Source organism: Thamnophis elegans, chromosome 2 (assembly GCF_009769535.1).
Source record: "Thamnophis elegans isolate rThaEle1 chromosome 2, rThaEle1.pri, whole genome shotgun sequence".
Taxonomy (NCBI): domain Eukaryota; kingdom Metazoa; phylum Chordata; class Lepidosauria; order Squamata; family Colubridae; genus Thamnophis; species Thamnophis elegans.
In genome coordinates, this window is record NC_045542.1 from 160,717,201 (window position 1) to 160,787,154 (window position 69,954).

The 69,954-nt window shown below is 47.0% G+C and overlaps 3 protein-coding genes across 6 annotated transcripts in view; 1 reads left to right on the forward strand and 2 right to left on the reverse strand.

The window, feature by feature from the left end:
• Positions 1-5,354: 5,354 nt before the first annotated feature.
• Positions 5,355-21,012, reverse strand: LOC116504545 (zinc finger and SCAN domain-containing protein 23-like). 4 transcript variants are annotated; one of them, XM_032211621.1, is made up of 4 exons: positions 20,801-21,012; positions 9,056-9,897; positions 7,603-7,717; positions 5,355-6,283 (listed from the first exon to the last, which is right to left on the reverse strand). In XM_032211621.1, exons 2-4 carry the CDS (start codon positions 9,833-9,835, stop codon positions 5,652-5,654), a joined length of 1,527 nt encoding a protein of 508 aa, XP_032067512.1. In that variant the 5' UTR covers positions 9,836-9,897; positions 20,801-21,012; the 3' UTR covers positions 5,355-5,651. The 4 variants fall into 4 exon arrangements, with proteins under 4 accessions (XP_032067512.1, XP_032067513.1, XP_032067509.1 ...); XM_032211622.1 differs by having other exon boundaries at positions 9,056-9,901; XM_032211618.1 differs by lacking the exon at positions 20,801-21,012 and adding an exon at positions 12,521-12,577.
• Positions 21,013-25,178: 4,166 nt separating this feature from the next.
• On the forward strand, positions 25,179-46,243 carry LOC116502482 (zinc finger protein 27-like). Its single transcript, XM_032208363.1, has 6 exons — positions 25,179-25,515; positions 29,350-30,214; positions 31,643-31,769; positions 33,824-35,082; positions 38,124-38,315; positions 44,891-46,243. Exons 2-6 carry the CDS (start codon positions 29,531-29,533, stop codon positions 46,124-46,126), a joined length of 3,498 nt encoding a protein of 1,165 aa, XP_032064254.1. The 5' UTR covers positions 25,179-25,515; positions 29,350-29,530; the 3' UTR covers positions 46,127-46,243.
• Positions 46,244-57,844: 11,601 nt separating this feature from the next.
• Positions 57,845-69,954, reverse strand: part of LOC116504541 (zinc finger protein 436-like) — a 12,205-nt gene continuing 95 nt past the window's right edge. The window contains exons 2-4 of the mRNA XM_032211609.1: positions 64,390-65,200; positions 62,320-62,437; positions 57,845-58,934 (exon numbers count right to left, since the gene is read on the reverse strand). Coding sequence (XP_032067500.1) covers positions 57,973-58,934; positions 62,320-62,437; positions 64,390-65,109 — 1,800 coding nt within the window. The 5' untranslated portion in view covers positions 65,110-65,200 and the 3' untranslated portion in view covers positions 57,845-57,972. The remainder of the gene's footprint in view (positions 58,935-62,319; positions 62,438-64,389; positions 65,201-69,954) is intronic.

Sequence of the window (69,954 nt, forward strand, 5' to 3'; positions counted from 1 at the left end):
TTTTGACCATTCTTCCAGAAGCGCATTTGTGAGGTCATGGACGAATTTACGTGGCCTACCACTTCGTGGCTGAGTTGCTGTCCTTCTCAAACACTTCCATATTCTTATAATACAGCTGACAGTTGACTGTGGAATATTTAGGAGCGAGGAAATTTCACAACTGGATTTGTTGCACAGGTGGCATCCTATCACAGTTCCACGCTGGAATTCACTGAGCTCCCGAGAGCGACCCATTCTTTCACAAATGTTTGTAAAAACAGTCTGCATGCCTAGGTACTTGATTTTATACACCTGTGGCCAGGGAAGTGATTGGAACACCTGATTCTGATTATTTGGATGGGTGAGCGAATACTTTTGGCAATATAGTGTAGCTGCTTTTGAACTGTTGGTGGGCAGAAACTGAGGCAAGTGACGGGGGCTCACTCTATCATGCGGTGCTAGGACTCAAACCACTGGAGCCGAGACCAGCTCCAGTGTCTTTAAATCATCAAACCACTGCGCCAGTGGTCGGTTCTGGATCCCGTTGCAACCAGTACGGTGCAATGGGGCCGAGTCCCCAACACATGAATGTGCACAGCATATGCATGCCCACACGCGCAGTGCACGCATGCATACTTACTGCCCGTGACACCTCCGCAATGCCTCTGTGACCCTGTGCGGAGCGTTGTGCAGGCGCAGTGCACTCCATGCTCCTGTGCGGAAGCCCTGAAACCTTCAAATACTGGTAAGGAGCATGCGCGGGCGGGCAGGCAGGTGGGCCCTCTGGAACACCATAGCAGAACAGTACCTGGTGCTCCCGGCAGGCACTGGTACACCCGTACTGGGGCGTACCGGTTGTAACTCACCACTGCACTGTGCCTATTTTGACATGGAGGACCACCTTAGACCACAGTTCCCCAACCTTTGTGGTTGGTGGTTGGTGGTTGGTGGGGGGAAGGGAAGGGAACTTTATGCGCGCATGTGCCTGTGCGAACATGGCTGAGAGCATGCACATGATGCAAATGGGACCATGAATGCATGCAATGCTCACAGAGCTGCTAATGCCTGCATAATCCTCATGGTGATCCTAGTGCCTGCACTATGCTGGTGGCAACATTAGCGCCCACTGGATGTTTGTGGTGACGCTAGGGTCCCCATGAGGCTTCTGCCGATGTTAGCACCTGTGCGATGCTTGTGGCGATGTTAGCTTCTGTGCAATGCTCAAAGTGATGTGTTGTGGCCCAGCAGGATCCGGTCGAGCTGCTGATGGACTCGGATAGCGAGGAACCATATGAGTCTGCCCTGGACGATGTGGAGGAACCTGGGCAGGGTTCAGACTCAGAGCAGGGACCAGAGAGGCTGGTTGGCCACCAGGAGGCGCCTGAGGCATGGAGCAGTGGGGAAGATCAAAGGGAGTTTGTCCCTGATGCTAGATTGAGAAGGGCTGAGAAAGGGAAGCAGCAGTAGGCAGACTCAAAGATGATTAAGTACAGATGGTTGTTGATTGGCCCCTCCCAAGAGAGATTATAGATGAAGCGTTGGGAGGGGACATTGGCAGGAAACAACTATTTGAATTAGTAGTTAATAAAACCTATCCGTGTATTCTAGCCGTGTCTGTTCGTTTGGACTATCTGTGTTGCTTCGTTTGAATTATCTGGGTTGCTGCAGAACGTGAGTTGCCTGGGCCCTCAGCCAAAGGATTTGTTATCTCAGTAATTGAACAGTGGGAAACAGCCAAGCCTGTGTTCTGGTGTATTCACAGGCCAAGGGGGTCAGAACAGTGATGCTAGCATGAGAGTGTGTGGGGGTGCTGAATGCACTGGCCAGGCACTCCTGCAGCCCAGTGGCCCACAGGCCGCAGCCCAGTAGTGGGGCCACTGGCCACAGGTTGGGGACCACTGCTTTAGACTATCTTAATGGGTGGGAGCAGAGGGATTAAGGGCAAGGGCCTCTGCACTTGAACCCCTGCCCTTTACGACCTGTGGGAACACCAAAGCCTGCTCATAAGAACGTGCCTCCAAGCCTGACTCAAACATTTGGGAGTCCTCCTGGACCCACAGCTGACTCTAGAACACCATCTGTCGGCTGTGACCAGGGGGACCTTTGCCCAGGTTCGCCTGGTGCACCAATTGCGACCCTACCTGGATCGGGAGGCCCTTCAGACAGTCACTCACGCCCTTGTGACCTCAAGACTGGATTATTGTAATGCGCTCTACATGGGGCTGCCCTTGAAGAGTGTTCGAAGACTCCAATTAGTCCAGAATGCAGCCGCGCGAGCGATTGTGGGTGCACCAAGGTACACCCACGTTATACCTATCCTCCGCGAGCTGCACTGGCTACCTATTAGTCTCCGAATCCGCTTCAAGGTGCTGGTCGCTACCTATAAAGCCCTACATGGCATCGGACCTGGGTACCTGAGAGACCGCCTCCTGCCGATTACCTCTCTCAGACCAATTAGATCGCACAGGTTGGGTCTCCTCCGGATTCCATCTGCCAGCCAATGTCGGCTGGCGACTCCCCGGGGGAGAGCCTTCTCTGTTGCAGCTCCGGCCCTCTGGAACGAGCTCCCTGTTGAGATCCGGACCCTTACTACCCTCCCGGCCTTCCACAAAGCCACCAAGTCCTGGCTGTTCCAGCAGGCTGGGGGGAGCTGAGAAGCATCTACCTCCACAGAAATTGTGAATGTTGGTTTTGTTTTTAATATGTTGTCTTTGTCTCGTTTCCCCCCTTTCCCTTGTCTTTTGTGAGCCGCCCGGAGTCCTCTGGGAGTGGGCGGCATACAAGACAAATAAATAAAATAAAATAAAATAAAAAATAAATAAATAACATTCACCTATATTCTACTTCGCTCGCAGCTCAACAAATAATAGGGTGGTGGTGGATTAGAATGTTGGTTCCCGGGAGACATTGCTTCCCCCTCAAGGACACCCTGAGCAGATGGACCAGCCAGTTCCCATAACAAAATGAACTGACGTGATTGGTGGATGTAATAAATTATGGGTGGCTTAGTGGGAAAAGGGAAATGAACTAGGCATGGGAAGCTGCGAAACAGAGCTGGTTTTGTTTCTTCTGTGCCAATGAGGATTTAATTCATTAGTTTGCACTCTTGGAAAACTAATATCCCAGGAGTTTCTTTTTCTGGATTCGCCAACTGGACAGTTGACACACAGCACTGACCACCATCTGTTCTGACCTAGGTTTGCCAAAAGCACGAAGCCAACTCCTCATCCCGATAAAACTCCTTTTATTTGGTTTAAAGTGATTTCCTCTCCAGCAACATCCCAGCCAAGAGTTTTTCAAGAGCTTTCACAACTACAGACCTTTATCAGGCTTGAAGAGCTGCCAGGCCGATATCTTCCAAACGCCACGCTGTAGCAGCAATTACTTGGCCAGAAGTCAGGAACAGATCTTTACCCTAATGAATTGAACTAATTGTCTCCTGCAAACTCCACTCCCGTTCCTATTTATTCCCTATGGGAGGGGCCATTCACTGTCCACCTGTGGCTTTACTCCCAAGTCGACCCGTTCTTTAGCTGTTCCCTTCGTCTGGCAGCTCTGCGCATGCGCACACTGGGAACAGGCTCCAGCTGTTCTTCTGCCCCACTGATGTCTAACTCCGAAGGCAGCTGATAACTGTTGGACAGCCGGGTCTGACGCAGAGCCCTCATCAGAGCCTTCCCCGGACTCCAGGACTGGCCCATCTTCCTCCCCAACTTCCTCACTGTCCGAATTTACTGCCAGATCCGCACCATCTGGATTTTCCGCCCGCTCTCCCATCCCCATGGCCTGGCTAAGGACCATGTGTTGAGTCACACCCAAGAAACAGACAGCAGATGGTCCACGCTTGAATTAATTTAAATTTTATTAAAAGTTCATTTATTGAATATTCGTTATTAAAAGTTCACTTACTGGATATTATTACTTTCTGTACATTTCCAAAATGTGTAAAAATTACTATTCGATGGGTGTTTGTACTACGTGTCTGCCCAACCCATACAATTCTGATGATCTCTTTGGAAGGGGGGATTCCCAATCCAGAGCCAGGCCACTGCTCTCTTGGGACTGATGGCAGAATGGGGAAAGGATGGGAAAACAGGGCCTCTCCAAGATCAAGGGACAGGAAGATCCCCCCAGATACAAAGGGAGTAACCAATCGGATGCCCCTTCGTCATTTTGAGATGCAGCTCCAGCAAAAATCTTACCAGCAGCTTCTCAATATAAATCAAGAATGCCCTAACTAGACAATTACACCATTATTTCTACTTTTTTGTATCGAGTCTTTCATCATTTTCCTTGGTCATAGGTAGTCCTTTCCATAGGTAGTCCTTGACTTATGACTGGTCGCTTAACAGGAGTCCAAAATCACGATGGACTGATCTGGAGGTACTTATGACCTACACTATATTGCCAATATATTGAACCCTGGAAAGAGCGAAGGCGCTTTTTCCAGAGGCAAGTGGCCTTTCTTGTTTTCTTTTTTCATTGAAGACATTTCGTTTCCCATCCAAGAAGCTTCTTCATTCAGCTCCGACTGGATGGTGGGGAAATGGAAGGATTTATATTCCTTTCCACACCGCTGGTCATTTGCATTCTTTTTAGAGAGTCGTTGAGGCCACTTGGAAGTTCATCTGTGTCCTCAGGGTCACAGGAGGAGGATGCAACACCATCTACCTCCAGTTTACAACACAGTCCTTTCAGCAATTCCAAAAAGCAATTCATGACCCTGAACCTGAGGACAGAGATAAACTTCCAAGTGGCCTCAACGACTCTCTAAAAAGAATGCAAATGACCAGCTGTCTGCAAGGAGTATAAATCCTTCCATTCCTCCCCATGCAGTCAGAGTGCAAGGTTTCCTAAAAATGCCCTAATTGATTCATGAGTATGGAGCCAAGTTTCAATACAAAACTAGTCATTTATTAGGAGCATCTTAGGCAAGATCTTTTCGCAGTCAGGTCTAAGCTTTGTTTGAGTTATAGCTGAGCTTTAACCCTGTTCCTTTCCTCGCCTCAGTCTGTGTCATAAATCACATTCCCCAATGAGGTGCACCCCTGCCAAGCCTGCTGCAGTAATCTGAGATCCGACTTCAGCTGACAGCATGCATGGAATGCACCCCCTCCCCCCTTCTCTCACTATGATAACGTTGAGAGTTGACACAGAGCTGAAGAAGCTTCTGGGTGAGGAGCAAAACCAGGGGTGAAATTCAGCAGGTTGTGACAGAACTAATAATGGAAATTTTGAGTAGTTCGGAGAACCGGCAAATACCACCTCTAGCTGGCCTCAGAGTGGCGTGGGAATGCAGATTTTGCAGTATCCTTCCCCTGCCACACCCACAGAACTGGTAGTAAAAAAAAATTGAATTTCACCAGTGAGCAAAACGTCTTCAAAGGAAAACCAGAAAGTCCAGTTGCCTCTGGGGGGAGTGGGAGTGGGCGAAGAAAGCACCTTTGGGATCGAAATGGAAGAAGTTTTTGGCCTCCTCAGAGTAGCCTCCTAACCCAAACCACTCAAGTCAACTGATGCTGTAGAAACTCACGTCTGGCATATCTATAAGCAGAAATGCTTTTGTGTCACTGCCACCCTAATGGCGATTCTACTGTGTTTCTCATCAATTGGAGGAAGGAAAGGGAAAAAAAAAGGACACAAAAACGCTACCAGCCCGTCAGGCGAACCGCTCAATGGTGGTGCTTGATAAAGTTCGAGTTATCGCTGAACCTCTTCCCGCAGATCGAGCACTCATACGGCTTCTCGCCTGTGTGAATCCGCTTGTGGACGATGAAGTTGGAGTAGTCATTGAACCGCTTCCCGCAATCCAGGCACTTGTAGGGCTTCTCGCCCGTGTGGATGCGCTTGTGGCGGGTGAGGCTGGAGCCCGTGTTGAAGCCCTTCCCGCAGAAAGAGCACTTGTACGGCTTCTCCCCTGTGTGGACCCGCTGGTGGATGAGGAAGGCGGCTCGGCTGACGAAGCTCTTCCTGCACTCCGAACAGTTGTAATACTGGTCGCCGGAGTGGGTCCGCTCGTGGGCGATGAGGTTGGAACGGCGCCGGAAGACTTTGCGGCATATCAGGCAGGTGTTGTCCGGCTCGCTGGGAAAGAGGCTGGGCTGCAGGACGCTCTCGTCCAAGTCCTCGTAGGTCCCCTGGGAATTGATGAATTTGCCCTCTGCCTTCTCCTCGCTGTTCCAGTAGAGGGTTTCCGATGCTTCTCCCGGATTGGGAGAACAGGAGACGCCGGGCTCGCCTCTCCCGGACCACTCCCAACCTGACTCTCGATCTTCGCTGTCTTCCTCACAGAACTCCTCCTCATCTACATAAAACGGATATATAGATAGATCCATATACATTGAATCAATCAATCAATCAGCTGGCATCTTCCTTCTCTACCCTGCATTTGTCATCCATACATCATCTGTCTTTGTCTCTGTCTGTCTATCTATCTTCCATCCATCTATCATCTATCCATTATCCTATCTATCATCCATCCACATCCACCTATCATCTATCTATATCTATCAACTCTATCTATCTATCCATCCATCTATTATCCACCCATCTCTATCCATCCATCCATCATCTATTCATCATCTCATCCATCTATCCATCCATCCTCATCCATCTATCATCTATATCTATCATCTATCCATTATCCTATTTATCATCTATCTATCTATCTATCTATCTATCTATCTATCTATCTATCTATCAATCATCTATCTATTATCTATCCATCTATCATCTATCCATCTATCATCCATCCATCCTCATCCCTATCATCTATCTATATCTATTATCTCATCTATCTATCCATCCATCTCTATCCATCCATCTCTATCCATCCATCATCTCATCCATCTATCATCCATCCATCCTCATCCATCTATCATCTATCTATATCTATCATCTATCATCTATCCATTATCCTATCTATCTATCTATCTATCTATCTATCTATCTATCTATCTATCTATCTATCTATCTATCTATCATCCATCCATCCATCCATCTAGCTATATCTATCATCTATATCTATCATCTCATCTATCCATCCATCATCAATTCATCATCTCATCTGTCTGTCTGTCTGTCTATCTATCTATCTAATCTATCATCTCTATCCATCCATCCATCCATTATCCATCCATCTATCTCTATCCATCCATCCAAATAAATGAAAATGAACAAATCAATCAATCTGCTATAATCCTCATTCTCATCATCTATATATTTTTCTCACAATTTCTCATCATTTAGTTTATAAACTTATATCTAAGTAAATTGAACTAATCTCCTTGAATCTTCATTTTCTAACATAAAGGTATGCTTACGTATATATAAATAAATATTCTGTACCTCACATAATTTCTCATCGTCTATATAAATATTTTTATAAACCTATATCTAATTGAATCAATCAATCAATCTCCATTGGCTTTGCCTGTCAGAAGGTTGCAAAAGGGGATCACATGACCCGAGGACACTGCAAGTCATAAATGTGAAGCGGTTGCTAAAACCCCGAATTTTGATCCCGTGACCACGGAGGACGCTCCAACGGTCCCAAGGAGTTTCCCTCAGCATTTCCCCAAAGCGTTTCCTTTGCGGAGTGCAACAGCCGCCAAAGGGCCTCACCCAACAGCACCACGTGTTGGTCGCTCTCCCGCTTCGTCTCTCTAAGGAGGGGTCTCTGCCAGCTTTCCAGGGGAGCCTTCTCCGTCAAGTGGTCCTTCTCCAAGAGGCTGACGGCCTGAAACAGAAGAGAGAGTCTCCCAGCCCTTCAGTTGAGCAAGAGAGTTTCAGGGCACGCGGGCTGAGGGACACTTCTGGATGCCTTTGAAGCGAGAGGCTGACCCTGCAGTGTTCCTGGCCGTGTTGTCGGACACTGTTTCCCTTGGCTTCTCTGGGCGGAGAAAGAGGGAGGGGCCCTGGGTCACCCACTTGGCCTCATGCCCAGAGCAGAATTAGAACTCAAGGTTTTCCAGTGCGTTGACTGGAGCTTTTGTCCACTGAATCGAATTGGCTGCCCTCCCAATGCATTAGCCAGATTGGCTCTTCTAACTTCCCAATATTCTTTCTATAACCTTAGTTTTATTTATTTCTTCCTGCCTGACATCCCATTCCCTTTCTCTCTTCCCTTTCCCCCCGCTTTTTTCATTCCTTTCTTTTTCTTTACTCTTTCCTTCTTTCTTCTCCATTATCTCTCTTTCCTTTCCCTTTCCTTCCTCCCACATCTCCTTCCTTTCTTCTCTGTTCTTTTCCTTTCCTCTTTTCTTTCCCTTTGCCCATCCATTCTCTTCCTTCCTTTTTCCTTTCCTTTCTTTTTCTTTACTCTTTCCGTCTTTCCTCTCCTTTCTTTCCTTTCCCTTCCTGTCTTTTTTCTCTTTCCTCTTTTCCTCCCTCCCTCCCACCCACCATCCCTTTTCTTTCCCCTTTTCTTCTTTCCCTTCCTTTCTTTTCTGTTCCTCTTTCCTTTCCTTTCCCTTTATTCCCCTTTCCTTTTCTTTCCTCTTTTCTTTCCCCTTGCCCATCCATTCCCTTCCTTCCATCCTTTCCCTTTCCTTTTTTTCATTCCTTTCTTTTACTTTACTCTTTCCTCCTTTCTTCTCCATTCTCTTTCTTTCCTTTCCCTCTCCCCTTTCCTTTCTTTTTCCCTTTCCTTTTATTCCTTTTTCCTTCCCTGTTTGCTTTTATTCCCCTCTCCTTTCCTTTTTCCTTTCCCTTTCCCCGCTCTCCCCTTCCCTTCTGCCCAATCCACCTTTCCATCCACCACCTACCTCTCCAGAGACAGCCTGGCCGAGGTGGCGCAGTGGTTAAATGCAGCACTGCAGGCTACTTCAGCTGACTGCAGTTCTGCAGTTCGGCTGTTCAAATCTCACTGGCTCAGGGTTGACTCAGCCTTCCATCCTTCCGAGGTGGGTAAAATGAGGACCCGGATTGTTGGGGGCAATATGCTGACTCTGTAAACCGCTTAGAGAGAGCTGAAAGCCCTATGAAGCAGTATATAAGTCTAACTGCTATTGCTATTCCCTTCTTCCCACCCACCGAGAGACAACCCCCCACCCCACCCCAGGGGCATCCCCCTCACCTGCTCTTCCTGGCCTTTGCTCTCTTCCTCTCGCAGCAGGAAATCCTCCGCCAGGATCACAGCCTGGGTGCAGGTCAGAGGGCGACACTCCCGCACCCAGCCTTGCAGTTCCGGGGGCAGGATGGCCAGGAACTGCTCCAGCACCACCATCTCCAAGATCTGCTCCTTGGTGTGCTGCTCCGGTTTCAGCCACTGGTGGCAGAGCCTTTGGAGGTGATAGCAGGCTTCCCGAGGCCCATTGGCTTCCTGGTAGCCGAACTGCCGGAAGAGGCAGCACTCCTCGTTCCAGCTGATGGCCTGATGGCCCCGGGGAAGCCTGGCACCTTTCGGACCATGGAGCCTCTTCGGAGGCGCCATCCTGTGGGCTTCTCCACTCAGGCTGATTGTCAGCTGGGTCCCTCGCTCGGCTCGAGGCTGCTGGGGGCAACTGGCTCTCCTTCGGAAGGAGGCCGGGAACGGGCGAGGGTCGCTTCTGGGAAGAGGTGTCCGAGGCTGTGGGCTTCCCCCTTCCAAGGAAGGAGCTTCCAGAACCTTCAAGAATTCCTGCAGCTGAGACTCCCACCGTTGCTGTAGGTTCCTGCAGGGCTCCGGGGTTGTTTTCTCGGGATCCGCCCTCTCCCAGAAATCCTGGATGCGGCCTGTGGGAATTAGGCGGGAGCCCGGGCCCACTCCCTTCTCTTTCGTGGCCCCCACCAGGAGCCGTTCTCCCATCTGCGTCCCTTTCCCTTGCTCGGCCTTCAAAGGACTCGGAGCAGATTTCTCCCTGAGCTCCGCCGCCATTTTCTTTCTCTGGGCGACAGTCGACGGGATTGATGCTCCTGCGAGTGATGGCAACACTGCCCCTGTCTCAGAAGAAAATTGGCATGGAGATCAAAACCAAAGCAATCTCGAGTTACTAAAACAACAGACAGAACTAAAAGGGAGAAAAAAGAGTGGGAAGAAAAAATATAGAAACTACAAAAACAAGAAAAAGAAAAAGCTAGGCGAATGAGTGGAAAGAAAAGAATATAAGAGAGGTGGAGTTCCTGAAAGACTAAGAGAAAATGGTTGAAAGGAGGAAAGAAGGAAAAGGATTTACTAGAACAGTGTTTTTCAACCACTGTGCCGTGGCACACTAGTGTGCCGTGACATAGTGTAAGGTGTGCTGTGGCAAAAACACTTTATATATAGTCAATATAGGCACAGAGTTAAAAATTTTTAACATTTTCTAATGGTGGTGTGCCTCGTGATTTTTTTCATGAAAAAAGTGTGCCTTTGCACAAAAAAGGTTGAAAAACACTGTACTAGAAGAATAGAATGAAATACGGTAATGCTGCCAATGTTATACAGCTAATATGATGTGAGGGGAATCACATCATATTAATTGTGGACAATTAACTAAGTGAAATGTTTACTGTTGTGGCCCAGCAGGAGCTGTTGGAGACTCCGACAGCGATGGGCCCTATGAGTCGGCTCTGGAGGACATGGAGGACCCTGGGCAGGGTTCTGACTCTGAGCAGGGCACAGAGAGACTGGTTGGCTACCAGGTGGCACCTGAGCCTTGGACCAGTGGGGAGGAGACAAGGGAGAGTGAGCCGGACGCCAGCAGTGAATTGTTCCTGGATGCACACCATCAAAGAGCTACTAGGCGTCAGGAACAATTACTTAATTACAGGAGGTAATTGCGCTCAGCTGGTGGTCATTAGGCTCTTCTCCAGACTATAAAAAAGACTGCTGGTGCACAGGGCCCTCTTGCAGTAGTCAACGCATTGACTAAACAGAACTGTTTTAACTTGGCAGGCTGGATTGCTGCCAAGGTTTGTCTGAGTTGCTGCCAAGGTCCTTATCTGTTTGTTTGCTTGGCTTTCAGCCACCAAGATTTTGGTCTTGCTATTAAAGTACATTCTAGTTAAGCTTGTCTCGGCTTTCGTTACTGGACAGAACAGAACAGTTTACTATACAAAATTCAATTTCTGGATATACGTTATGGATAGTAACACAAAATTAAGAGATGGAAGTGAAATGTTAGATTTGGTTACTTTGATTTCTTCTTAATATATAAATACTGCCATTTGCTCCTCCAAATTAAAGCTGGAAAATATGGAAAGAAAAGAAGACGGCTGAAATTTGAAATGGGAATATGATGTAAAATGAGCTACGCCTAAGAGAAGATGTAAAGGGGGGGTGGGAACCCGGGCAACACTTTTGTTTATAAAAGAAGTTAAAAATATGAAAAATAGAAGAAAGAGGTAAGGAGAGGTGGGTGGAAGGGAGAGAAAGAGAAGGAGAAGAGGGTGGAAGGGAGAGAAAGAGAAGGAGAGGAGGGTGGAAGGGAGAGAAAGAGAAGGAAAGGAGGGTGGAAGGGAGAGAAAGAGAAGGAGAGCGGGCAGGAAGGGGAAGAGAGAGGGTAGGAGTAGGGGAGAGGTAAGGGAAGAAAGAAGGGGAAGTAGAGGAGGAAGGAAGGAAGTAGAGAAGGGAGGGAGAAAAGAAAGGGAAAATAAGGTGGTGTTACAACAGGCGCTAGGGATGGTAAACAAAATAACCCAAACTGTATATTATAACCTTTTAAATGGAATAACAAAAGTATAAGAATGGCAAAGAAAAAGAATAACTATGTGAATGTATACCTATAATTGTATGTAAGAGAATAAATGACAGTAAGAATATAAAACACAATATAAGTAAACAATATTTTGTTATAAATAGCTAAGTATAAATAAATATAGAATTGTGCATAAAAATGGATAACGAATAAGGAGACCATGAACGCAAGATAGAAATGTATAGAAGGGAAAACACTAACTGTAAAGAAACCGATAGGGAACTGCTGTATGATATATGATGGAACTTCTTGTTCCTATGTTGTTTTAAGTTCTCATGTGTTTGTTTTTGTTGATGTGTTTAAGTGTTTAAAATTAAAATTTAAAAAAAATAAAAAAAATATGAAAAATAAAAAACTTTGCTTCGAAAGCCCTTTTAAACAAGCCACGATCGGCAGCCTGCAACCCCAGCGAAGTCTTTGGTACAACTTTCCCACCTTCCTCCCCTGAAATCGCTTCGTGCGGGTTTGGGGGGGGGGGGGGTTTGTCCTCCTCCCCCCCACCTTTTTTCTTATTTTTTTTAATTAATAAATTTATTTATTTTGCAAACTCTCCTTATCGTTGCATTTCAGGAAAGGCTGCAGCCCGCGTCCCCCGTTTGTTTGTTTTTTCCTCTTCCCCATTTTTTTTAAGCCGCCTGCAAGCGGACCAGAGCGGGAACTGGCGGCTCCCTTCCCCCCCCCCCCACCTTTCCCGTGATTGCTGCGAGCAGCTCGGCCTCCTCTCCTTCTTCCCCGGCAGGGCAAACTTCCTCCATCTGAACTCTCCCACCCCGCCCTAGCCATCCAAGCCAAGCCCGGGAGTCCCGCCCGGCAGAAGGGGAAAAAGTCGGGCTCCCCATCCGGGGAAAGGCTCCGCCGCCGCCCCGCCGCCCTTTTGCACTCACCCCGATCTCCCTCCCACGAGCTGGGAAATTCAAAGGCCACTTTCCCACGGGAGGCGGGGCCGGAAGTGACCGGGACTGTTTACATCCCGCCCTCCCGGCCGCAACTTCCTGTCCTCTCTAGGAAGCGGGGAGGGCTGGGGTTGAAAAGGTGAAAAAGGGGAAGGAGGAAAGACTAGATATAACAAGAGATGGAAGCGAGGTCATCTAGTCCAACCCTCCCTGCTCAAGCAGGAGACCCCGCGCCATTTCTGAGAGATGGGCAAGGAGGTTCTGCTAACTGTAACCTCTCCACCTCTTTTTCAAAGGGTCTCATGGGAGTGGAAGGGCCACCTGTCTGAAGTGGGATAGGGAGGGTCTCTTGCTTGAGCAGGAGGGTTAGACTAGAAGACCTCCAAGGACCTGTAGGAAGTTAAAAACCCACCCCTCTGCAAGAAAAATGAAATATCCTGGGAAATATTAAGAAGCCGGCATATTATATTTCCCTGCATCAGAAATGGAGAAACATGTTTTTAGGCAGGAGGAAGACTCACTCTTAATAGCCCCCAACTTTGTCAATGGACCATTTTAAAAGCCTGGGTCAGTCTATTCTACATAACAAAGAGCTCCCCCTTCAGCTCGAGGGTGATGGGATTAAGGCGGGATAGTATTACCCCTTTGCCCATCTCCCCACAGGGCACCTGGGAAGAAGCAAGGCTCAACCAAACTTGGACTCAAAGCACAACCTATAGAGTTGCCCCTGCATGGCCCCATGGGAGTCTGACAACCAATCAGAATACAAGCTCAAGATCAGAGAGGGCATAAAGATAGGAACTTTCAGCATCTCTCTCTTTTTTTCTTCTTCACCCAAAACCTTGAAGCATGTGATCACCTTTTTCCCTAGGATCTCAAGCCATGTGGTCCATTAAATCTTTTCAAGCAACCTCCATGTTTCCAGTGTCTTTTACCCCACGTGGAACTGAACCCAGAAGGACATTTCTTCCAACAAACCCTTCCAACTCGACTGATTGATTATTGAGTGACAGATACTTGGCTGGCTGGGGAATTCTGGGAGTTGAAGTCCACCCATCGTAAAGTTGACAAAAAACACCAAATTTAGGAATGGGGAGACTTTCTGGTGCAGGTGGTCAGTAGTACAATATTAATAATATTAAATGGAATTGAGCTGGAACGTACCTTGGAGGTCTTCTAGTCCAGCCTCCTGCTCAAGTAGGAGACCCTATGCCTATATCATTTCAGATAGATGTCTGTCCAATCTCCTCTTAAAAACCTCCAGCGATGAAGCACTCACAACTTTTGGAGACAAGCTGTTCCACTGGTTAACTGTCCTCACTGTTAGGATATTTCCCTTTAATTCCAGGTTGGTTCTCTCCTTAATCAGTTTATATCGTTTCTTGCTTGCCTTCTGGTGCTTTGGAGAGTAATTTGACCCATTATTTGTGGCAGGCCCTGAGATACTGCAACACTGCTATCATGTTCCCCTTAGTCCTTCTTTTCTCTAGACTGGCCATACCCAATTCCTGCTGCTGTTCTTCATGTTTTAATCTCCAGGCCTTTAATCATTTTAATTGCTCCTCTTTGCACTTTCCCCCAAAGTCTCAACATTTATTTATGTTTTTGGTAATGTGACCAAATCTCGATGCAGCATTCTCAGGTGTGGCCTTACTAAGGCTTTATAAACAGGTACAAATACTTTATGTGATTTTGATTCTATGTCTGTGTTTATATAACCATGGTTGTGTTGTTCTCAACTGACTATATGCACTTTTGTTGGCAGGGTGAGGTTTCTGCTTTTTAATATGCCGTCTAGATTTGCCATAACTTTCCTCCCCAGGAGCAAACGGCTTTTAATTTCTTGGCTGCAGTCCCCATCTGCTGTGATCTTGGAGCCCAGGAAAATAAAATCTGTCACTGCCTCCATTTCTTCCCCATCTATTTGCCAGGAGTTGAGAGGGCCGGATGCCATGATCTTAGTTTTCTTAATGTTGAGTTTCAAGCCAACTTTTGCACTTTCCTCCTTCACCCGCATCAAGGAGCTCTTTAGTTCCTCTTCACTTTCTGCCATTAGAGTGGTATCATCTGCATTCTAACAGTAACCAAGTCTAAAAAAAGGTCAACCACTTCCTTAAATAGTTTTTGAAAGAGTATGTGTGTTTAGGTCCGGATCTTGGTGTGTGTCAACTTGCCCCCAATTGTGATTTACGGCCCACATCTGCTTCTTATGTACTGTTTTGATTTTCCAAGAGTGGATTACCATGAAGCTATCCAAAACACAAAACTCTTTCTAAATCAAATTTATACTTATGGGCAAAACCTATGCAATTACATGAAACTCCCCATGGAGAAATTAAAAAGGGAAACGTCATTCTGAGACAGCAATTACACATCTACTAATCAACGTAAACTAATCTGATGTGGACTAGCCTGCTGAAACAGCAGCTCTCCAGAGATCCTTCCAGGTCCCCCATCCCAACCGATCACCTTCCAAGATTTCTTGAAAACCTGATTCATTCCACAGGATTTGGGGCAGGCTGACTGCTGGGACCTCATCAGTTGCTCTTTGGTGTGCTATGTATGGTATGCCTTTTTCAAGAGGCAAATGGACTTTCTTGTTTTTCTTTGAAGGCATTTCACTTGTCATCCAAGAAGCTTCTTCAGCTCTGACTGGATGGTGGGGAATGGAAGGATTTATACTCCTCGAAGACGGCTGGTCATAAATCTTTCTATTCCCCACCATCCAGTTAAGAGCTGAAGAAACTTCTTGGATGAGAAGTAAAACACCTTCAATTAAAAAAAATCCTGAAAGTCCAGTTGCCTCTTGAAAAAAAGGACCTTTGAGATAACCATGAGCTGGATGACTGAGAAGCTCCATAGACATATGTATGGTATTATTTCTTTTCTTCATTTTACTACTCCATATTTTTTTAGTGTAAGCTGCCCAAAATCACTTGAGATGAGCAACTTCTAAACTGAATTAAGCAAGCAAGCAAAAAAGAAGAACTTTTTATTACTATAGTATCATAGTAGTACCTGGTAGCAAGCACTAATCACCCACTAAAACGCCCCTCCTCAAAATAACAAGAAACAAGACATATAGTCTTATTTCCTAGAGGCTATATTGCCAAAAGTATTCGCTCACCCATCCAAATAATCAGAATCAGGTGGTCCAATCACTTCCGTGGCCACAGGTGTATAAAATCAAGTACCTAGGCATGCAGACTGTTTTTACGAACATTTGTGAAAGAATGGGTCGCTCTCGGGAGCTCAGTGAATTCCAGCGTGGAACTGTGATAGGATGCTACCTGTGTAACAAATCCAGTCATGAAATTTTCTCGCTCCTAAATATTCCACAGTCAACTGTCAGCTGAATTATAAGATCGTGGAAGTGTTTGGGAAGGACAGCAACTCAGCCACCAAGTGGTAGGCCACGTAAATTCGTCCAACATCCATGTGCACATATGCGCTTCTGGAAAAATGGTCAAAAATTCCCATAAACACACTCCTAAACCTTCTGGACAGCCTTCCCAGAAGAGTTGAAGCTGCTATAGCTGCAAAGGGTGGACCGACATATTGAACCCTATGGATTAGGAATGGGAGGTCACTTACAGTAAGTTCATATGCGAGTAAAGCAGGGGTGGGTTCCTCCCGGTTCGCACCGGTTCGCACAAACCGGTTCGTCGGTGAACCCGGAAGTAATTAACTTCCAGGAACGCCGGTACCGGTCCTGGCCCCTGTCGCTGCAAAGCGCCCTTTTGCCGGTGCGTCGCAGCTCACTTGCTCATTCCCCCGCCCATCCGCAGCTCGCTCCCTCGCTCCCCCACCCGTCCGCACTAAGCCCAGCCTGCCGCTCACTGATTGGCTGAACTCCAGCCAATCAGTGAGCGGGCTGGAGGTGAAGCGAAGCTTTTTTCGATCTTGACCTCCTCCTTGAATTTGAAAATTCCCTTCGGCCTTCGCTTGCTGCTTCCCCCTCAGGTAAGCAACAAAGCCCCAGCAGCGGGACTCGGGAGGCTTCGGCCCAGCTTTCGTGAGGGAAGGCCTCCAAACCTTCGCTCACGAAAGCTGCAGGCTCGCGTGCACTATGCGGCCGAAGCTGGGGGGGGGGGGGCGGCGTTAGCGGCGGCGGCGTTAGCGGTGGCAGCGTTAGTGGCAGCGGCATTAGCAGCATTAGCAAGCCACTCCCATCCAGTCACATGTGTAGCAAGCCACTCCCCCAAAGGAGGCCACGCCCACCGAGTAGGTTCGAACAATTTTTGAAACCCACCCCTGGAGTAAAGGCAGGTGAGCGAATACTTTTGGCAATATAGTGTATGTAAAAGTACTCCTCGATTTACAACGGCTTGTTTAGTGGCTACCATACCATGAAAAAGGCTGCCTCGTGGTAAATTCTCCTTCACTTGAAACAAAGCCTGGTTCCCCATTTGCCAAAAATGTTCTAGCAGCTCCTGGGCTGAGTAGAAGGTTAGACTAAATGACCTCTGAGATACCTTCCACTCTAGTGTTCAGCAGACAATCCTGCCACGTTGAAGGCTGCTTTGTCTCAGATAAAGGTGGCTCTTGTGACTAGTGCCAAGGGCAGAGGATTGGAGTAGAACTGTGATGGCAAACCTATGGCACACGCAGAGCTCTCTCTGCGGGCACGCCAGCTGTCGCCCCAGCCCAGCTCCACCGTGCATTCATGTGCACCTTCCACAAGCCAGCTGGCCTTCAGGTTTATGCCATGCATGCATGGGGGGAAGAGGCATGCAGGGGACACATGTGTGTGCACGGGGGGGGGGAAACGCATGCGGGAGTGGGGTGCATGTGCAGGGTCACTTATATTGCATCTTGGAGGTTCACGCAGCGCCCCTGTGCCCCATTTTGGCTTCCAGGTTGGTGCAGGAGGCTTTCCAGGCCTACAACGGGACGTGGTGTGTGTGTGTCCCCCCCGTGTCCTTTTTGGGGCCTGGAAAACCTTCTAAACCAACCAACCAACCAAAAACTGACAACGGGTGTGTGTGTGGGGGGGGGACGGACGACACAGGGTGCATGCACAGCCAAGTTGACTGAGGGGTTCTGGGAGTTGAAATCTCCACACATCTTAAAACTGGCCTGGTATGAAAAACACTTCCCTATGCATACAAAGTTTCCAGTTTCCAGGGTGCATGAATATCTATGGCAGGGGGCTTCAAACTTGGCAACTTTTAGACTTGTGGGCTTCAACCATGGCTGGCTGGGGAATTCTGGGAGTTGAAGTCCACAAGTCTTAAAGTTGCCACGTTTGGAGACCTCTGATTTATGGTTTCACCAACATACCAAATCCAGATTTTGATTTTCGTCAACATTTAGAATAGAATAGAATAATAGAGCTGGAAGGGACCTTAGAGGTCTTCTAGTCCAACCCCCTGCTTAGGCAGGAAACCCTACACCACTTCAGAGAAATGGATATCCAATCTCTTCTTTAAAACTTCCAGTGTTGGAGCATTCACAACTTCTGGAGGCAAGTTGCTCCACTGATTAAATGTTTTAACTGTCAGGGAATTTTGCCTTAGTTCTAAGTTGCTTCTCTCCTTGATTAGTGATTTACTTAACAAATGTGGGAAGGAAAATTGTAAAATGATGCATAATTCCACTTAATCGTGTTTAGCACAACCTGTGAACTTTATAACCGAAATTTAGGAGCTCTGCTTTCCCCGTGTAAGGTTTGAGAATACGTTGAGACCCATAGAAGTTTGAGGATATATCCAAGTCACAAGGAGCCAAACATGAGACTTAAACAGAGGCTTGAATAACAATCAAGTATCGAGGCACAAGGGGATAATCTGGTAGACCATTGCTGGGTTGAGTTTCAGGCTGTTGCCCCTGAGGATGTGGACAAGGCCATGAGAGCTGTGAGTGCCTCCACATGTGTACTGGACCCGTGCCCCTCCTGGCTGGTTGCTAACAGCAGGGAGGTGACATGGGGCTGGATGCAGGCGGTTGTTACCGCCTCCCTTCGGGAGGGGGTCTTTCCCCCCGCACTTAAAGCGGTGGTGGTGAGACCCCTCCTGAAGAAACCATCTTTGGATCCAGCCGTTCTTAACAATTATCGTCCAGTCTCCAACCTCCCCTTTGTGGGGAAGGTTGTTGAGGTGGTGGCCTTTCAGCTCCAGCGGTCCTTGGAGGAAGCTAGTTATCTTGACCCATTCCAGTCTGGCTTCAGGCCTGGCTACAGCACAGAAACCGCTTTGGTCGCATTGACCGATGACCTCTGGAGAGCCAGGGACGGAGGCCACGCCTCCATCCTGGTTCTCCTTGACCTCTCAGCGGCTTTCGATACCATCGACCATGGTATCCTTCTGCGACGACTGCGGGAGGTGGGGGTGGGAGGCACTGTTTTGCGGTGGTTCTCGTCTTACCTCTCGGACAGGTCGCAGTCGGTGTTAGTTGGAGGGCAGAGATCGACCCCTAGGCCCCTAACATATGGGGTGCCGCAGGGTTCGGTCTTGTCCCCCCTACTTTTCAACATCTACATGAAACCGCTGGGCGAGATCATTCGGCGGCACGGGATAAAATACCACCAGTATGCGGACGATACTCAGTTGTATCTGTCCGCCCCATGCCAACTCAATGAAGCGGTGGACGTGATGAACCAGGGCCTTGAAGCTGTTAGGGACTGGATGAGGGCTAACAAACTTGTGCTCAACCCAGATAAGACCGAGTGGCTGTTATGTTTCCCTCCCACTAATTCGGCAAGTGTTCCATCTCTCAGGCTGGGGGGTCAAACACTACACCCCTCAGACAGGGTCCGCAACTTGGGAGTCCTCCTGGACCCACAGCTGACTTTTGAACACCATTTGTCAGCTGTGACCAGGGGGGGCATTTGCCCAGGTTCGCCTGGTGCACCAGTTGCGCCCCTACCTGAACCGGGAGGCTCTCACAACAGTCACTCGTGCCCTTGTGACCTCTAGGCTGGAATACTGCAATGTGCTCTACATGGGGCTGCCCTTGAAGAGTATTCGGCGACTTCAGCTAGTCCAGAATGCGGCCGCGCGAGCGATTGTGGGTGCACCTCGCTTCACCCACATAACACCTATCCTCCGCGAGCTGCACTGGCTACCTGTCAATCTCCGGATACGCTTCAAGGTGCTACTTGTCACCCATAAAGCCCTTCATGGTAGTGGATCTGGGTACTTGAGAGACCGCCTACTGCCAATCACCTCCACGCGACCAATTAGATCCCATAGATTAGGCCTCCTCCGAGTTCCATCTGCCAGTCAATGCCGACTGGCAACTACGCGGAGGAGAGCCTTCTCGGTGGCAGCTCCGACCCTATGGAACGATCTCCCCGTGGAGATTCGTACCCTCACCACCCTCCAGACCTTCCGCACAGCCCTTAAAATCTGGCTATCCCGTCAGGCCTGGGGCTAAAGACTGTAACCCATCCGAATGGTATGAATGTTGTGCTTTTAATTATGTACTGTTTTACGTGTTAAATGTTTGTTCCCCCCCCCCCTTCGAGCTGTAAGCCGCCCTGAGTCCCCCCCAGGGAAAAGGGCGGCATATAAATAAACTCTCAATCAATCAGCATTTAATCTTTGATCAAAGCTTAAAGACATGATGGTCAGTTGTTCCCAACATACCCCAAGGATATGCAGGGAAAAACTACACTTCAAGAGGTGGTGTAGCTCCTTTTTGTACAGTTAGAAACATCATAAAATAACATCCTGGCTTCCTTGATTTGTTTATCCTCTGGACAGGATAGAGTATCTTAATTATCCCCTTCAGCTATCTCTTTATCTCTCTCAATTGATCACTTAGATTCTCATGGGACATCAAAGGTTTTACAGCACTTTACAGAACCATTCCGGGATAAATTCTATGCCCATAGATTGCAAATTGATGAGTTCAAATGGCAAGGATCACACGTTTTGACATTTGCCAGATATTTTAGATATTTTATACGTTACAAATACAAGGCATAATATATGTGTGTTACAGAAAACAAATGTAAAACCAACAAATTTGTATCCTTATTACTGTTCCCCTTCACCGGACATAAAAACCCGCTGCTGGAGAATAACTTCAACGGGTGGATTTGCAATTTGCCGTTTCCAGGTCCTGCTTGAGCAGGGGGTTGGACTAGAAGACCTCCAAGGTCCCTTCCAATTAATAAATTTCTGCCTGGAGCGCATAGCAATTAACCTTATCCCAGCTCAGCCAGCATTTAAAAACAAAACAAAACCAGAAACCCTTACTCCATCACCTCGTTTTGCTCTGCACCGTTTCACCCACCCCTAAAACACAGAAAAATAAATATATTACCTAGGTAGGATCCCTAACTCATCGGCTGGGAAATTGAAACCCTACTTTCCCACAGGAGGCGAAGCAGGAAGTAGATTATACAATCTGTGACCCACCTTTGCCCAACTAGTTTTTGGTTTTCTGGGAAATCCAAACACGCAACTCTTTTAACCCCTTTGTCGAATTTACAAAAGCTGATCGCGACAAGTTCCTAGCATATGAACGCCTTTCCTTTCCAAACACATGGCCGTCCGGAAGTTTGCTGGACTACGACTCCCGAAATCCCCCGCGCGAGTTGCTAGAGGCGGCGAATCGCAAGACATTCCAGGCGTCGGTTAGTCCAGTGTTTCTCAACCTTGGTGAATTTAAGTCCTGTGGACTTCAACTCCCAGAATCCCCCAGCCAGCTATGCTGGCTGGGGGATTCTGGGAGTTGAAGTCCACAGGACTTAAAGTCGCCAAGGTTGAGAAACACTGGGTTAGTCAGTGGAAGGAAAGGTTACGACCACGGGGATGGGGGGGGGGGGTGACGAGCCGCTCTAGGAAAAGGAGGTCTTGCCTTCCTTCTTTTAACCCTTCGAAGCCCGCGCTGCAGAAGAGAGCCCCAGAATGACAAATCCATCCCTTCCTCCTCTCTTTCTTAGTATTTTGGGCTGGCTGGTTTAAAAATGGCCCTGAACAGAGATTTATTTATGGAAATAACCCTTGGGATAACCTTGCCCAATTTGTTAAGCCTGGATTTCTAAAGAACAGCAGCCAGTGTTTGTTATTCGGGGTTAGTTAGCCCGAATCCAACAGTGTTCTGACATAATAGCTGGAATCAAATCTTTTACAGGTGGTCCTTAACTTACGACCACCATGGAGTCCAACAACATCCGACAGTTGTTAAAAGTGAGCTTTGCCCCCCCCATTTTATGACTTTTCTTGCCGCAGTTGCTAAGTGAATCACCGAAGTTGTTAGGAACACGGTTCTTAAGTGAATCTGGATTCTCCATGGACTTTGCTTGTCAGAAGGTCGCAAAAGGTGGATCGCATGACCTAAGGACACTGCAACCCGTCATAAATGTGAGTCAGTTGTCAAACATCAACAGAATCTGTGGTGACCCATGGTTAGAGTGCAGTACTGCGGGTTAATTCTGTCGGCTGCCGGCAGTTCAAATCTCATCAGTTCAAATCTCACCAGGCTCCAGGTTGATTCAGCCTTCCATCCTTCTGAGGTGGGTAAAATGAGGACCCAGATTGTTGGGGGCTCTGTAAAACCGCTTAGAGAGGGCTGTGAAGCACTGTGAAGCGGTACATAAGTCTAAATGCTATTGCTATTGTTATGCTATCCAAATGGGGACACTGCAATGGCCATGTGAAAAATGGTTGTAAGTCACTTTTTTCAATGCCATTGTAACTTTGAACTATCACTGTTACAAATCAAGGATTACCTGTATTCCAGAGGTGGGTTTCTACCAGTTCGCACCTGTTCGGTAGAACCGGTTCGTCAAATCTACCGAACCAGTTAGAAGAGGTTCCACCAGTAGACCCGGAAAGCAGGCCACACCTACAGAAGAGGTTCCAATTTTTTTTTAAATCTACCAGTTTTGAAACCCGCAGTTATCTATGCATTAATAATGATCTAGTAATATTTCCTTATACATTTTAGGGACCTTTCCTAACATAATTGGTGTTTTCTTTCATACTTTTGGATTTCTAATTTCTGTTTCCGTTAGTTGGCAATTGCTAAAACCAATCCCACATGAAAAAGTATTCAAAGCCTTCTTGATTTTAATTGTCAATTTATTTATTCCTGCACATTGTAATATTTATTCATTTACATATCTCTGTTTTTCCACTGTTGTGCAAACACAATTCCAGCAGCTGCTAACATGTGTAAAATTAAATATATATTATACTCCCTTTCAAATAGCCAACAAAATATTTCTGGTTTTAATTCCATATCTTCCTTTACGATTGCTTCTAACCACTAACTTCTGAATAGCTACTTGGACCAACCTAAATACTAATTCATAATTTCATATCTGGTCACATGGGTGGCAAGCCACTCCCATCCGGTCACATGGGTGGCAAGCCACTCCCACAAAGGAGGCCACACCCACAGAGTAGGTTCAAACAATTTTTGAAACCCACCACTGCTGTATTCCATAGATTAGCCTTCCCCAACATGGCCAAACATATGTAAAAGGTTGCCAACCCCATCCAAGTATCTTAAAAGTTCTAGGGGGTTAAGAAATACTGACTTCATGGTATGAAAATTCTCATCATATCTTGGCACAACATGCCAAATCACCATAAATCATGGTTTGCAACCTCAAATGGGTAGGTAAAAACCGAGCCCTATTAAGATAAGGTAACCTTTATTGTCATTTTGTTTCCCTATGGGCACTCTGGCACAGGTTAAAAATGAAATTCGGTTGTTAGCATGCTGGTGAAGCGGGACCTCCAATTAAATCACAATTTGGTGGAGTGAGTCTTATGCGGTGTGACTCAAGCTGTGGCCCTTGAATCTAGTGTCTATTTCTTGCAGGAAATCGTCAAAGTCCTGCAGCTGGTGGCCTCTCTTCCGATGGAGGGCTGCTGGCCGTTCATTTGCTTCCCCCTCTAATCCCATGGCAGTGGCATTCACCATGGCTCTGTGCAATGGGTAGAGGTGACGGCGAGGCTATGACATTCGTGCCACAGGTGGCATGCAGAGCATTTGTTAGGACACATGAGGCCCTGTCAGCTCCAGCACACATGTGCACAATGGCCAGCTGACTTTGGCCTTCATTTTCGGCTGTTTTTCGTCCTCCGGAAGGGGGAAAAAACAACCCAACGTGGAAACCGGAAGTTTGGGAATGGACTTCCGGCTTGCATGTTGGGCCGTTTTTCACCCTCCGGAGACTTCCATGAAGCTTCCTGAAACCTCCAGGGTGGGGGGAGGCTGTTTTCATTCTCCACAGGCTCCTAGAAAGCCTCTGAAGCCTGGGAGGGTGATGACGAAAGAAATGTCCTTCTGGGTTCGGCTCTAAGTGGGGGGAAAGACACTGGAGACATGGAGGCTGCTTGGAAAGATGGTTTTAATGGTGGACAGGAACACATGGCTTGAGCCCTGAACAGAAAAGGTGATCACATGCTTCAATGTTGGTGGAGAAGACGAGAAGGAAGGACTGAGATGCTGAGTCCCTGGTTTTATGCCCTCTCTGGCCTTTGATCTTGAGCTTGTATTCTGATTGGTTGTCAGACTCCCATGGAGCCATGCAGGGGCAACTCTCTAGGCTGCATTTGGAGTCCAGGTTTGGTTGAGCTCTCAGATGCCATGTGGTGAGTTGGGTAAAGGCCAATATTATCATGCCTTAATCCCATCACTCTGAAGCTGAAGGGGAGAACTCTTTATTATGTAAAGGGTCTGGCTTGCCCACCTTAATGGCCCATTGACAAAGTAGGTGGGGGCAGGAAGCTGCAGGGAGATATTCTCTCTTTATAAAACATGTTTCTTCCTTTTCACTTCCAGGGAAATATAATATTCTGCCATTTCAATATTTCCTAGGATATTTCATTTTTCTGGGAGAGGGCTGGGTGATAACTTTCCACAGTTAAAAAAGGGGTTCATCATGCCATCCCACACCAAAAGGGGGGAGGGGAGAGGGGAGGGTGAGGGGGTCTCACACGCATGCGTAGGGGGGTGTACGCGCATAGAATTATGGATGTGGGTATGCCCACGCATGACAAACCCCCCCCGCACTGCCCCCACTTTTGGCGCGTGATGGCAAAAAGGTAACCCTCACTGATCTAGCACTGGACACTGGCAGAGTCAAGGAATAGAACCAGATGATTGGGTTCCCATCGAATTTCTCCCTGAATCGAGGTGGTTCGTTCCACACTGGCCCTCCCTCGTCTTGTTGGGCCCCATCTGCCTGAGCCTGGTGCACTTGGCAGTCTGCATTGATTGTGGCTCTTGGAGGGGGGAGTGGTTGCCCAATCTGGGCAGCTTAGTAAATGTAGAAGATTTAAACAGCTTTTTCCAATGAAGAGTCCTCAGCATTTGTCCTCCCCACCCCCACAAAACTTGAAACTCAGGAGTGCAACGGCTGCTTTTCAGAATAATTCCTTTAATTCAAAGGTTTAAGCTTTTGCACAGTTCTGCTTTTTTTTTTTCAAAATGCTAGGAAAAGATACTCCCAGCCTCCTGATTTTTGGTTACCCTGCATCAGTGATTCCCAACTTGGGGACTTCAACTCCCAAAATTCCTAGCAATGGGCCATGCTGCGTGATGTATTCTGGGAGTTGGAGTCCACCCATCCCACCCTGGCCAGGGGTGGGAAACGCTGCTCTGGAAAATGCACCGGCCTCTCCGCGGACAATGTCTCCAAAGAGTTAAAGTAGCCAGAGAGTTGGTTTGCCAGAGACAGCCGGAAATGTAACAAGGATTTCGATAAAAAAGTGGAGAGGGAGAGGAAAAGGGAGGAAAAACAAATGTAGAATTTGAATCTGCCCTCCTTTCTCCCCGCTTTTGATCTGTGAAAAGTGCTTTTGATCTGCGACTTCTTTGCTTTGGGAAGAAGAGAGGGGTTCGAAGAGACATCCCAGAATATTCTCCCGAGCTTTTCCTTAATGGCTCCTTTTCCTTCCTCTTTAGACTCAACTTCATCTCGGGTTTCATTCTGAGGCAGATCCTAGCTAAACCATGGTGGGGGCCGCCCTGTTTGACTTAGAAGAAATGTCCCTTAAGTTCTGGGAGTTGATGTGCAGGTAAGAGACCAACTCCTGGCAAAACAGCCAATCTTTGCTTTCCTGCAGCCTGGCATGTCGCATTTTTGCCCAAGCCACACTCCTGATCTGAAGAGCTGGATTGCAGCTCCCATCATTGTGCTGGCTGGGGATAATGGGAGTTGTGGTTGGGTAGAAGCGATGCCCTATATGGAGTTTGTGGACCCACTGCAGGGTCCTGAGCTCTGGAAGATGGGGGCTGATGGAGGGTTTGCTTGCGAAGGATTGGGAAAGTATATTCTCATTTATTTAGCCTTTTGCCTGGAAGTTCACAATTAACAATACGAAGCAACCTTTTCTTGATGGTGTGCACCTTCCTGTTATGCTTGAACTCATCATGGTGCTATTGTTGTTTTGTGTTAGGGTTGGAGTTTGTGATTTTAAAATGTTGTCATGCTTCAACCCCGCCACCCCCCGCCCTCCCCACTGTAGACGTTTGTGGATAATATGAGTAGCAGTTTTCCTGGTGTAAAGTCCAATACATTTAAGCTCATAAATGCCAAACAAGAAACTTAAAAGGAGGCTTGAATAACATAGCATTTAATCTCGATCAAGGTTAAATGGTCAAAGAGCCGAGGTGGCGCAGTGGTTAGAGTGCAGTACTGCAGCCACTTCAGCTGACTGTTAGCTGCAGTTCGGCGGTTCAAATCTCACCGGCTCAGGGTTGACTCAGCCTTCCATCCTTCCGAGGTGGGTGAAATGAGGACCCAGATTGTTGGGGGCAATATGCTAACTCTGTAAACCGCTTAGAGAGGGCTGAAAGCCCTATGAAGCGGTATATAAGTCTAACCGCTATTGCTATTGCTAACTCTTCCAAACACATGTAAGATCCATGCAGTTTATACAGTTTTTTATTTTTATACAGTTAGAAATGTCATAAAATAACATCCTGGCTTCCTTATTGGTTTTGAATATTCCTGCAAAATGATACAATACCCCTCCATTGGCCTTATCTGCCTTATCTCTTCCCTCTGTTCTCTTGATTGGCCATTTGGCCCCCTGTTGTGAAGCGGGACAGATCAAAGGTGAGATAAGATCTTATGCAGAAGGGGGACAGATCAAAGGTGAGGCATATGTTTTGACAAATGCCAGGTACTTTACAAACCCCAATAACAGCATTTTTCCTTTAGTAGATTTTTATTATTATTATTTTCCCTTCTACAACACCTTACAGTCATTATATCAGCATTTTTCCTTAGTTGCAGGAAATACAAATATCAGGGTCTAATGTGGCATATTTGTGTTACAACTACAAAGGGAATAACAAAAGGCATAACATATATGGGTTACAGGAAACAAATATTCACAGCATGCAAGTATACAAAGGCATCATCTAGGATAGTATTATTCAGTGTTCTGAGCCCCTCCTCCGTCCAGTAACGAATGCCGAGACAAGCTTAACTGGAATGTCACAGCACTTTATTAGCAAGAAACCAAAACCTCGGTGGCTGAAAGCCAAGCATAACAAACAGATAAGAACCTTGGCAGCAACTCAGACTTCGACAGATAACAGCTTCTCCAGCATTAGGAATGACGTTGAATCCTGCAAAACCAGGCTCCTCCCAATCTCTCTTTAAATACTATCTTGAGAGGAGCCTAATTACAATCACTTGGGTCCAATTATCTTTGGTAACTGCGTAGCTGCTCTCTACGTCGATCTGTCCGGCGTTGCCAGGCATCCAGAAACAACTCCCTTGGCTCCTCCCCACTGCTCCAATGCAGGACTTCAGGATCACACTCCCTTGTCTCCTCCCCACTGCTCCAAGGCTCAGGCGCCTCCTGGTGGCCAACCAGCCTCTCTGTGCCCTGCTCGGAGTTGGAACCCTGTCCAGGGTCCTCCACATCCTCCAGAGCCGACTCATAGGGCCCCTCACTGTCGGAGTCTGGTGGCAGCTCCAACGGCTCCTGCTGGGCCACAGCAATTCAGTATATCCTTATTACTAATCCCCTTCACTGGGTTACTATTAAAGCCATCGTTTTTTTATATCCGAATGGCATAGGGCTGTAATGTGGCACGCAGAGCCTCTCAGGGCACATGAGGCGTCGCCCCAGCTCAGCTCCACCGCACATGTGCACGCACCTCCCGCCCGCTGATTTTCGAGTTCTCTGCTGCACATACGTGGGGGTGGGGCGTGTGCAGGTTCCCCTCTGCAGGCCTTTTTTTGGTCCTGCAGAGGCCTAGTAGGCCCAATATGGGGCGCTGGGTGGGTGGGTGCGCGCCCAGTGGTGGAATTCAGCCAGTTTGTGCCACTTTGGGAGACTTTGTTAACTTTCTGAGCAGTTTGATGAATAGTTGTTGGAAGAAATCATTAGGGCAGGGAATTATTATTTGAATCCCACTACTGGGTGTGCCCCCACCCCTCATGGCCCATTTTTGCTCCCAGGAGTCTCCACGTGGCCCATCATGCCAGGTAAGTGCAGGGCCTGTGCGGATGCTCTGGGAGGGCAAAAAATGGGCCTCCCAGAAATCCAGAAACGGGCCTGTTTATGGCCTCTGGGGGGGCTCCGGAGCCTGGGGAAGACCGTTTTCGCCCTCCTGGAGGCTTGAGGAACGGACCCTGGGGAAGGCAAAGATGGCCCTTTCCACCATGGTGTAGGAGGCCAAGTAGGCCACGCCCACACAACAACTGGGCAGAGAATCAGTTGCTAACATTTTTCAATCCCCTGATTATATGGGATAAGAGAACCCAAATTTAAGGGGCAGTGTTGTGGCCCAGCAGGAGCCATTGGAGCTGCCACCAGACTCCGACAGCGAGGGTCCCATGAGTCGGCCCTGAAGGATGTGGAGGACCCTGGACAGGGTTCCGACTCCGAGCAGGGCGCAGAGAGACTGTTTGGCCACCAGGTGGCACCTGCGCCTTGCACCAGTGGGGAGGAGACAAGGGAGAGTGATCCAGAAACCAGCAGTGAGTTGTTCCTGGATGCACGCCATCAAAGAGCTACTCAACATCAAGAACAATTACGCAATTACAGGAGGTAATTGCGCTCAGCTGGTGGTCATTAGGCTCCTCTCCAGACTATAAAAAAGACTGCTTGTGACACACCCCTCTTGCAGAAGTCAACGCTTTAACTAAAGAGAACGTAACTAACTTGGCAGGCTGGATTGCTGCCAAGGTTTGTCTGAGTTGCCGCCACGGTTTGTCGGCCTTGCTGCCAAGGTCCTTATCTGTTTGTTTGCTTGGCTTTCAGCCACCGAGATTTTGGCTTCTTGCTATTAAAAGTACATTCTAGTTAAGCTTGTCTCGGCTTTCGTTACTGGACGGAGGAGGGGGTCAGAACAGATACCGTCTTGAAAAATAGAACAAGGGGTCTTAGTTCCCAACTCTCTCCGTCTTGCGCCCTGTAGATTTTACAGGACAATAGTGAAGTGCCATCTCTGGGCACCACGGCTGCCTTACGGAATTTCCCCCCTCCCTCCCTGCCAAGATTTGTCGTCCAATTTTGCTTTTCGACATGACAGAGATGGACGACAGTGATTTATTTTGCCAGGGGAGGGGACTAATTCTATTAACCATATTTAATTAATTTGACGTTAGGTTTCTATGCCAATGCAATGCAATCAAATTTAGGAATTTTTTTTTGTCCTGGCCACGCTGATTTCTTTGGAAGATGCCACTTGGTATGAAATCTCTTTTGCCTTTTTGTGAGGGAAAAGTGCTTTAGGTGTGACCTGGAAATTGGAGAATAAAATCCTTGTGATAACTGGTTTCACACACTCTACTAAGCGACGGTTATTTAATAATGGGTTGTTGAATTGCCCACAATGTGCTGGGTTTGCGCAACACACTAAATTTAGCACGTTATGTCTCTTTCCAGGGGAGAGCCTCAGCCCAAGGTATCACCTGTAGGAGACTCATTAGCTTGACCTAAAACTTGTTCAGATGACCCATCGCAAGGCCAAAAGTTGGAAGAGAACGTTTTTTTGTGATGCTGGCTGCTACGGAGAGGAAGAACCAACTCAGCCTTGAGCCAAAAATTCACCTCACCCAAAACAAAAATGAACGATAAGCTGCAAGAGGGACTCGACAAGGAAGAACCGATGGAGGAATTGGGACTAGGCCCAAAAACGTATCCCAATTCCAACCACTTGGATACACAGATTAAGATTGAGCCAGGGGAAGAGATACCCCAAATTCCTGTACTGCAGTGGCAGGGATCCCCAAAAAGGAAACAGGTCCTTTTATCCAACCGGAGCAAACCACAGCTGTCAGAGCCCCCCGCACTGCAGGAGGACCTCAAAGCTTTTTGGGATGATTTGAAGGGGGTGAAAGAGGCTCGTTGGGGAGGAAGCAGACGGCCACCTGGCCCCAGAGAAGCCAAGAAGGCCAATGGCAACCCCAGCGCCCAGGAGACTGATGGGAAAAGGAAGGCGGCCATCTTGAGGGGGAAAGCCAGCTGCCAGGAGTGGCCGCGTCAACGTTTTCGGCAATTTTGCTACAAGGAAGCTGAGGGCCCCCGCGAGGCTTGCATCCAACTTCGAGACTTCTGCCATCGCTGGCTGAAGCCGGAGAGGCACACCAAGGAGCAGATCTTGGAGTTGGTGATTCTGGAGCAGTTCCTGGCCATCCTGCCCCAAGGGATGCAGCGCTGGGTCCAAGAGAGCGGGGCAGAGACTTGTGCCCAAGCGGTGCGCCTGGCCGAGGAGTTCCTCCAAAGGGATGACCCGAATTCTGAAGACGAGGTGAGAGTAAGAGCAGGGATGGGTGGGCTTCAAAAATTTTAGCAAGGGGTTCTCTGCCGGGTTGCTGGGCGGGTGTGGCCATGGTGGGTGTGGCCTAGTTGGTCTCCCGCTCCGCAGCGGGAGGGGGGGCGTTTTTGCTCTCCCCAGGTTCCGGAGGTTTTCCTTGAGCCTCCAGGAGGGCGAAATGAGGCCAGAAATGAACTTCCTGAACTTCTGGGAGGCCTGTTTTTGTCATCCCTGAGTCTCCTCACATGCCCTGCACTTACCTGCATCCCAAACTGCCCATGTGGGGACTCCTGGGAGGGTAGGGATGGGCGTGGCCAGCCAGGAGTGGGATTTGGAGGTTCTCTGAACTGTACAGAATCTTAGCTAGAGGTTCTCCCCCAAACCCCCACGAACCCTCAGCCGAGCCCACCCCTGGGCGAGAGTTTGTGAGGAGGGAAAGGGGTTCCACAGTTTAACCCAATCCACTCCTCGGATTTACATCTACATGTATTTTAACTCCATCATGCGCATGAGAAATATTGGTCCCGCTGATCGTTTGAAGTATTACAGGAAGTCCTCCACCTAACCATTACCACGGCACTGGAAAAAAGGGACTTATGACCCTTTTCCACACTTACGACTGTTGCAGCATCGCCATGGACACATGTGATCAAAATCCAGAGGCTTGGCAACCAGCATGTATTTATGACGGTCGCAGTGTCCCCTTTTGCGACCTTCTGACAAGCAAAGTCGGCATATGGAGTATCAGGTTGACTCTGAGAGCATTGCCCCCAATCTTCAGACCCCTTTTCATGGAGCACTTTCCCCCCCTTTTTTTCCCCATTAAACTAGACATACCCACTTCCTGCAACCGTTCTTCATATGTTTTAGCCTCCAGTCCAGGGGTGGGTTCCTGCCAGTTCTAACCTCTTCTATAGAAAAGGTTCCACAAATCTACAGTGCTGTTTAGAACCGGTTCCAGCTCCCTCCCCCCATCCATCCGCACATCATCAAGATGAAGAGCGAGAGGAGGAATTCTGGGAGTTGAAGTCCACAAGTCTTAAAGCTGTCAAGTTTGAACACCCCTGGGTTTTTCTCTCTCTAAAGGGTTAGGGGTGCAAGGGTCTTGTAACTTGACAGCGTTAAAACTTGCGTGCTTCAATGCCAGAGTTCCTGAGCCAACATTTTGGTTGCTAAGCAATAGCGTTGTTAAGTGAGTTTCACCACATTTTACAAGTTGGCCATGCCCACCCAGTCACATGGCTGGCAAGCCACTCCCACCCGGTCACATGGCCTGCAGTTCCACTCCCACAAAGCAGGCCACACCTAGAGAAGAGATTCTAAAAGTTTTTGAAACCCACCACTGCTCCAGTCCCCTCATCATCTTTGTTGCTCTTCTCTGCACTCTTTCTTTATTTGCTTTGATTTCTTCCTCCATTTCAGGTGTCGAGTCCATTTAAAGACACATCTCGCAATGTCCCCAAGGCCAGACCCGTCCTCTTTGATTCGCAGCAGAGACAACTTAGCAAAAATCAGCAAGATCACAGCGTGGAAGGCAGGCATTACTGTGGTACGTGAGAGCCTAGCCTGATGCCATATTGGGAAAGGCTGATCTGATTGATATATACATGATTGGTTTCCAGTATGTCTAAATCTCTGAATAGAGATGCGGCGCCGCAGTGGTTAGAGTGCAGTACTGCAGGCTACTTCTGCTGACTGCTGGCTGCCTGCAATTGGACAGATCGAGTCTCACCAGGCTCAAGGTTGACTCAGCCTTCCATCCTTCCGAGGTGGGTAAAATGAGGACCCAGGTTGTTGGGGGGGAGGGGCAATAGGCTGACTGTCAGCGTTCCAAGTTTCATGCAGAATTAAATCAGAGTCCAAGGCAGAGCTATCCTTAAAGTTCCAATTTAATAAGACAGACATGTTGGCAACGAACTGTGGAATCCCAATTCTGGAAGTTACCTAGGATTCCCACCCAGTTGAAAGTTCATGATCTTGTCCCCACACCCACAAACCCATCACTTGGTCCAATCTTCTTCGGCCACGCTGGCATCTCCACCCAGCTGGTTCCGGTCAGGTGCAGAGGTGCAGAGGTGCAGAGACAAAAGATGACCTTGGGCTTCTAGAAAGGAATGACAACAACACATTCCACAATTCTACTCCTTTCTATTCCCCCTTCCCAACTTCTGCATTAATGAAACAGCATAATGAAATAAGAGAGAGTGTGGCAGGCCAAAGATCCTAAAAGGGATATAACTGCAGGCCTGACACTGACTCTGTAAACTGCTTAGAGAGCCCTGTAAAAGCACTGTGAAGCGGTATATAAGTCTAAGTGCTATTGCGAAAAGTCAGGGCACTTTAAAATAAGCCAGAGGCAGATAAAACCTTAAGAGAAAAACAACAGTGTTGTTGTTAGTTGTGAAGTCATGTCCCATCCATCGTGACCACAATGTTCCTCCAGGCCTTCCTGTCCTCTGCCATCCTCTGGAGTCCATTTAAACGACAACATTAAAGAAAAGGAAAAATGGTTTTGCCACTGAAAATATTTTGCTGAGTAAGCAAAACATCTCCAGACACGCAAGCGTTTGTAATGCTACTTCCAGTTCCCTCATAGCAAAAACTTTGTGAGGTAGGTTGGGTTGAGAGAGGGATAAACAGGCCCAGAGTCCCCCAAGAGCTTCTGTGGCAGAGGTGGTGTTGCACCCCAATTGGGTCCCAGCCTGGCGCCAAAGCCAATAAAGACCACCAGACACGAGGAATCAAATTTTTCAGATTCTTTTATTGGAGTACTCCAGTAAAAGGATCCCGGCGCCTGAAAAGCGCCGAGAGACCCCGAACAATGCACAAGCGTACATTTTATACAGTGACGATTGAGGAAGTTAACACCCTAAGAATCAAGTATTGATCACTTGACATGTTTCTTTTGATTGGATTCTTCTAGTAGTGGATGATCACTTGAATATAGAATAGTGTTCTGACCCCCTCCTCCGTCCAGTAACGAAAGCCGAGACAAGCTTAACTGGAATGTATTTTAATAGCAAGACCAAAACTTCGGTGGCTAAAAGCCAAGCATAACAAACAGATAAGAACCTTGGCAGCAACTCAAACTCAGGCAGCAATAAACACAGATAAGGCTTGGCAGCAATCCAGCCTGCGAAGCTCACAGTAATGTCGTCCAACATTCAATCCTACAGTAATGTCCTCCGATATTCAATCCTGTGTTGACTTCTACAAAGAGGGCCGTGTGCACAAGTAGCTTTTATAGTCTGGAGAGGAGCCTAATAACCATCAGCTGAGCACAAGTACCTCCTGTAATTGCGTAATTTTTCCTGACGCCTAGTAGCTCTTCGATGGCATGCATCCAGGAACAACTCACTGCTGGTTTCTGGATCACTCTCCTTTGTCTCCTCCCCACTGGTCCAAGGTTCAGGCGCCACCTAATGGCCAACCAGTCTCTCTGCGCCCTGCTCGGAGTCAGAACCCTGTCTAGGGTCCTCCACATCCTCCAGGGCCGACTCATGGGACCCCTCGCTGTCGGAGTCTGGTGGCAGCTCCAACGGCTCCGCCACAACAGAATAGAATAGAATAACAGCATGGATTTATCTTTTGTCTCCTTTTTAGGAGACGGTGAGGAATCTGGTGAGCGAGAGATCTCTCCTGCGGGAACTGAAAAGCATGCAGAGGCTGTCCAGACACTGCCTGGAAGAGGGAGAAGCATTTCCTGGAAGAACGGAAAGCGTAAGAGCAGCCCACTTCAAAAAGCCAAGATCTCTGTTTCACGAGAGGACGGACCCACAACTCACATGCAACCAAGGTCCGCCTTGGAAAATCTGGAGCCCTGCAGGAGGGAGGAGAGTAAGCTGGGCCGCCGTCCAGGTGTCTTAATAGACACCAAATGTTGTAAGTCCTTAGACTCTGTGGCCACCCCCAGCCAGAGGGGGCTCTTCCCTAACCTTCAACGTATCCTCAAGGGCGAGCAATCCTCCAGCTGTCTGAGCTATGGGAAAAATTCCCATCACGGTTTAAGCCCAGCCGAACATAGGGGCGAGCCTTCAGGATGTTCGGATTGCAGGAAGGACTTGGTTCTTACGAAGCGGGGAAGTTTGGATCGAGGAGAGGAGCTTTACAGGTGTTTAACCTGTGGGGAAAACGTTACTCTCTACTCCGGCCTGATGAAACAGGAGAGGATCCACTCTGGGGAGGAATTGTGTCCTTCCATGAGCAGCGGGCAAAGATATCCTCCAAGGGGAGGCCTTTCCACCTTGGAAGAGCAGGTTTCAGCGGGGGAGAAGCCCTATCAGTGCCCCACTTGTGGGAAGAGCTTCCATAAAAGCTCAGCTTTTCGGTTCCACAAGCGAATCCATACTGGGGAGAGACCTTACACCTGCGGCGACTGTGGGAAAAGCTTCAGCCAAAGGTCCAATCTGATCTTGCACGAGAAAACGCACACAGGAGTCAAACCCTTCCGGTGTTCAGACTGTGGGAAGGCCTTCCTTCGGAGCTCCGACCTCGTGAGGCACGAGATCACCCACACCGGAGAGAAACCCTACACCTGCCCGGAGTGCGGCCGCTCCTTCAGCCACCACTCGACTCTGATTGCTCATGAGAGGACCCACACCGGGGAGAAGCCCTACAAGTGTTCAGTCTGCGGGCGGAGCTTCCGGCACCACTCAGGCCTTATCAAGCACGAGAGGACCCACACCGGAGAGCGGCCCTACACGTGTCTGGCCTGCGGAAAGAGTTTCAGCCAGAGCTCCGGGCTTACACTTCACTCGAGAACTCACACCGGCGAGAAGCCCTACCAGTGCTCGGTTTGTGGAAAGAGCTACACGCAGAAGTCGAAATTGACGAAACACGAGAAGACTCATTTGGTGGAGATGGTGCAGTAGCTACCCAAGGAAAGAGGATCCATTTAGGGACTCCCGGACATTAATGGTCTGACTTGGGGCTGGTTGGTTGTCAATAACAAAGCGTGTCAATAGCAAATATGGATGGATGGATGGTTACATCCAAAGGCTACCTTCATCCAAAAACTGGCCTTCATTAACTAGCAAAGATGGCTGTGAATCTCAGGGCTCAAAGGAAGAAGAATCGGTAACTCTCAAGGCACCAGCAGAAAAGGTCTCCCATTAGGACAGAGTTTCCCAGCCTTTCTGGCGGGCTGGAGCAGGAGGGAGGGAGGAGGGAGAAGACAGGATGATTTGGTGAGAGAGGCAAGCGCAAGTGTGTATTTAGGTATTTAATAAATTTATAGGCCGCCCAATCCCAAAGGACTCTGGGCGGCTTACAGAAATACATTTTTAAAAGAAATAAAGAATAAAAAAAAGAGAAAAACAGATTAAAAGATCATTTCATGCACTCAATCTAAGCGGGGCTGGACCTCATTCATGAGGTCAACAGCCCCAGGCCTGCCGGAATAGCCAGGTTTTGGTAGCTTTTCGGAAGGCCGTGAGAGTGGGAAGGATCCGGATCTCTGGGGGTAGATCGTTCCATAGGGTCGGAGCGGCTACAGAGAAGGCCCTCCCCTGGGGAGCCGCCAGCCGACATTGTCTGGTCGAGGGCACCTGGAGAAGGCCCACCCTGTGCGATCTTATCGGCCGTTGGGAGGTATGTGGCAGGAGACGGTCTCGCAGATATCCGGGTCCTAAGCCATGTAGGGCTTTAAAGGTAATTAATTAATGTGCACCAGTGACAGTGCCAACACTCAGGCGAGTGTGGCTGCAGGCTCCTGTGATGAGGCTCCTGTGTGTGGGGCTGTTCGCACACTCAGAGGCATGCCCACCAGCTGGCCACTCACGGGGACGGTCGCAATTGACCTACGGCCTGGTGGCGGCCCAGAGGTAGGGGAACCCTTGCCTTAGGACAGCTGACAAAAAGGCAAGTTTTGCAATGTTTTTGCCTTGGTAATGTTTGCTTTGTATATATATATATTTTAATCAAGATGTTCTCCCTTTTTAAATTCAGTTTTAGCTTCTATTAGAAGCTAAAATGGGTGTGGAGCCTTCTTGGCTGCAGGGTGTTTTCTGACCTGTGACCTGCAGCCAAGATGGCTCCACACCCATTTGCACCACTCAGGAGACCCCTGAGATCACAGATGAACCTCCAAGTGGCCTCAACGACTCTCTAAAAAGAATGCAAATGACCAGCTGTCTGGAAAGGAGTATCAATCTTTCCATTCCCCATCCAAGCTTCTTGGATGAGAAGCCAATCGTCTTCATACATTTCAAGAGAGAAACAGGTTCTCGGGTGCTAAATTGTCTTGCTCACAAGGAACCCAGAGATAGATCGCCAGAAACAAGAATAACAGGATTGGAAGGGATCTTGGAGGTCATCTAGTCCAACCCCGTGCTCAAGCAGGCGACACTACACCAGGGAGGGCAAACCTTTTCGGCACTGAGTGCCCAAAATAGAACATGTGTGCACGGCGGAAACCCAAACACCAGCTGGCTGGTGTGCGTCCGTGCGCTGGCCAGCTGGTCTTTGCATCAGAGCACTGGAACCCCGAAGACCAGCTGGCTGGTGCACACATGTCTGTTTTTTAGGCCGTTTTCTCAGCCATTTTCAGGCCGTTTTCAGGCTGTTTTCTGGTGCTCCGGCGCCTGTGAAGACTAGCTGGCTCTCGTATCTCTTGTCCAAAGTCTCCACAAATAGAATTGGACAAATGGAGCATCCACAACTGCTGAAGGCAAGCTGATCCACTGATTTAATTCTTCTGCCGGATGATCTTCTCCAGTTGATCGCTATTGGTTGGAAGTGAGTGCAAAGAATTAAGGTGACCGCCACCCCTCCCTCATTATCATCTGGGTCACTTTTCCTCTCACAGCATCAGAGGTGAATCCTGGAGCTTTTAACTTTTGAATTCTCTGTTTATTATATGTTGGTTGGAAAGACTCAAATCCCCAGCTTTTCAAACTGCTGAGCCTTCTATTTTTTATACCAAGTTTTTTTTAATATATTTTATTTTTGTTACATAATAAAAAAAAATTCTTTTGTGGACAGTGTTGTCTAGATTCCCCCTTTAACATTTCCACAAATACATGTCAGGCCAAGATCAGTCACATCAGCATCCCTCCCTCCTTCTGGAGTGCAACCAGACCCCCCCCCAAATTGGAGAATTCAATCCAGCCGGCAGAACAACATAATTCATTCTACATTATATTTCCATTACTTCCAATTTTAGCCATATACTTTTCTTCTCATATTTTCCCATTTCTAATTTTTAACATTAATATCATTTTTTCCCTTCTCTTCAGAAATAAATCCATTTATCATTTCTTTTCCATCTATTTTCTGTTAGCAACCTATGTCTTCAAGTTCAATTTTTATAGGATCAACATTTAACACAATTACTTTACACGTTTAGTAGTATTAGTATAGCTCACACACATCCTAAATAAAACATACTACCTTGTTTACAATATTTTATTTCATTCTACTAATTAATACCATTCTGAGTACCATTCTAACTGCTGAGCCTTCTAATCCAGCTAGGTGCCTTCAAATAAAAACCCCGTTCACTCTCCTCCATGAAGCCAGCCTTCCCTAGCCTGGCACCTTGCAAGTTGCAAACTCCAACGCCCATAAACTTATAAGCACGATGGGTGTTGGAGTCCAACGTATCTGTTAGGCGGCGCCGCCCTTTGATTAGTTCAGATCATCTGCCAGATCCCCGAATGGATTCGTGGTGGTAGTGGGGAGGTCTGACAGTCGAGCCTGCCACCCCGATTCCTAGAGAGACCGTACGAACGCGCGAGCGAGGGTGGTGGGGCCCATGAAAGGGATGGCCACCCCGATTCCTAGAGAGACCGTACGAACGCGCGAGCGAGGGTGGTGGGGGCCATGAAAGGGATGGCCACCCCGATTCCTAGAGAGACCGTACGAACGCCCGAGCGAGGAGGAGGGGGCGCGATAAAAAGGGAAGGCCACTTCCTGTTCCTTCACCCTTACGTTCCCCCTCCTCGCCACTTCCTCTTCTCTCGTTCCCCCCCACATCCCCGCCCCCCCCTCCCCCGCCGGCGCCCTTCCCATCGCTCCGGCGGAGGCTGGCCCGCCTGGCGGCACTTGCGATCGCCGCGGCTTTTCGGCGAAGCGGCTTCCGCGACGCACCTTGCAGGTGGGGTTGAGCGGGGAGGATCCGTTTTTTTTCCGAGGCTGGTTTTTGCAGACAAAAGGAGCTTGGGGAGGTGGGGGGGGGGCAGAGGCAGGAGGGGGTGGAATGGGATGGGGAGGGGAGGGAGCGCAGCCGCAGAACTGGGGCAATCGGGGGGAATGGGAGGGGTCTCCTCCCCCGCCCCCTTTAAATGGGGAAGAGGGACACTCCCCCCCCCAATAAAAGCTCCTTTTGCTTCCCTGCCTTAAACCTGATCTGAGCTCCGCAGAAGCAGACAGATGTCAAAGCCTTTCCTTGCATGGGAAAAAGTGGGGAGGGGGGGTTGCAGCCAAACCTTTGCAAAGTGGGCTGCGTTTATTTTATTTTGTTTTATTATATTTGCTTTATTTTATTTGTCAGATTTACCTTGGGTTCTCCTCTCTCTCACGAAGTGGCTCGGAGGGCGGGGGGGGGGTGCAAACAGAACCAGGAATGGAAGCATGTCAATTGCCAATGTTTTGTTTGCAATTGCAAAAACCCTTAGCAACCATAGAAATACATTTGAGTAGCAGTCAAAACCCATTTCCTGACCGTGAGAACACAAACAACCAGTGGGAGCGGCTTGCCTTGGAAGTTGTCGGTGCCCCATCACTGGTGGCTTTTAACAAGAATAGAATAGGAATAGGACTAGAAAGAGTTGGAAGGGACCTTGTAGGTCATCTAGTCCAACCCCCTGCTTAAGCAGGAAACCCTACACCATTTCTGACGGAGATTGGACAGCCATTTGTCTGGAATGATATAATAAAGTCTCATGCCCTGGCAGAGTGGGTGTGGGGTGGACTAGATGACCTCCAAGGATCCTTCCAACTCTGTTATTCTGTTATCCTTGTTAAATAAACAAGATTACGAGAGGAGAGGTGTTAAAAATATTGCCAATGGGAGCCGAGGTGGCGCAGTGGTTAAATGCAGCACTGCAGGCTACTTCAGCTGACTGCAGTTCAGCAGTTCGGCTGTTCAAATCTCACTGGCTCAGGGTTGACTCAGCCTTCCATCCTTCTGAGGTGGGTAAAATGGGGACCCGGATTGTTGGGGGCAATATGCTGACTCTGTAAACCGCTTAGAGAGGGCTGAAAGCCCTATGAAGCGGTATATAAGTCTAACTGCTATTGCTATTGCTAAGCTCCTTCTGACTGGATCTCTAGCTTGCTTGGAGGGAAAAAAAACTCGGCACATATTTGGAGGGTTTTCTGGAGCTAAGGGTTGGAGCTGACCTCATCTGGGAGGCTGTGATGATCTTGAGAAAGAGTGAAAGGCAGATGGATGATTGACAGCTCTTCTACCCCCTTCTTCCCCTGTTTAGTTAAGGCCTTGCTGGATTTGATGGTGCAGTGTATGAATGGAAGGGACTTCTGCCCCTTTAGGTATATTTTTGGGGCTCCAAGGTTGGAACCCCCCTCCCCTTGTCAACTCATTTTGGCTTCTCAATCTTGAATGAAAAGAGCCAGAATGGACTTTAGGAAGGAGAAGCCAAACTCTGCTTGCTAAACCCCCGGCTGGATAGGCAGATGCGCAAGTGTTTGAAAAGATCAGAGGAGGCAACACCCCTGCAAGTATCTTCAGCAAAGATTTCTATTCAAAGGCACAACTGCAAAAGCTAGGGGGGGGGGGGGGAAGGATGCTTGACAGGCCCAGTGCTTTATTTATCATAAATGACTGTTTTTTTTTCCCCCTGCCAAACTGTGCAGTTTAAAGTGGAGCTTTTATCTAGCTCTCTCTTTGCATTATCGAAGGAACATGTATGGAAGGGAAACACATCTAAAATGTTCCTGCTGGAGTCTTAGTCGATTGAAATAAAGAAATCCATTGATAACAATAATCCTCTTTCCCTTTTCTTCCGCCGTCTGTCGCGGAGTAGACAAACTGAATAGCCGAGGTGATATTTTGGACGGAAGTAAGATCTTTATTTTGATCTCTCGGTGTCTTTCAAGCTAGTGGAAGAAGGTGGGAGAAAAAAAAATCTAATGATAGAAACAAGGGGAGTGTTTATTCACTTTCAGAAGGTGATCAAAGAGAGATGAGTCACCAAAATAGTCCCTTCTGTACGTGTGCTCAGTTTTATCTTATCACATAATAGGAATTACTTGGAATGAGCAGGAGTTCCGTGCAATAGAAAAAGGAGGGTTTATTTATTTATTTAACTGCATTTAGAGCTTGTCCCCAATCCAAATCAGGCTCTGGGGGGGGGGACACAATTTTTGTCCCCTCCGACAATTTTTTTAGGTGTATTTATTAAATCTAATAGCCACATTTTTAGATGTATTTATTTAATTTCTAGGGACATGGTGGCTCAGTGGCTATGACATTGGGCTTGTCGATCAGAAAGGTCGGCGGTTCGAATCACTAGCGTCACGTAACGGAGGGAGCTCCCGTTATTTGTCCCAACTCCTGCCAACTGAGCAGCTCGAAAGCATGTAGAAATGCAAGTAGAAAAATAGGAACCACCTTTGGTGGGAAGGTAACAGGGTTCTGTGCGCCTTCGGCGTTTAGTCATGCCGGCCACTTGACCATGGAGACGTCTTCACACAGCGCTGGCTCTTCGGCTTTGAAATGGAGATGAGCACCGCCCCCTAGAGTCGGCAACGGCTAGCACATATGTCCGAGGGGAACCTTTACCTTATTTAATTTAGTCCTTGACTGCTGATCACTCCTGAGCTCAAGTTTTCTGTTGCTCAGCAAGATGGTCATGAAGTTAGTTTTGCCTCATTGTACGACCTTTCTTGCCACAGTTTTAAGTGCACTGGCTCACTTACTGACATGGTGATTAAGTGAACCTTGCTGCCCTATTGACTCCGCTCATCAGAAGGTCGCAAAAGATAATCGCGTGGTCACTGCAACGGTCATCAGTACATACAAGTTGTCAAGCATCTGAATTTTGATTGTGTGACCCTCGGAGAATGCAGCAACGTTTGTAAGCGTGCAAAAGGGTCATCAGTCACTTTTTTCGGTGTCATTTGTCACTATAAACAAGTGATTGTAAGTTGAGAGCTGCCTGTACAATGTAGAGGCGGCCTGATTCCAGATGATCTTTACATTGAAAAGGGTAAGATGATGGGCTCAAAATATTGAAGAACCAATAATGTTGGATACATGGGAAAGAATCTGGGTAAGAAATGTGAAATTTACACAAGCTCAAAATCTGAGAGAAAATTTTTACAAGATGTTCTATAGATGGCATTTAGATCCTAAAAAGCTGGCTTCTATGTATCCGAATGTACAGCCTAAATGTTGGAGGTGTGGTTCTCTCGATGCTACATATTATCATATATGGTGGACCTGCCAAAAGGTTAAGGCATTCTGGATAAAAATATGGTGGGTTATGCAAAATATTTTTAAAAGAAGGATAAAGTTTATTCCTCAGTTATTTTTACTAGGTATATGTACTGACTTTACAGTGGTAGAGACTAACTTGATTCTGCACCTAATAACTGCAGCAAGACTGTTGGTGGCGCAATATTGGAAGAAGGAAGACTTGCCTACAATCCAAGAATGGACATTGAAAGTCACAAACTTAGCCGAGATGGCTAAAATATCGGCGTATCTTAAAGATCACTCAAATGAGAGATATAAACGAGACTGGAAAAAATGGATTGACTATATACAAAATAAATAAGGGGCCAAGAAATTCCAGTTAGCCTATGCTTAAGATCAGAAATGATTTAAACTGTTTAAAGTTAGTTCAGTAAGAAGAAGGTCAATGTAGAATGTCATTAATTTCTTTATTTCTTTTTTCTCAATAGATTTTAGACTGTGTTAGTTAAAAATCCATACCGTGTACGGGTTCTGGGAAGTCGGGGGGGGGGGAAGGAGGAGGGGGGCTGGGGGGGGTGGAGGGAGGGAGGGGCATACAAAAAAAAATGTACTTCAATGTTTTAATGATTGACGAATGATGAAATATTTGTGTTTTTTTAAAAAGAAATAAAACTTTTTTTTTCTGAGAAAAAAAAAAGGTAAAAACAATTAAGAATTAAGATCATGAATGCCCAGAAGGCAAATTCTGTAAGGCAACAAAACATTCTAGACCCAAAGGTGATTTTTCAAGAGGCAAATGTACTTTTCTTGTTCATCGTGACCTGGATGATTGAGAATAACAATAGCAATAACACTTAGACTTATCTACTGCTTCACAGTGCTTTTACAGCCCTTCTAAGCGGTTTACAGAGTTAGCCCTATTGCCCCCTCATTTTTTTTTTACAATTTTTTTCATTTTTATTAAACAAACAACACACACAAAAATCATCATCTGACATTACATCTTGTAGAAAGTGTGTCAATTGGTTACAATTAGCTTTCGTGCATCTCTTCCAGAGTCATTACTTACATTCATATCAAATGTCAAAGTTCCTAATGAGTCTTGCTTTCAACATATCATAGTTCTCATTTGACTGAAATTGTTTTAGTGTCCTTTTGCCTAGAATAATCCATAGTTAAAAAACACAACCACCTAATGGCATTTCATTAATTATTACAGAGTCATCCAATAGCCTTAAACCTTTATAACATATTCTAAACAAAAATTAGTTGACAAAATTTCTATACCCTTCCCCGCCCCCCCCCCCCCCAATCACTGTTTACAATTTGTGTCCATGTTCCTTTTGTTATGGTAGAACATATATGTATCATTATCTGGAGCCTCATTTTATCCACCTCGGAAGGCTGGAAGGCTGAGTCAACCTTGAGCCCGGTGGGATTTGAACTGCCGAATTGCAGGCAGCCAGCAGTCAGCAGAATTTGCCTGCAGTTCTGCACTCTAACCACTGCGCCACTTCTCCAGAAAAACATCCTAGACCTGTATGGGTTCCTGGGGAATGCTGTTCCTGCCTTCAAAGTAATCCAGAGAGGAACCCAAAGCCACAAGTACTTAAAACTGCCTTTATTGCAAGGTTGCAATTATGGAGTCTTGGAAGTCTGAAAGCACGTCTCCCCTGCCGGGCCTTTACTTTCTAGACAACGAGGGAGGGGCCCTTCTGGGTTGCTTTCTGTTGTGACCCAGCAGGAGCCGTTGGAGCTGCCGATGGACTCCGATGGCGAGGAATCCTATGAGTCTGAGATGGAAGATGTGGAGGACCCTGGGTTCAGACACAGAGCAGGGACCAGAGAGGCTAGTTGGTCACCAGGAGGTGCCTGAGGCATGGAATAGTGGGGAAGATCAAAGGGAGTTTTTCCCTGACGCCAGGCAACGGAGGGCGGAGAACGGAGGCAGCAGTTACGGAGACAGACTCAGAAGAGATAATCAAGCCCAGGTGGTTGTGGCTTGGCCGCTCCCAAGAGAGTATATAAGAAGAGACTTTGGGAGGAGTCCTTTTGCAGGACACAACCGTTCGTAGTAATCTGGATAACTCCTTCTCTGGTCTGCCTTGTGTTCCCGTATCTGTTGGGAGTCTGGGTTGCTGCCAACGTCTTGCCAGTGAGTCGTGTGTGTGCTTTCAGCCAACAGGATTATAATTGCTATGAATAAAAAGTGGCAAACAGCTAAGCCTGTGTCTGCGTTCATTACCGGACGGAGTGGGGGCAGAACAGCTTTCCATGCTCCCATTTCTTCTATGGGTTGAGCAATGTCTTGTCTTCACCATGGCCTAAGCCATGTGACTGATTGTTTGGGTTTGAGGGGAAAACCTTTACTTTTAATTAGTTGAAAACCAAGGGACAAACCTCCGGTCCTTCCGACGCGCCCTAAAAAGTTGGCTTTTCCAGCAAGCTGGCCTGGCCTGAACAGAATAAAATAAATGATTAATTTAATTGTTAACTTTAATCTAATTTTTTAAATTTTATTGTTAATATTAATTAGGTCTGTTTTTGGATACTTTATTTAATTTCCTTTTTAACTTTTGTAATAAGTGTTTTTTTTTATGTTGTACGCCGCCCTGAGTCCTTTGGGAGAAGGGCGGCATATAAATCCAATAAACAAACAAACAAACAAATTTCAGAGTTGGTTTTCGCCAGATATGTGCCAATCTGATATTTCCAATAAAGCTATTCTTGGAGGAATTCACCTACCTCTGAGATTTTGCAATGGATCTATTACTTGGAACCTTGACATAATCTTTTAGAAAGTCACTTAATTTAAGATTGTTGGTGGCGCAGTACTGGAAGAAGGAAGAATTGCCTACTATTCAAGAATGGACGTTAAAAGTAGTAAACTTAGCAGAGATGGCCAAAGTCTCAGCATATTTGAAGGACTATTCAGATGAGAAATACAAGCTGGAATGGAGAAGATGGATTGACTACATTCAAAATAAATATCGGACTAAGAAATTTCAATTAGCTTATGAATGAATGAGCAAGGAATGTTATAATTTATCTAAAGTTAGCTTAATAAAAGGGGAGTTAATGTAAAAGAGGAGGTAAGATGCTATAGTTAGTTAGCTTATGTTAGTGTATGATTGTTAAATGTTTATACCCTGTATTTGGGGGGAGGGAGGGTTGGACGGGGAGGCAGGGTTGGGGCGGAGGGAGGGAAGGGGAAACATTTGTAAAATCTATTAAAACTCTTTAATAGAAAGTCACCTAACTCATCTTTCTTTGTTCTCTTTTTAACGAAGCGAGTGGCTGGCGGACCAATGGACGGCCACAAGGAAACGGTTGGCATGACGACTCCTGGATTCCTTGAGCCGTGTGTTTCCTTCCTGGAAACGGACCCCGACATTTCGGGTTTCCACAAAGTGGAAGGGATCTGTGAGATCCAGCACAGAGCGGTGGGTCTGTCAAGCATGATCCCTGTGCTGGAAGACGGCCAATCCGTCGAAGGGACGTCTTACATATGCTCGGATTGCGGGAAGAGTTTCTGCAGCATCTCCAGCCTGATCAGCCATCAAAAGCGAAACCACTCGGGGGAGAAGCCCTACAAGTGCGCGGACTGCGGGAGGAGCTTCCACCAGAGCTCGGATCTCGTGAAACACGAGAGGATCCACACGGGAGAGAAGCCGTACAAGTGCACCGTGTGCGAGAAGCGCTTCAACCAGCGCTCCTACCTGATCGTCCACCAACGCTTCCACACGGCGGAGAAGCCGTACAAGTGCTTCCTCTGCGGGAAGAGCTTCTGCTCCAACGCCCACCTCATGACCCATCAGAGGACCCACACGGGGGAACGGCCCTATCAGTGTCCCGTGTGCGGGAAGCGTTTCACAACCAGCTCCAACTTTGTCAACCACAAAAAGACCCACACGGAAGAGAAGCCGTACAACTGCTCCCTCTGCGAGAAGAGCTTCAAGCGGAGCTCGTACCTGATCCAGCACGAGAGGACCCACACGGGTGAGAAGCCGTACACCTGCCTCACCTGCGGGGAGAGCTTCGCTTCCAATTCAGGCCTTGTGAAACACCAGCGGAGCCACACGGGGGAGAGACCTTACAAGTGCTCGTACTGCGGGAAGTGCTTCAGCCAGAGCATGATCCTCACGCAGCACGAGAGGACGCACACGGGCGAGAAACCTTGCAAATGCCCGGCCTGCGGGAAAAGCTTTCGCTCCAGCTCGGATCTTGTGAAGCACAAAAGGATCCACACCGGGGAGAAACCCTACAAATGTTCCCTGTGCGGGAAAAGCTTCACCACCAGTTCGGATGTGGTGAAGCACGAGCGGACCCACACGGGGGAGAAGCCCTACAAATGCGGCACTTGTGGGAAAAGCTTCAGCCAGAGCTCACACCTCATGCAGCACCAGAGAATCCACACGGGGGAGAAACCCTACTCCTGTCTGGTTTGTGGCAGGTGTTTTACCTGCAGCGCGCACTTAGTGGTCCACAAACGGACCCACAAAGACGGGGAGGTGTTAAAAGTATAACCGTTGGTGTTGGCGGATTATGGGTTGTATTTACTAGCAGGCCTTCTGTGTGTGTGTGCGTGAGAGAGGGAGAGGGAGAGAGAGAGAAAGAGAGAAAGTGAGGGAGAGAGAAAGAGAGAGCGGAGAGAGAGAGAGAAAGAAAGAAAGGGAGAGTGAGAGAGAGAGAAAGGGAGAGAGAAATAGGGAGAGAGAAAGAGAGAGGGGGGAGAGAGAGAGAGAAAGAAAGGGAGAGAGAGAGGGGGAGAGAAAGGGGGGAGAGAGAGACAGAGAGAAAGAGAAAAAGGGAGAGGGGGAGAGAGAGAGAAAGAAAGGGAGAGAGAGAGAAAGAGAGAATGAAAGAGAAAGGGAGAAAAAGAGGGGGGGAGAGAGAGACAGAGAGAAAGGGAGAGAGAGAGAAAGGGAGAGGGAGAGAGAGAAAGAAAGGGAGAGAGAGAGAGAAAGAGAATGAAAGAGAGAAGGAGAGAAAGGGAGAGAGAAAGAGAAAGAGAGAGAATGAAAGAGAGAAAGGGAGAGAAAGAGGGAGAGAGAGAGAGAAAGAAAAAGAGAGAGAGAGAGAAAGGGAGAGAGAGAGAGAGAGAGAGAAAGGGAGAGAGAGAGAGAGAGAGAGAAAGGGAGAGAGAGAGAGAGAGTCGAAGATGCTACCCTATTTCCCCGAAAATAATCCCTCCCCGGATAATAAGCCCAATCTGGCTTTTGAGCGCATGCACTAAAATAAGCCCTCCCCCCAAAATATCTCAACACAGCAGCAGCCATGAGGTGACCACGCTCGCCGCCTCCTGCACCTCAAAATTAATAAGACCTCCCCTGAAAATAAGGCCAAGCGCTTATTTCGGGAGGGGGGGGTTGTCAAAAGAGAATAAGACCCTGTCTTATTTTCGGGGAGACACGGTACCCGGAGACAAAACTAATTCCAAGTTTTGCCTGCTGCCACGGAGCCAGATACCGCTAAACCTAACTAGAATCCAGAATAGTGGAAGGTAGGAAAAAGTAACCTTAGAAACGGATCTGTTTTTTATTATGCATGAGGAGGGAGGGGGGGAGGGAAAAGGAAGAAAATCGAGTTAGGAGAGAAGCCATAATTTCCCCCACTCCAATCCAGACTGGAGCTCGCTTGGCAAAATTGGCGGTAAACCCGAGATGAATTGAACTGGATTACCCTCGCCAAACCCAGTATATTGTGATTTTCATGAATTATTATGTGTGGTTCCTTTGTAATAAATAGATGGCTGTTGGTTGTGTCTTTTCTTTGAACCTTCTTTTTTTTGACAAGGACCTCAATCTTTGGGCTGGGCGAGTTGGAAATCACAGGTACCGCCCGCCCCCCGAAATTCGAGTTGTCCTCAGCAGGTTCTGCAAGGAGAGGTAAAAAAAAAAGCCAAGATGGCAGCTAGAACCTTCTAGAATAGAAGCCCTGCCTCTCTTTCACAAAGACAGGTACTCCTCGACTTACGACCACAATGGAGCCCAAAATTCCCGTGGTTCAGTAAGACATTTGTGAAGTGAGTTTGATTTGGTGACCTTTCTTGCCTCAGTTGTTAAGTGACTCTCTGCCGTTGATAAGTTAGTAACCCCGTTGTTAAGTGAATCTGGCTTCCCGATGGGCTTCGATGGTCAGAAGGTGGCAAAAGAGATCACGTGACCCCCGGGGACATTGCAACCATCATAAATGTGAGTCGGTGGTGCCAAGCATCCGAATATAGATCACCTGACCATGGGAATGCTGCAGCGGTCGTAACTGTGAAAAATGGTTGCAAGTCATTTTTTTCATTGTAACTTTGAACAGTCACTAAACGGATTGTTGTAAGTCGAGAAGGAACTGGGTATGTCTAGTTTAATAGAAAGAAGGACTAGGGGAGACATGGTAGCAGTGTTCCAATATCTCAGGGGTTGCCCCAAAGAAGAGGGAGTCAAACTATTCTCCAAGGCACCTGAGGGTAGAACAAGAAGCAATGGGTGGAAACTAATCAAGGAGAGAAGCAACTTAGAACTGAGGAGAAATTTCCTGACAGTTAAAACAATTAATCAGTGGAACAGAAGTTGCCTCCAGAAGTTATGAATGCCCCAACACTGGAAGTCTTTAAGAAGGTGTTGGATAGCCATTTGTCTGGAACGGTATCGCAGGGATCTCCAACTTTGGCAACTTTAAGGCTTGTGGACTTCAACTCCCAGAATTCCTCAGCCAGTTGGCTGAGGAATTCTGGGAGTTGAAGTCCACAAGTCTTAAAGTTGCCAAGGTTGGAGACCCCTGGATAGGATTTCCTGCCTAGGCAGGGGGTTGGACTAGAAGACCTCCAAGGTCCCTTCCAACCCTGCTACTGTATTATTGAGGACTCCCTTTACATTTAAAAGGAGCGGAGCTTCGATCACATAATGGTGGCCCCCATTTTGACTCTTGAGCCCCCTACAAATAAGTGTCCCCCTTTTTAACTCTGCAAGGGGAGAATCTTCTTAAAAACTCTTCTTCTTCCTCACATTGGCCTTACAGATCAGTCCTCCAACTGAGGTAATTGAGCCAGCCCTTTTGGTTGTAAGTCAGGATGGTCGTACAGTGGGTCAGTGCTTCCAGTTTTGTGACTTAATGCAGAGGTTAAATAAACGCAGCAGTGACCATGGAGGATGCTACAACAGTCGTTAAGTGTGAAAAATGGTCATCGGTCATTTTTTCCCCACTGCCGTCGTAACATGGAACGGTCATTAAATGAACTTGTAAGTGGAAGACTACCTGTATTGCGAGAGTCTCAGAACTGGTGAATGTGGGTATTCAATAATTCTGCAGAGGGTGTTAATTCCTGCCCATTAATAGGTCCAATCTCAGCTTATACAGGCAGTCCTCGATTTCAAATGGTTTAGGAGCCGATGTGGCGCAGTGGTTAGGGTGCAGTACTGCAGGCCACTTCAGCTGACTGTTATCTGCAGTTCAGCGGTTCAAATCTCACCGGCTCAAGGTTGACTCAGCCTTCCATCCTTCCGAGGTGGGTGAAATGAGGACCCAGACTGTGGGGGCAATTTGCTGACTCAATTTGCTAAAAATCTGTAAACTGCTTAGAGAGGGCTGAAAGCCCTATGAAGCGGTATATGTCGAATTAATAAATAATAAATAAATAAATTTGAAGTGACAACGGTACTGAAAAAAATGACCTCTGACCTTTTTTTCACACTTACGACCGTTCACAGCATTCCCCACGGTCACATGATTTGGATGCTGGACAACTGGTTCATATTTATGACGGCCACGATATCCCCGGGGTCATGGGATCTCCTTTTGCGACCAACTGACAAACCAAATCAACGGGGAAAGTCAAGATTCAATTAATAACCGTGTTACTCATTTAACAACGGCAGCAATGCACTTGACAAATGTGGCAAGAAAGGTCGTGAAACGGGACAAAACTTGCTTTGCAAATTTCTCACCTAGCAACGTAAACTCTGGGCTCAGTTGTAGTCGGTCGTAAGGCGAGGAATACCTGTGCAGGTGGGTCGCAATTAGTGCGAATTCAAATAGGGTGATACTGGATTTGTGGTAAGATTATAGACCAATACTTGGTTGCGTTTAATGCAAAGCAAAATTCACAGTGGGGGGGGGGCTGGTGTGCACGCCTGGTGTTTGCACAGCTGCCGGTGGGGTTTTAGAGGCTTAATTGTAGTGTGTAAAAAATGATTAAAAAAAAAATAAGGTTCCGTTCTAGGAAAGCTCAAAAAAAGAAGAGGCTTGTTTTGAAGAACTGCAACAGGAGATAAGCTGCTACACTTTGGATATTTTATTAAAATGTATTTATTATTTAAATACATTGATTAAAATGCATTTCAACAGTGACACGGTGGCTCAGTGGCTTAAGACGCTGAACTTGTCGATCAGAAAAGTCGGCAGCTCTGCGGTTCGAATCCCTAGCGCCGCGTAACGGAGGGAGCTCCCGTGACTTGTCCCAGCTTCTGCCAACCTAGCAGTTTGAAAGCGGGTAAAAATGCAAGTAGAAAAATAGGGACCACCTTTGGTGGGAAGGTAACAGCGTTCCGTGTGCCTTCGGCATTTAGTCATGCCGGCCACATGACCACAGAGACGTCTTCCGATAACGCTGGCTCTTCGGCTTTGAAACGGAGATGAGCACCGCCCCCTAGAGTCGGGAACGACTAGCATATATGTGCCAGGGGAACCTTTACCTTTAATTTCTGCCTTTATTATTTTTACAAACGTATCCAACACACCTTCCAACCCGACATGTACACATACAGCAACATATGCATATTCTGTAGGTGTATAGACAGACCCAGTTCCTGCAACTGTTCTTCATATGTTTTAGTCTCCAGTCCCCTAATCATCTTTGTTGCTCTTCTCTGCACTCTTTCTAGAGTCTCCACATCTTTTTTACATCGTGGTGACCAAAACTGAATGCAATATTCCAAGTGTGGCCTTACCAAGGCCTTATAAAGTGGTATTAACACTTCATGTGATCTTGATTCTATCCCTCTGTTTATGCAGCCTAGAACTGTGTTGGCTTTTTTGGCAGCTGCTGCACACAGCTGGCTCATATTTAAATGGTTGTCCACTAGGACTCCAAGATCCCTTTCACAGTTATTACTATTGAGCAAGGTACCACCTATACTGTACCTGTGCATTTTGTCTTTCATGCCTAAGTGTAGAACCTTCTTATTTCAAACTAGAAAAATTAATCAAAGTCTGTCCTCGTTTGTTGAAAATATTAACCAAACTTTTTTCTTATTCCCATCACCATCGTAACTTTGAACAATTGCTAAGTGACTGATTGTAGGTCAATGATTACCTGTTCAGGTAGTCTTTGATTTACAACCATTCATTCAGCGGCTGTTTGAAGTTATAACAGCACTGAAAAAAGGGACTCATGACTGTTTTGCAGTTATGACCGTGGCGGTATCCCCAGGGTCACGTCAGGAACCGTGATGGTGCGGTAGTTAGTATTGCAGGCTATTTCTGCGGACTGCCACCTGCTTGCAATTTGACAGTTTGAATCTCACCAGACTCCAGGTTGACTCAGCCTTCCATCCTTCCGAGGTGGGTAAAATGAGGACCCCCAGATTGTTGGGGTGGGGGCAATAGGCTGGCTCTGTAAAACTGTTTGGAGAGAGGCTGTGAAGCAGTGTGGAGCAGCATGTCAGTCAAAGTGCTATTGCTTCAAAATTCAGGAACTTGACAACTGGCAGGTATTTAGAAGAGGCGAGGTGGCGCAGTGGTTAAATGCAGCACTGCAGGCTACTTCAGCTGACTGCAGTTCTGCAGTTCGGCTGTTCAAATCTCACCGGCTCAGGGTTGACTCAGCCTTCCATCCTTCCGAGGTGGGTGAAATGAGGACCCGGATTGTTGTTGGGGGCAATATGCTGACTCTGTAAACCGCTTAGAGCGGGCTGAAAGCCCTATGAAGCGGTATATAAGTCTAACTGCTATTGCTATTGCTATTATGATGTTTGCAGTGTTTCCGTCTCCCCTTTTGTGACCCGACAGGCAAAATGCTGGGCATCTGACTCACATTTGTGGCCTGTTGCAGTGTCCCGGGGTCATGCGGTCCCCTTTTGTGACCTTCTGAAAAGTCAATGGGGAAGACAGATTCGCTTAACAACTGTGTTACTAACTTAACAACTGCAGGGATTCCCTTAACAAAGGTCATAAAATGAGGCAAAACTCACCGAATCCCTGTCTTGCTTAGCAAATTTTGGGCTCAATTGTGGCCATAAGTCAAGGACAACCCTTAGAGCCGAGGTGGCGCAGTGGTTAAATGCAGCACTGCAGGCTACTTCAGCTGACTGCAGTTCTGCAGTTCGACTGTTCAAATCTCACCGGCTCAGGGTTAGCTCAGCCTTCCATCCTTCCAAGGTGGGTAAAATGAGGACCCGGATTGTTGGGGGCAATATGCTGACTCTGTAAACCGCTTAGAGAGGGCTGAAAGCCCTATGAAGCGGTATATAAGTCTAACTGCTATTGCTATTGCTATTAGTGGAACGGAAACAGAGGGATTTACTTTCTTCCCCCCCCCCCCCTCTTTTTTTTTCTGGCAAAACTCAGATGTTCTCTAGATAAATTAAAGGTTGTCGGTATATCGGTGATTTTCAAACTTGGCAACTTTAAGATGGGTGGACTTCAATTCCCAGAATTCTCCAATCAGCCTGCTCCTCTTTTCCTTTTTTTAAAAACTCAGCTACTTCTGTACCAAACGTAACTGTGCTTGAGATATTTTAACCCAAGCGATTACTAGTAAATGGGTGAGGCCCGCTGAGGTGCTGCCCTTTTAAGAATGAGATTTGTGGCTGAGCTTCTCAACCCTCAAAAAGTATTTATTTGAAGAACACAGCATTACAAGTAATATATACAAGGTGGTTATACAATTCGATAATCATCAACATTAATATTGAAAGGTGTATGGAGAGCAGAAGAGCTAATAATGGGTTTTTATCTTTATGGGCGTTGATGACAAGAGGAACTGATGTAATTACTACTTAATACAATAGGATATTGGCTATGTAATAGTATACATGTGATTATATGTTATGAAAATGGAAAATAAAAAGGGTATTAAAAAAAATAGAACATTAATATTGAAAGCTAGCTCCACCCTCAGTTATTCAGTCAGATTGAGAAAAAAAAATAAAAAATCTTTCGGTTGTGCATGCATTTCCTAACACCCACTCCCAAAATTAAAAACCCTGTTTTTTAAAGGTTCACAATTTGTGGTGAGATCTTGAAGCGGCCGGGTCCTCACTTGTGTGTCCAATTGCGTCATTAACCACGCACCCTTGAGCCATAAACATTTACCGTCTTCGGAGAAACAGCAGGGAAGACAGCAAGGATCAGGGGGGGAAAATTGTGCTCTTCTGTCTGAATTGGATCTGTCAGTGTCAAATGGACCCTTAGTTAAGGCCTGGAAAAGTGATGGCTGATCTTCCTCCAGCCAGTTTCCTCTAGAAACAACATTTTACAGCTTTTGTGGCTTTGATTCCATCTCACTGTTGTGGCCATCTTGACTTTTTTGCCCAGGTCCTGCAGAACATCCCAGGCACAGGAGTGAAACAAGGACACAGTCCGGATTAATGTCCATTTCTGCGGTGGTTTAGATCAGTGGTCTCCAACCTTGACAACTTTAAGACCTGTGGACTTCAACTCCCAGAGTTCCTCAGCCAGCAAACTTGGGAGTTGAAGTCCACAAGTCTTAAAGTTGCCAAAGCTGGAGACCACTGGTTTAGATCCTTAATGTTGGCTGTCATAAGGGCTCGGGGAGAGATATTTTTTATTTTATTGGGCAGAGCAAGGTTTCCTTAACAAAAAAAAAAGCAAAGCATGGGGAAAAAAGGATCCGAGATGGATACAGAAAATCTAAGAGAGGTAGCCATCCATTGCCCTTTAGAATGCCTTGGAGGCCTGGCTCATATTCCAGTTGTGTCCCAGTGTACGCCGACAACTTTGGGGGAGCTGAAAAAGACCAGTTTTTGAAACAACGATTTGTGTGCAGCTAAGATTTCCTGCCGTTCCTTCCTCCCGACCTATCGGTACATCAGTCCACGCGACAACTTCATTTTCCTCCTTTTGGAGGACTAAGTCATTTTTGTTTTGTCGAGTAAGGCAAACAATTCTTTGGCAGGGTTAGGTGGAAGGTGTGTGTGTGTTGCTACCAAGCTGCCACAATTGCACAGCTGCACCTGAAGAGGCAAGATCGACCTGAATCGCCGTGTTAACCCAAGATGGGCATCGGGTTTTTCACCCAGGCGTTGAGAAGGAAAGCGTTTATATTACAGGCATGAAAAAGGTAGCATCTCAACCGCAGGGATAAATAAATATTCAAACACACTCATGCTTCCCCCCACCAAAAAACACGTACAGATTCTTTCCGTATAATACCACACCCACCTCTTCCGATCTCAAATATTAAGACATGTCAGCAAAGGAAAGGCATTTGAGACATAATTATTGTTTAAACAATGCCGTGTGAAGTTCATCGGCAGAAATAGAGACAAGTGATACTTTATAGGCGTGATGGCGAACCGGTGACACGTGTGCCAGAGATGGCACATGGAGCCATTCATTAGGGCACGCAAAGCGTTGCCCTGTCAGCTCCAGCGTCCGTGTGCGTCGGCCTTCTTTTAAGGCCGTTTTTCGCCCTCCGGAGACTTCACGGAGCGCGATAAACCAGCCCTATGGGCAAACTGGAATTTCAGGAATGGACTTCTGGTTTGCTCATAGGGCCGTTTTTTACCCTCAGGAGCCTTCAGGGAAGCTCCTAAAGCCTCCGGAGGGCCTTTGTGGGGGGGAAGGCTGTTTTCGCCCTCCCCAGGCTCCTAGAAAGCCTCTGGAGCCTGGGGAGGGTGAAAAAAGGCTGCCAAAAGTGGGGGAAGGGGGGTCGTGCTGGTCATGCGCAAAGCATTAAGGGTGTGGGCTCGCCTGCGCACACCCCCCCCGTGCTCCCCCTGCTTTTGTCACACGATCCCCCCCCCAAAAAAAGGTGAGTAACCACTATAGGATCTCCTGGACGTCTCCCTGATCTGCTATAAAGTCCAGGAAATCCCAGTTATTGGCTAATTCGTCCCTTTGCTTCCAAAAGGTCAAAATGGTAGAAATACAGACCATCTGGGAAGGAAACTATGTGCTTTGATTCGATTTGACTTGATAAAATTTTATGCCGCCCATTTCTCTCCTACAAGGTTATTCTGGGAGGTTGATACCAACAGCAGGCTATTTCCGCACAGGTAGTACTCAACTTATGACCGTCATTGGAACGGGAAGTAGAGTCTTGCTAAACAGTTGTAAGATGAGGCACCCATGTGGTTAGAAGGGTTGTTAAGTGAATCCCACTTCCCCGCTGACTTTGCTTGCCAGAAGGTCGCAAAAGGGGATCAGCTGACCCCGGGACACTGCGACCATCATAAATATGAGTCAATGGCCAAGCACCTGAATATTCTCCCTAATATTGGCAACTGAATTTTGATCACACGACTATGAGGAAGCCACAAGAATTGTGTGTACAATAGTTACAAGTCACATTTTTTCCAGTGCTGTTGCAATGTCAAATGAGCTATTGCAAGTCAAGAACACTTGTATATGCAGAATGAGAAAGTCTGCACTTTGAATAGTAAAGTGTAAAAATCTGAATTTTCTTTTTTCCAGTACTAATTTGCGTCTGGGAGGAGGGATTGGAGACCGAGCGGAGCATAAAAGGGAAATGTTTTGGACGAATCCTCTTTTGGGATTCTTTTTAGTGAGATTTCAAAATTGTAGCCTCTTGACCAATAATTTAGAACGATTCTTCTTAGGACCACAGGAAGTGGCTTTATTATACCAGATCAGACCCAAAGTTCAGGATGGTTTAAGGTTTTAATAAATTTGTATGCCGCCCAATCCCGAAGGACTCCGGGCAGCTCTTTTTACCAAGCCTTACAAGATGGGGTTGGGTGGGGCAGTGGTGAATTTCAATTTATTTTACTAACAGTTCGCCTGTTTACTAACAGTTCTCTGCGAGACCGTCTTCTGCCGCATACCTCCCAACAGCCGATAAGATCACACAGGGTGGGCCTTCTCCAGGTGCCGTCGACCAGACAATGTCGTCTGGCGGCTCCCCAGGGGAGGGCCTTCTCTGTAGCCGCTCCGACCCTATGGAACGATCTACCCGTAGAGATCCGGATTCTTCCCACTCTCACGGCCTTCCGAAAAGCTACCAAAACCTGGCTATTCCGGCAGGCCCGGGGCTGTTGACCTCATGAATGAGGTCCAGCCCCGCCTAGATTGAGTGCATGAAGTGATCTTTTAATCTGTTTTTTTCTCTATTTTTTAATTTTTTATTCTTTTAGAGATGCATTTCTGTAAGCCGCCCGGAGTCCTTCGGGATTGGGCGGCCTATAAATTTATTAAATACTTAAATACTTGCGTGCGATTCCCCCGATCTGCGTGCCGCCATTCCCCCGATCTGGGGTGAACTGGCACAAACCCACCAATGGGTGGGGGTTATAGACAGAATTTTACAATGGGGAGAGGGAATCAACCCAGCCCACCCAGCATTCCTCAATTCACACCCCCACCCACCCCCACGCTTTCTGCCAATGCAGTGTTTTTTTCTGGCTATCTGGACCCATTCCCAACCAAGCAGTCCTCTATCATTTCTTTATTTTCCAAGAAAGGCTAAGGAGCCTTTGGGCCTTAGGCCAAAGTCCCTGACTCGAAGTCAGTTTTTCCATTTATTATCAGTTTTAATTAAAATATATTAACTAAACATAGGAGGGGCAAGGAGAGTTCACGAGCTCAAAATCGAGAACCCACTGCAAGGGCCTTTTCCTAACGCTTGCGGTCCCGTCTTTTAAAATGGAGAAGCCGAGGCCTGCATTTGGGTCCCTTCCAAGCAGATGAGGTATCCTGTCATTCAAGGAACCGCCCCTGAATTTTCTTAATTTCAGAGGAGATGGATAAGCCGCCCAGAGTCCCAAGGGAGTGGGCGGCATACAAATTTCAATAAATTGAAAAATTGAAATTGAAGTAAGTGTTTATCCCTTACTGCTCCCCTCATCCACACGTTTTTATAAACAGGGTTTTTTTTAATGATTTGGGATTTAGGATTTAACTTTATTTGTATGCCGCCCTTTTCCCTGAGGGGACTCAGGGTGGCTCACAATTCAGGGGGAGGGAAGGACAAAACAAGTTATACACATGAAGACAGTACATCATTAAAAAGCACAACAGTCATACTATTTGGGTGGGGTTGAAGTCTTTAGCCCCAGGCCTGTCGGGACAGCCAGGTTTTAAAGGGCTACGCGGAAGGTCTGAAGGGTGGTGAGGGTACGAATCTCCACGGGGAGTTCGTTCCAGAGGGTCGGAGCAGCCACCGAGAAGACTCTCCTCCAGGTAGTTGCCAGTCGACATTGACCAGCTGATGGAATTCGGAGGGATAATGAGGCAAGCCATTACAGGCCCTTCTTTAGACTAGAACTAGGAATAGGAATAGAAATAATAGAAATAGAAACAATAGAAATAGAAATTGATAGATTAGACTAGAATAGGATATAATAATAGAGTTGGAAGGAACCTTGGAGGTCTTCTAGTCCAACCCCCTGCTTAGGTAGGAAACCCTATACCATTTCAGACAAATGGTTATTCAACATCTTCTCAAAAACTTCCAGCGTTGGAGCACTTACAATTTCTGGAGGCAATCGTTATTCAGCATCATTTTTTCCCCGCACAATTCAGCATACAGGTGTTTCTTCCCATCTAAACCAAATCGTTCAATTCCAACATGTCCAACCACGAGACTCTTCCCTCCCTGCAGCTATAAGACAGAAAAGTTTGCTGCTTGTTTTACAAATCCCCGCAAAGAAGAAAAGGTAAGCCGTCGGGAATTATTTCCGACCTGCTAGTTTTCTACAGGCAGGGGTAGGTTTTAGCGTGACCCGTCAAAACCGCGTTCCACAAAAGCGTGGTTGACAAAATCGCGTATGTGACGTCATCACAGCGCGACGAAAAAAATTTAAAATTTAAATAAAAATAAAATTACAGCAAGCCGATTCACATAAAGGTAAGGGTTAGGTTTAGGGTTAGGTTTAGAGCGTTAGGGTTACGTTTAGCGTTAGGTTAAGGGTTAGCGTTAGGTTTTTCCTTAGGTTAAGGGTTAGGTTTAGGGTTAGGTTAAGGGTTAGGTTTAGGGTTAGGTTTGGGGGGGTTAGGGTAAGGTTTTCGCTTTATTTTTACATTTTTCGATCACAGCGCGATGTTTTCGTCGCGCTGTGATGACGCCAAATACGCGCTTTCGTCGACCGCGCTTTTGTCTACCGCGGTTTTGTGGTGGAACCGGTTTTAGAGCCACGGAAAGGGAAAGCCTGGGAAATATTTCTCCGCGCGTTTCTTACTTTCACAGAACCGGCAGAGTCTCTTGCCCTAAATGCATCCTCTGGTGCTTCACAAAGTACGAACTGGTGGTGAAACTTTTCCCACAGTAGTTACACTTGTAGGGTTTCTCCCCTGTGTGGGTCCTTTTGTGGAGTACCAGGTGGGCTTTGCAGCTGAAGCCTTTCCCGCAGGCCGTGCAGGTGTACGGCTTCTCCCCCGTGTGGGTCCTCTCGTGGTACAGGAGGGCCGAGCGTTGCCGGAAGGTCTTCTCACACGTGGAACATTTGTACGGCCGCTCCCCGGTATGGATCCACTTGTGCTTCACCAGATCCGAACTCCGGTGGAAGCTCCCTCCGCAGTCGGAGCACTTGTAGGGCTTCTCCCCCGTGTGGATCCGCTCGTGTTTCACCAGGTCCGACCGCTGGTGGAAGCTCCGCCCACAGTAGGAGCACTTGTGGGGCTTGTCCCCCGTGTGGAACCTCTCGTGCACGATCAGCTTGGACCGCTGGCTGAAGCACTTATCGCACGTGGTGCACTTGTAGGGTTTCTCCCCCGTGTGGATCCGCTCGTGCCGGGAGACGTCGGAGCTGCGGTTGAAGCTTTTCCCGCAGAAGGAGCACTTGTACGGCCAGTCCCCGGTGTGCAGGCGCTCGTGAGCGATGAGTTTGGCGACCTCGCAGAAGCTCTTCTCGCACACGGAGCATTTGTAGGGGTTCGCACCCAAGGGGAACCCCTCTGGGCCGAGCAGACTGGAGCTAGGATTAAAACTCCCCCCACAGTTTGTACACAACGATTGTTTCGCTCCGGGTGGGTTTACGTCCGTTCCTCTGGGGCCGTTCTCCTGAGGATTCTTCTGGGGTTCTCCCGCCTCTCCGAATCTGCCGGTCCCTTCCTGCCATTCCGTGGAAGATGAGCCACGGGGCTCCATCCCCATGGTGTTGTTCCACTCGTTGTCTTTTTTTATTTCACCCACCTGCCCATCGTCTGCCGGAATAAAGAGAAAACATAATAGGCTTAGAAGATAGGCTGAAGATACAGAAGGATCTTGACAAACTTGAACATTGGGCACTATCTAATAAAATGAAATTCAATGGTGAAAAGAGTAAGGTTCTACATTTAGGCAAGAAAAACAAAATGCACAGGTACAGTATAGGTGGTACCTTCCTCAACAGTAGTAACTGTGAGAGGGATCTTGGAGTCCTAGTGGACAACCATTTAAATAGGAGCCAGCCGTGTGCAGCAGCTGCCAAAAAAGCCAACACAGTTCTAGGCTGCATAAACAGAGGGATAGAATCAAGATCACGTGAAGTGTTGATACCACTTTATAAGGCCTTGGTAAGGCCACACTTGGAATACTGCATTCAGTTTTGGTCACCACGAGGTAGAAAAGATGTGGAGATTCTAGAAAGAGTGCAGAGAAGAGCAACAAAGATGATGAGGGGACTAGAGATTAAAACATGAATGGTTGCAGGAGCTGGGTATGTCTAGTTTAATTAAAAGAAAGATTAGGGGAGACATGATAGCAGTGTTCCAATATCTCAGGGGTTGCCACAAAGAAGAGGGAGTCAAACTATTTTCCAAGGCACCTGAGGGTAGAGCAAGAAGCAATGGGTGGAAACTAATCAAGGAGAGAAGCAACTTAGAACTGAGGAGAAATTTCCTGACAGAACAATTGATCAGTGGAACAACTTGCTTCCAAAAGTTGTAAATGCTCCAACGCTGGAAGCTTTTAAGAAGATTTTTAATAACCATATGTCTGAAGTGGTGTAGGGTTTCCTGTCTAAGTAGGGGGTTGGACTAGAAGGCCTCCAAGGTCCCTTCCAACTCTGTTATTCTATTCTATTCTATTCTATTCTAATAAAAAAATTTCTCAAAAGAAGAGTGGAAACTAAAGACACTGGACTGTGTTCAACTGTGCGCAAAGAAATGCTGAATTTTGGGGGGAATGTTATTTACAGGTTTGTTGCTTCTGTTTTCCAGTACCAGACGTTTCAAGTGGGGTATATTTGTGGCTCTTTTACAAAACATACATCCTTTTTCCAAGTCTTATTTCAAGTTACATGTTGCAATAACTTTTTTTTTTCCAGTCTGATGTTCTGTTTCTGCCCCCGTTAGCCAATATCTTACTTGCTAGAGGCATTTATTTATTTATTTAATAGATTTGGGATCTCTTCCTTGCGAAAGGCATTTTATTTATTTATTTAAGTAAATAAATAAACAAATTAAAAGAATTATTTGCTAAAAGAATTCATTTAAATCATCATCGTTTAACGACCCCCCATAACCCCTTGTGGGGTTGGAGTCTGGGCAACTGGAGCTGATTGTCTACTGGCCGGATGCCCTTCCTGTCGCCAATGCAGAGTTTTTCTTCAGCAGATATATTCTCAGTGTGCCCAGAGAGAGAACTATCTTCCTCTCCCTAGGATTGAACTCACAGCCTTATGATTGTGAAGCAAGAACGCCACCTCTAGGCCACCATACCACTCAAAAGAATTCATTTAAATAAATACATACATGTATAATATAAGAAAGAAGAGTGGCCTGGGGGCCTAGTGGTGAAGATCAATTCTAGGTAGCATCAGATATTTCTCTTCTAGAGCACAGAGAAAAAATATCTGCTGCAAACTCCATATAGGCTTCGGGAAGGGCATCTGGCCAGTAAATGCTGTAAATGATTATTACAGAGCAGTGATGTGCAGTGAGGGGAGGCAAGGCCTCACCACTCTCATCATGAAAAGAAAAAAAAATGTAAAAGGAAAAAGGCTGAGGTAGTTGCTGCCAGAGTCACAGTGAATGACTCTGCTTAGTGCTTAACTATTTAAAAAAGCCTCTAAAAAGCGCCCTCTGCAGGAGGAGATGGGAGAACCACGTGCCTCATTTAGTCTATCTTTATGATCACTCGAGCAGAGTTAAGCAAGGGTTAAAAGCTGAAAAATTCCTTATGTAGATGAGGCACTTGGTTCTCTCACCTCCTCCTGTAGAGGGCGTTTTTTTTTTTAGAGGCTTTTTTAAACACTTAAGCAGAGTCATCCATTGGGGACTCTGGCAGCAGCTAACCCAGCCTGACCTCAGCAGCTCTTGCCTTTTTCCTTTTACATTTTTACATTTTCATCATGGCAGACAAGAGCAGAGTTGAAATCCTCTGTGAAACAGCTGGAAAAGGTATGTGGGTTGGAGGGAGGGGGAGGAATTCAAAATTAATGTAATTTGTAAGTAATTGTATTATTGTAAGTAATTTGTGTGTGTGTGTGTTTTACCCGCCTCTGGTGGCACGCGGGCTGGCACTTGTTTTTTATGTAGGACATAGTAGCAGGGCTTTTGGACATAGCGGTAGGGCTTTTGGACGCCCCGGCTTTCTTGAAAGCGGGCAAAAGCCGCACCGGCCACTATGTCGGACATAGTGCCGGGGTGGCAGGACGGCTTTTGCCCGCTTGCCTCACCAGCCATAAACCTCACCACACGTCACTGTTACAGAGGTGTAAAAAGGGAGTTATATTTCTTGCTAAAGGCATTGATTTATTTAATAGATGTATAATGTCTTTTCTTATGAAAATCATTGATTGATAGATTGATTGTTATGGCTGCCCAACTCATACAGGGTGACTCTCCTTGTATGTTCCTTTGCACATCCCACACCCTCTTTTCATGTTTTGGAACTTAATAGTAAATATATTAATTAATATATTAGTTTTTCATCTGTTTCTAAATACAAGCTTTATCTTTTCCTCTCAGATCCTTCCATCTTTTGGCTTCTACTTCCTGGACATCATCTGCTCTTATATCATGATGTCCTTCTGTATATTAAAAAAAAATAGGTTGACAGAAAAATATTTTCTATTATAAAATTATTTTAAAAAAAATAAATGATCAGTAACTGTTAAGCAAATTTAGTTTGTCAGCTCCACAAGGTAGGCCCAGAAAAGAACCATCAACTTCCCAGGGAAACTAGAACTACACTTTACTGTGATAGGCCAGTGTTTCTCAACCTTGCCAACTTTAAATGGTATGGACTTCAACTCGAAGAGCCGAGGTGGCGCAGTGGTTAGGGTGCAGGACTGCAGGCCATTTCAGCTGACTGTTATCTGCAGTTCAGCGGTTCAAATCCCACCGGCTCAAGGTTGACTCAGCCTTCCATCCTTCCGAGGTGGGTGAAATGAGGACCCAGACTGTGGGGGCGATATGCTGACTCTGTAAACCGCTTAGAGAGGGCTGAAAGCCCTATGAAGCGGTATATAAGTCTAACTGCTATTGCTAACTCCCAGAATTCTCCAGCCAGCATGGTTGGGGAATTCTGGGAGTTGAAGTCCGCACATCTTAAAGTTGCCACGGTTGAGAAACACTGATCTAATTGGTAGTAAGAACTGCTTACCTTGAGAAAGGCTATCCTCGTTGACCTCCTGTTTGATCGGCCTGCTCAGCGGCCTTTCAGATGACGATGGATCGGAGTCAGGAAAATTCACAGTCACCACACGAAACATCCCTGGGCCCTAAAAATAAGCAAATATTTGGAATTAGTAAAGATGGGGAGCTATTGAAGGGTTAGGAAAGCCAGGATGCCTACTAACCTACCTACCTTCCCTCCCTCCTCTTTCTTTCTTTCTTTCTTTCTTTCTTTCTTTCTTTCCTTCCTTCCTTCCTTCCTTCCTTCCTTCCTTCCTTCCTTCCTTCCTTCTTTTCCCTATTTTTAACTGCTTATCTCCCTCAGAGAAGAACTCTGGGCAATGTACAATATAATCAATACAATTCACCTTAAAATCAGAATTCATTTAAGATTAACAGTTTTAAAATGATAAAATAACATTGTTCAATTTCAAAATTCCATGTTTCCTTCATTTGGGTCGCCTTCAGGATAGGGGTAGCTCCCAAAGACATCCAAAATTGCTCTCATAATACCCATCAAACTCAAATACTTTGGCCACCTAATGAGGAGGAAAGATTCCCTGGAGAAGAGCCTAATGCTGGGAACAATTGAGGGCAAAAGAAGAAGGGGACAACAGAGAAGGAGGTGGCTGGATGGAGTCACTGAAGCAGTAGGCGTGAGCTTAAATGGACTCCAGAGGATGGTAGAGGACAGGAAAGCCTGGAGGAACGTTGTCCATGGGGTCACGATGGGTCGGACACAACTTCGCAACTAACAACAAATACCTATCATGCCTCATGGCACCCAAAAGGACCTCCCTCCGAGGGGCATCTGGGCAAATTAGAGAGCTGAGGTGGCGCAGTGGTTAGGGTGCAGTACTGCAGGCCACTTCAGCTGACTGTTATCTGCAGTTCAGCGGTTCAAATCTCACCGGCTCAGGGTTGACTCAGCCTTCCATCCTTCCGAGGTGGGTAAAATGAGGACCCAGACTGTGGGGGCAATATGCTGACTCTGTAAACCGCTTAGAGAGGGCTGAAAGCCCTATGAAGCAGTATATAAGTCTAACTGCTATTGCTATTGCTAAATTAAAAGGTAGAGGAAATTGTGAAAGAACAAATGATAAAATGGGCTCAGAACTTTGGCTATAATATTGAATTAGACAAATGGGAAAAATTTTGGGGAACAAACTTAAACATGACACTATCAGTTGCATACAAGGAAAACCAGTACAAAATGTTTTACAGATGGCACCTGGCACCAACAAGGTTAGCTAAAATCTTAACAAATACCTCCCCAAAATGTTGGAAATGAGAATCAATACACGAAACATATTACCATTTATGGTGGACCTGTGAGGAGGCTAAAAACTTTTTGGAAAAGGATCAAAAATTGGCTGAAGGCAATAACAGGGGTTAAAATAGAATGAAAACCTGAAGTTTTTTTTATTAGGAATAATGTCTGCGAAATACAAAAAAGAAATCCAGTATTTAATACTACATATAATTATGGCAGCAAGCATTGCTTTTGTCCAGAAATGGAAAAACTAATTCCAAGTGAAGAGGAAATAATAAGAAAAGTTATGGATTGTGCTGAAATGGACAAACTAACTAAAGAAATCCAGGGAAAAGAAGAATCAGAATTCTACCAGATATGGGATAAATGGTATAGGTGGATGGAGGAAAGAAACAAGAATCAATGAAGGAATATTACAAGACTCAAAAAATAATAGTTGTGAGTAAAATAAGAGGGTTAAGAATGGTGAAATCCAAATGAAATACAAAGAAGGGGAAATAATATAAGGTGAGCAGTATCGATTGATAATTGCTATTAGAAAGAACAGGAAGCTCCTGTTTGTATTGTATTGTGTAAATGTGGTGTATGTTTAGGTTTTGTGTATGTGTATTTTGCATGTTTGTTAATAAAAAATAAAATATATTAAAAAAGGTAGCTTACAGATCCAGCTTCTATAAGGATTTGGAAGGCTGGTGGCCCATATAGTAGAGTCTTTGTTGTCATTGTACAAAATAAACACAACAAAATTGGTTATGAGGTCCCAAAGTGGACTTCAGGCTCTCTTACCTTCTGCTCCTGCCTCCCTTCCTCCGGGTGCCTCGCCAGGAAGTCCTCCGCCAGGGCCACGGCCTGGGCACACGTGTGGGGGTGGCACTCCCGGACCCAGCACTCCATCGCCTGGGGCAGGACCCCCAGGAACTGATCCAAGATCACCAGCTCCAGGATCTGCTCCTTGGAGTGCCTCTCTGGCTTCAGCCATAGGTGGCAGAGCTCCCGGAGACGACTGCAAAGTTCTCGGGGGCCCTCCGCTTCTTGGTAGAGGGACTGCCTGAAGCGCTGGCAGGGGGGCTCCGGGTTTGGGGCCGCCGGGTTCTCCACCTCCTCCTTCACTCTCCACCTTTCTTGGTGCATCGTTCCCACATAACCTTGTGGCAGAGTTTGGAAAAATGTCCCTTCCGAGGAACGCTGGCTGCTGGCGGTTGCCGAAGCGAGATGTGCCACGGGTGCCTTGGTGTCCCCCCACGGGGCAGCCGCTGGCAGAGGTCTGGACCCCCACCCTGAGCAAGGGGACTGCATGCCCCCCAGGAACTCCTGCCACTGGGCTTCCCAGTGCCGAGACGACATACAATCCTGTTCCGGCTCCTGTTTAATGTATGGAGGGCCCTTCCACCTCAAAACCTGCCGGTCGGAGCCCATCGGGGCCACACTGGGATTTTCTCTTGGTCCATCCAGGTCTAATGCTGGTTTCAGGTCTACTGGAGATTCTGGGGCCTCCATTTTCATCATTGGCTTCAACAGCGGATCAGACTCGGTTCTATCCAGGGTGGCAGATGGAGAGAAAACCCCAAATGGTGGCTTGAGGATTGTCGTCACATGACTAAAATACAAGGGGTAGAAAAAAAGGTATCAGATTTTTTTTTAATTCTCAATATTGGGTTTTTTTGGGGGGGGAGGCCTTCACTCCAGATCTGGGGTGCTAAATTTTCTCCCGGAAAGCACAAAGCCCTGAAAGAAATACACAAAGATTAAAAAAAGGTAAGCTCTTGTAGCAATGTGGACTGCGATGTTTACTCAGGGGGATCTATGGAGTGGTGTGGTGCCCTCACAATCAAGAGGCTATGAGTTTGATCCTAGGTAGGGGCAGATATTGTATTTTTCGGACTATAAGATGCACCCGAGTATAAGATGCATCATGATTTTGAAAAGGTAAATTAAAAAAAAAGGTTTTTGCACTCTGGAGGCCTCCCGAACCCTCTGCACGCCTCATTTTTTTGCACAAAAAAAGGGGGGGACATGCAGAGGCTTTGGGATGCTTGTAGAGTGCTCCTGGCAGCTGGAGGGGGGGGGCAAAAATGAGCAAAAACAGCCCTCCCCAGCCCTCAGGAGCACTCTTGAAGCCTTCCGAACCCTCTGCACGTCCATTTTTGCAAAGGGGCAGAGTTTCGGTAGGCCAAAAATGTTGTATTCGGTGTATAAGACGCACCCAGTTTTCACCCTCTTTTTTGAGGGGAAAAAGGTGCATCTTATACTCTGAAAAATAAGGTAGTTCTCTCTCTGGGCACACTGAGAATATATCTGCTGAACAAAACTGCGCATTGGCAACAGGAATGGCATCCGGCCATTAAAACACTCTGCTGGCTCCATTCTTGCCTATATTCAAAGGATTATGGGGTCGTTAAATGACGACAACGATAAATATCAATATATAATAAACAACCCTGGCTTTAATTACAGAGACTTACAACTCTACAATTGTGCCCATAATTTCCCTTGCTAAGAAAGGGAGCGGTGAAATGAGTTTTGTTTTAGATTAGATTTAGATTTATTAACATTTGTATGCCGCCCACTCCCTCGGGACTCTTTTGCCCCCTTTTACAACCTTTCTTGCCACAGTGGCTGAGCAAATCACTGCGACGTTAAGCAAATCATTTGGTCATTAAGTGAATCTGGCTTCCCTCGTTGACTTTGCTTGTTGGGAGATGGCTGGGAAGGTTACAAATGTGATCACATGACCCTGTCCTCAATACCAGTTGCCAAATGTCCAAATTTTGATCATGTGACCACAGGGATGCTGAAACGGTCGTTAAGTGTGAAAAATGATAATACTTTGCTTATTTCAGTGCTGTTGGATCTTCTAACAGTGACTAAGTTAATGGTTTTAAGTTTGAGGGCTACTGTATATTTTAGAGGCATTTTCTGTAATTAGCAAATATTAAGGATATTAATTTTAAGGATATACAGCATATACAGCCTCCCATTTGCTACCTTCCCATCCAGCTTCTGACTGACAGCTCAAGTCTATGGGAAGCTGGATCTGCTTTACAACTGTGTGATTCACTTGGGAGCCTCAGCAATTCGCTTAACAACGGAGACAAAAAAAAAGACATAAAACCAGGCTCACTTAATAACTATCGCACTTAGCAATTCCGCAATTCTCAATTGCGGTCATAAGTTGAGAACTTCCTGCAATAGTCAGATATTAGTGTTTAATTCTCTGTCTATAGTCTGATCAATATGCACAATGTGCTGGAAGAGGTGGGAGTGGGAGGCACCGTTTTACGGTGGTTCTCCTCTTACGTCTCCGACAGGTCGTAGTCGGTGTTGGTTGGAAGGCAGAGGTCGACTCCTAGGCCCCTCAATTATGGGGTGCCACAGGGGTCGGTCTTGTCCCCTCTCCTATTTAATATCTACATGAAGCCACTAGGTGAGATCATTCGCCGGAACGGGATTAAATACCACCAGTACGCGGACGACACACAGTTGTATCTGTCCGCCCCATGTCAACTCAGCGTAGCGGTGGAAGTGATGTGCCAGTGCCTGGAAGCTGTTAGGGTCTGGATGGGAATGAACAAACCTGCACTCAATCCTGACAAGACCGAATGGCTGTGGATGTTGCCCCCTAAGGACAGCCCAGCTAGTCCGTCCTTAAGCCTGGGGGGAGAAAATTTGCTCCCCTCAGAGAGGGTCCGCAACTTGGGGGTCCTCCTGGATCCGCGGCTGTCTTTGGAACATCACCTGTCGGTTGTGACCAGGGGGGCCTTTGCCCAGGTTCGCCTGGTGCACCAGTTGCGGCCCTACTTGGACCGGGAGGCACTTCAAACAGTCACTCACGCCCTCGTCACCTCAAGACTGGATTACTGTAATGCGCTCTACTTGGGGCTGCCCCTGAAAAGTGTTTGGAGACTACAATTAGTCCAGAATGCAGCCGTGCAAGCAATACTGGGTGTACCAGTATTTGTAACTTGTTTGTCCTTCCCCACCCCTGAATGTGAGCCACCCTGAGTCCCCTCAGGGAAAAGGGCGGCATACAAATAAAGTAATTACAATTACAATTACCAAGGTACACCCACACTACACCTATCCTCCACGAGCTGCACTGGCTTCCCATTAGTCTCCAAGCACGATTCAAGGTGCTGGTTATCACCTTTAAAGCCCTACATGGCCTAGGACCCGGATATCTATTTTATCTAATTGCTAATTGCTTATCTAATATCTAATTGCTATTGCTATTGCTATTGCTATTGCTATTGCTATTGCTATTGCTATTGCTATTGCTATCTACGAGACTGTCTTCTGCCGCATACCTCCCTAAGACCAGTAAGATCACACAGGATGGGCCTTTTCCTGGGTGCCATCAGCTGGACAATGCCGGCTGGCGACGCCTCGGAGTAGGGCCTTCTCTGTTGCCGCTCTGGCCCTATGGAACGAGCTACCCCCAGAGATCCGGACCCTACCCACTCTCATGGCCTTCCGTACAGCTATCAAAACCTGGCTTTTCCGGCAGGCCTGGAGCTGTTGACCTCTTGATTGAGGTCCAGCCCCGCTTAGACTGGGTGCATGTTGTGTTTCTTTTAATTTGTTGTGTGCTATCTGTTTCAACCCTTTTTAATATTTCTTATTTCTGTAAGCTGCCCGGATTCCTCCGGGATTGGGCGGCCTATAAATTCAATAAATGGAATAAATGGAATGGAATGTATTACGTCGTGCATGTTAATAAGGATATTACGTCCTTAATATTTCTGATTGTACTTGGGAGAAATTTGCCATTCTGTGTGTTGTCATAAACCCTGTTGACAAAAGAAATAAATTGTTCCATGTTTTAATACCTGCAAGGCTTCCATGCTGGGAGCCGTCGGATGCATTTTCATAGTCATTAAGAAAATAGTTTTATGGGTTCAGAGAAGAGCAACAAAGATGAACAAAGGCCTGGAAACTAAAACATATGAAGAACGGTTGCAGGAATTGGATATGTCTAGTCTAATGAAGTTTAATTCCCAATTGCAATGTATGGCTGTGAAAGTTGGACCATAAGAAAGGCTGAGCGCCAAAGAATTGAGGCCTTTGGAGTGTGGTGCTGGAGAAGACTCTTGCAAGCCCCTTGGACTGCAAAGCGATTAATCCTAATAAAACCTAAAACCTAAACCGGTCAGTCCTAGAGGAGATCAATCCTGACTGCTCTTTTAGAAGGCCGGATCCTGAAGATGAGACTCAAATACTATGGCCACCTAATGAGAAGGAAGGACTCACCAGAGAAGAGCCTAATGATGGGAAAGATGGAGGGCAAAAGAAGAAGGGGACGACAGAGAATGAGGAGGCTGGATGGAGTCACCAAAGCAGTAGGCGTGAGTTTAAATGGACTCCAGAGGATGGTAGAGGACAGGAAGGCCTGGAGGAACGTTGTCCATGGAGTCACGATTGGTCAGACACGACTTTGCAACTAACAACAAGAAGTTTAATGAAAAGAAGGACTAAAGGTAACACGGGCTGCCACAAAGTAGAAGGAGCCAAGCTATTCTCCAAAGCCCCTGAAGGCAGGACAAGAAACAATGGATGGAAACTAATCGAGGAGAGAATCAATCTGGAACTAAGGAGAAACTTCCTAAGAGGACAATTAACCGGTGGAACAGCTTTGCCTTCAGAATCACGGGGACTCCATCACTGGATGTTTCTACTCTAAATGGCCACTTCTCTGTAATAATATAGGTTCTCCCGTTTGAGCAGGGGGCTGGACTAGACGACCTCCAAGGTCCCGTCCAGCTCATTCATTCTATTGCTAAAAAGCCTCGCCTCTTTCTCTCTCTGCCGTCCATCTTTTCACACAACCATCGCCCATCGTGACTTCATTTCAACCATGTTTAGGGCGCGGCGGATCTTCAGTGCTTCTTGCCCCGGCTAGCTTGGAGTGTATCCCAGACGAGAAGGGCTTAGGAGAGCCATAAGCTACTATATAAGCGAAGCTAGCGGGCAAAAGGCAAAAAAAACCTACCCAGTTGGCGTTGGGTTTGATTCTGGACCGGACCGGCCAGGAGATCCGGCCCTGCGCTGCGCACCATGGGCTCGGCCAGTCCCCCACACTTCCCCCCTTCTCTTTCTTATGGCGGAAGGAAAACAATGGCCGAGGATGCATTGAGGCCGGGTCAGTCTGCCGGGGACTTCAACTAGGCTTGGATCGGAGCCGGAGAGCGGCGGCTGTCAGGTGCCTTTTCTCCCTTTCTCCCGGTCGCTTCGCCCAGCAAAGATCGGGCGCGCGCTTTCGATCGCATGATCCGCCGATCGATCGATCGATCGGTTACCGGCAGCCCCCACCCCGTGCAGCCACCCCCAACCCCCCAAAAGTGACCCGATCGCGCG

What these genes read in the sequence shown, in the direction of transcription:
- LOC116504545 (XM_032211621.1), bottom strand. Translation starts at nt 9,835, where the DNA reads ATGGCGGCGGAGCTCAGGGAGAAATCTGCTCCGAGTCCTTTGAAGGCC. An exon ending in GCAAAGGCCAGGAAGAGCAG is followed by an intron (nt 7,718 to 9,055) that starts GTGAGGGGGATG and finishes CTTCTGTTTCAG; the next exon opens with GCCGTCAGCCTCTTGGAGAA. An exon ending in CCAACACGTGGTGCTGTTGG is followed by an intron (nt 6,284 to 7,602) that starts GTGAGGCCCTTT and finishes CGTTTTATGTAG; the next exon opens with ATGAGGAGGAGTTCTGTGAG.
- LOC116502482 (XM_032208363.1), top strand. Translation starts at nt 29,531, where the DNA reads ATGAACGATAAGCTGCAAGAGGGACTCGACAAGGAAGAACCGATGGAG. An exon ending in GGAAGGCAGGCATTACTGTG is followed by an intron (nt 31,770 to 33,823) that starts GTACGTGAGAGC and finishes TCTCCTTTTTAG; the next exon opens with GAGACGGTGAGGAATCTGGT. An exon ending in AGACTCATTTGGTGGAGATG is followed by an intron (nt 35,083 to 38,123) that starts GTGCAGTAGCTA and finishes TAAAAAGGGAAG; the next exon opens with GCCACTTCCTGTTCCTTCAC.